This window comes from Spinacia oleracea, chromosome 6, assembly GCF_020520425.1.
Source record: "Spinacia oleracea cultivar Varoflay chromosome 6, BTI_SOV_V1, whole genome shotgun sequence".
Lineage (NCBI taxonomy): Eukaryota > Viridiplantae > Streptophyta > Magnoliopsida > Caryophyllales > Amaranthaceae > Spinacia > Spinacia oleracea.
This window is the reverse complement of record NC_079492.1, coordinates 107,285,513-107,357,601: the sequence shown is the minus strand read 5'-3', so window position 1 is coordinate 107,357,601 and position 72,089 is coordinate 107,285,513. Positions and strand designations below refer to the sequence as shown.

Here is a 72,089-nt window from a genome sequence, read left to right as displayed (position 1 = left end):
TCATCCTCGTCAATTGTAGCGTCCTACCCGTATCGAGCAAAAATCTAGGAGGAATATACCTCTAAGCACAATATCCTAACTAATTTACCATGATTGTAGGATTTCGTAGTCAACCCGTATAATCTCAACCGTGAAATCTCATCCTTATCTCATTAGAATCTTTAACTACTCAAATTGATAACCCTAGGGTACTCCCCTTCCTATAAATACAAAGCATATATCTCATAACTCAAGTTTTGGGAAAATCCTCAAACACTCGTGTGAACACCAGAGAAAATAGAGTTAATTGCCGAAGTTGGGTTCCATCTACGTTCGGCACAACCGAATCACCATCAAACTATACCGGAAACCACCGCGAAAAACACCAGCTCATAGCCCTCACGTCCCTCTACAACTACAATCTTCGACCTCTAAAAACCGATCATAAACAAAGGTAACATATCATCTCAAAGATAGCCTTATGCCTTCGTAACTACTCGATTTCTTACTTCTTTATTACTTGAGTTTTTGGAAAGTAAACCATTTTCTTTAGCTTCCCTTCAAGGGTCACGTGAGTTTGAAGATTCAACTTGGACTCTTCTTATCTTATTCAACCAAATAGTTTTAAATAAATTAATTTTATTGGTTTTTAGACTTAATGATAGTATAATTTATTAACCACACTATTCTGATATACTAATACTACAAGATTGGAATTGAAGAGGATCTTTATTTACTCGGTTAGTCTAACTATTATTGTAGGAAATCAATATAACCGATCACATATATGTAGTATATATGAATTTTGTTATATATAGGTATAGCCTATACCCGGATCGTGCATATATTAATACCAATTATTTTACACTTGTATGTAGAGTACGTAGAGCGTGAAGAGACTTACTAGTGTTTGTTTTGTGCAGTGATTCGTAAGACTAAGCTTACTAAGGTAAGTTACTATGTTCACCTTCTTACTAAATCCTGTAAAAATAAGTTGACATGGCAACGTGTTTTCTATACATGTATGGTAATTGTTGGATAATTTATGTTCATGTATCCATGAAGACAGTAGGTGATTTGGATTAAGAGTTAGTCTTTATAGCTGGTTAATATTCTACGCTTTTGTCTATTGTTCGAGTAACGGTGAAACGGAACTCATGTTTATTACCGTGGATGCATGTGATAATGTGGAACCTTGGTTTCCTTGAGCTAGCGTAGGAATAATGTTAATAATGTTAAATAGTGTTAAATATATGTATTTGACTACTTGGTTTCTTTGAGTTCGTGTTAGCGTATGAACTCATATTATTTAACTACTTGTTTAAATAATGTTAAATATAAGAATAACGTTCTACTTGTTTAAATATAAGTATAATTAAGCTTGTTAATGAACAATATAATGATTTTGGTTGTGATAAAACACTAATCTCTTGATGCAAAACATACTTGTTGGTAAGACATCTTAGGCAGGATCCCCTAAGATGAGGAACACTTTGGTGGTACGACACAACGTGTCTTAATATTTTAGTCGGAGCTAACTAGCACGACTTAGGCTTATTCTACTCCTTTGAGTTAAAAATACTCACTGGGGGGTGTGCACACTTAAGGACTAAGACCTATTTTGGTGGTTACACCCATTAGGGTGGTAGTCTTGAACTACATTTATGGTGGAATTATCTTGTTCTCTTACCTCTAAGTAATTAATTAACTGTTAATTATGGACTGAGTGCGTGTGCGTGTGCTCGTTACGTGCTATCTGTGCATGAAACGTTTTTAAGATAAAATGTTTTCCAAAGTAAGAAAAAGGTTTTCGAAAATGTTTTACAGGGTGAAGTAGTACTTACTCAATTTCCACTGATTTGTGGTTTCCCTTCTGTATATGCTTTTCCAATTTACAGGTATGCGTGGCACGTCATGATCGACCGTTTCACAACAACTAGTAGCAAGTTATTAGGAACGTAGATCACCTAAAGGCAATCAGTTGGGTTTTATTTAATTCAGTTGTGACGATATTTTGGGTAGTTGGTTTAAGTTATTTAATTATGACAATGTTTACTTATTTATAAATGTTGGATTATTGATGGATAACATAGCCTTACATTTGGGTTGTAGCCTAAATGTGGCGGTAATACCCTTAATTTATTATTTTATGCTTCCGCTATAAGTCTTAAACAGGTATGGAAATTGGGGGTGTTACACTCTGTTGGTGTCTAGGCTCCTTTGCCTGTGCAATAGCTCCGTTATTATCACAATACAGGGCTATTGGTCCTTTAATGGAGGGGACTACACCAAGTTCACCTATGAACTTCCTTAGCCATATAGCTTCCTTTGCTGCTTCATGTGCAGAATTGTACTCCGCTTCAGTTGTAGAATCCGCAATGGTGCTTTGCTTAGCACTTTTCCAGCTTACTGCTCCTCCGTTGAGGCAGAAGACAAACCCAGACTGTGATCAGAAATCATCTTTGTCGGTTTGGAAACTTGCGTCCGTATAGCCTCTAACAATTAATTCGTCATCTCCACCATAGACCAGGAAGTCATCTTTGTGCCTTTTCAGGTACTTCAGAATATTCTTGGCAGCAGTCCAATGTGCCTCTCCTGGGTCTGACTGGTATCTGCTCGTAGCACTGAGTGCGTACGCAACATCCGGGCGTGTACATATCATAGCATACAGTATTGAACCAATCAATGATGCATATGGAATCCCATTCATTCGTCTACGCTCATCAAGTGTTTTTGGGCACTGATTCTTGCTTAGAGTCATTCCATGAGACATGGGTAGGTAGCCTCGCTTGGAGTCTGCCATCTTGAACCTATCAAGCACCTTATTGATATAAGTGCTTTGACTAAGTCCAATCATCTTTTTAGATCTATCTCTGTAAATCTTGATGCCCAATATGTACTGTGCTTCTCCTAGATCTTTCATCGAAAAACATTTCCCAAGCCAAATCTTGACAGAGTTCAACATAGGAATGTCATTTCCGATAAGTAATATGTCGTCGACATATAATACCAGGAAAGCAATTTTGCTCCCACTGACCTTCTTGTATACACAAGATTCGTCTGCGTTCTTGATGAAACCAAAGTCACTGACTGCTTCATCAAAACGTATATTCCAGCTCCTGGATGCCTACTTCAATCGGTAGATTGACTTCTTTAGCTTGCATACCTTTTTAGCATTCTTTGGATCCTCAAAACCTTCAGGCTGTGTCATAAACACAGTTTCTGTTAAAACGCCGTTTAAGAAAGCAGTTTTGACATCCATCTGCCATATTTTGTAATCGTAATATGCAGCGATTGCTAACATTATCCGAATAGACTTTAGCATTGCAACTGGTGAAAAGGTTTCATCGTAATCCACGCCGTGGACTTGCCTGTAACCTTTTGCAACCAATCTAGCTTTGAAAACTTCAAGTTTCCCATCCTTGTCCTTTTTCAGTTTGAAAACCCATTTGCTTCCAATGGCTTGGTAGCCATCTGGCAAATCGACCAAATCCCATACTTGGTTTTCAGACATGGAGTCTAATTCAGATTGCATGGCTTCTTGCCATTGCTTGGAGCTAGGGCTCGTCATAGCTTGTTTGTAAGTCGCAGGTTCATCACTTTCAAGTAATAGAACGTCATAGCTCTCGTTCGTCAAAATACCTAAGTACCTTTCCGGTTGAGATCTATATCTTTGCGATCTACGCGGGGTAACATTTCTAGTTTGACCATGATTCTCACCAGATTCTTCTAAAGATCTCTGAGTTTCATCCTGAATGTCATCTTGAGCATTCTCTAGAGTTTGTTGTTCGACTCGAATTTCTTCGAGGTCTACTTTTCTCCCACTTGTCATTTTGGAAATGTGATCTTTCTCCAAAAAGACACCATCTCGAGCAGCAAACACCTTGTTCTCAGATGTATTGTAGAAGTAATACCCCTTTGTTTCCTTTGGATATCCCACAAGGATACATTTGTCAGATTTTGGATGAAGTTTGTCTGAAATTAATCGTTTGACGTATACTTCACATCCCCAAATCTTAAGAAAAGACACATTTGGAGGCTTTCCAAACCATAATTCGTATGGAGTCTTTTCGACAGCTTTAGACGGAGCTCTATTTATAGTAAGTGCAGCTGTATTTAGTGCATGTCCCCAAAATTCTAATGGAAGTTTGGCCTGACCCATCATTGACCTGACCATGTCTAGCAAGGTTCTGTTCCTCCGTTCCGACACACCGTTCCATTGTGGTGTTCCTGGAGGAGTCAATTTTGATAGAATTCCACATTCTTTCAGATGGTCATCAAATTCATAGCTCAGATATTCACCGCCTCTATCAGACCGCAGTGCCTTAATCTTCTTGCCTAATTGATTCTCTACTTCACTCTGAAATTCCTTGAATTTGTCAAAGGATTCAGATTTATGCTTCATTAGGTAGACATAACCATACCTACTGAAGTCATCAGTGAAAGTGATAAAGTAGCTGAAACCACCTCTAGCATTTGTACTCATTGGTCCACATACATCTGTATGGATTAAACCCAATAGTTCATTTGCTCTTTCTCCAACTTTAGAGAAAGGTTGCTTTGTCATTTTGCCAAGTAAACATGATTCGCATTTACCATAATCCTCTAAGTCAAATGGTTCTTGAATTCCTTCCTTTTGAAGTCTTTCTAAGCGTTTCAAGTTTATATGGCCTAATCGACAATGCCACAGATAGGTGAGATCTGAATCATCCTTTTTGTCCTTTTTGGTATTTATGTTATATACTTGTTTGTCGTGATCTAATAAATAAAGTCCATTGACTAATCTAGCAGATCCATAAAACATCTCTTTAAAATAAAACGAACAACTATTGTCTTTTATTAAAAAGGAAAATCCCTTAGCATCTAAGCAAGAAACTGAAATATGTTTTTAGTAAGACTTGGAACATGGAAACATTCTTCCAGTTCCAAAACTAGCCCGGAGGGCAACGACAAATAGTAAGTTCCTACAGCTAATGCAGCAATCCGTGCTCCATTTCCCACTCGTAGGTTGACTTCGCCCTTGCTTAACTTTCTACTTCTTCTTAGTCCCTGTGGATTGGAACATAAGTGTGAGCCACAACCTGTATCTAATACCCAAGAAGTTGAATTAGCAAGTATACAGTCTATAACGAAAATACCTGAAGATGGAACGACTGTTCCGTTCTTCTGATCTTCCTTTAGCTTCAAGAAATCTCTCTTCCAATGCCCCTTCTTCTTGCAGTAGAAGCATTCAGATTCAGAAGTGGGTTGACTGACCTTCCTCTTTACAGATTTGGCGCCAGTTTGCTTAGTTGGGCTGGCCTTGTTGCCACCTTTCTTAGCATTCCTCTTCTTTCCAGATTTTTTGAACTTGCCCCCACGCACCATAAGCACATCCTGCTTATCACTTTTGAGCGTCTTTTCAGCGGTCTTCAGCATACCGTGAATCTCAGTGAGCGTTTTGTCCAGACTATTCATACTGTAGTTCAGTTTGAACTGATCATACCCGCTATGAAGAGAATGGAGGATGGTGTCTATAGCCATTTCCTGAGAAAATTGCTGATCCAGCCGACTCATATTCTCAATGAGTCCAATCATTTTGAGAACATGTGGACTTACGGGCTCGCCTTTCTTAAGCTTGGTCTCAAGAATTTGCCTATGAGTCTCAAATCTTTCGACTCGAGCCAGATCTTGGAACATGTTCTTCAACTCACTGATGATTGTGAAAGCATCTGAGTTGATGAACGTTTTCTGTAGATCCGCACTCATGGTGGCGAGCATTAGACATTTCACATCCTTGTTGGCATCAATCCAACGATTGAGGGCTGCCTGAGTGACCCCGTCGCCTGCGGCTTCGGGCATCGCCTCTTCTAGGACATACTCCTTTTCTTCCTGCATAAGAACTATTTGCAAGTTCCTTTGCCAGTCAAGGAAGTTTTTCCCGTTCAAATTCTCCTTTTCGAGAATTGATCGAATGTTGAATGAATTGTTGTTTGCCATATTAAAAACTACAATTGAAAAGAATAAACAAATAAATAACCATTCACAGTTTCTCTTAATAAACTTAAATTCTAGCATACATGCATAATTCAATGTTTATTAAGCATTTTATTCAAGTTATGTGTTCCGGCAGGTGTGAATAAATTGATTCCAAGATCCTAAAATCATTGAAGAACTAAGCACAGTTTGTCGACTTAATCCTAAAACATCTTAGGTAAGCAAAAACCTTTTGCTAATAGTCTAGAAACTATTCTTGGTTGATAGGTACGTCTAAGAACTTATTAGGTAAACCTATCGATTTTGCCACGACATAAAAGGACTCCTTACTTATATCGTTGAGTTTCACCAAAACTAACATGTACTCACAATTATTTGTGTACCTTGCCCCTTTAGGACCAATAAGTAACACCTCGCTGAGCGAAAACTATTACTAGATTGATGTAAAGGATATCCAAGCAAGTGTATATTTTGGCATGGCACCTTTTAACTCAATTTTTAAGTTTGGAACTTAAGGCTCTTACTATGTTGGTTAGATTTTAAGTGAACTAAAATCCTTAATCATGCAACATAATCAAGCTTTGATCTCATGCATTTTAAGACATATTTAAAAGCAATAAATAACTTAAAACATGCATAAGATAAATGTGATCTAGTATGGCCCGACTTCATCTTGAAGCTTCAACTTCAAAGTCCGTCTTGAAAATCTCCGTGGGAGGCACCATTTTCTTCAAATAGGATAAGCTATAATTAAAACTAATTACAACTATTTGATGGTACGTAGACCATATTTGAATTGAAAAACAACTTTGGTACTTTAGACCAATTACATTCAAAATAATGGTACGCATACCATATTTTCTATCCTATTTGGGCCATACTAGTCACTTCATAACCTGCAAAACAGTACATATACAATATATACCATTCACCCATTCATTATCATGAATGGCCCACATAGCTGGTTAGTAAAACACATTATGCATCACGTAAACATTTGCAGCAATTAATCAAGGGCACCAATAATCTACCAATTATTCAGTCCTTATTAATTCTAATCAAGTTGTTTTAACCTTAAGGATTTGTAGACCTAATCAAGAGTTTATGACTAAAAGGGCTCCCACTTAAACCAATAAATCCATATGCTTTACTAATTTTAAACATAAAAATGTATTTCTAGTCTAACCGGAAACATACAAATTTAATTAAAATTTAAAGCTCATATAAATTTATAATTGAATCCAAAAAGTTTAATTTAATTTCATTCGTATTTAAATTAATTCATGATTTTAATTTTAGTAAAATAATTAGAATAAATAAAACTTATTATAATTACAATATTCAAAATTAAAATCCAAGAAAATAATTTAAATTATTAATTTTAAAATTAATTAAAATTACGTAAACTGAAAATTTCAAATTAAAATTTCAAAACGATCTAATCGCAACGCAAACACCTCACGCATCACACGCCCATGGGCCACACGCACACAGCCATCGCTGGCCATGTGCGCGCAGCCCATGCGCTGCGTCGCATAGCTGCTGCTTCTACCCTTCGCAAGCCATCGCGCGAGCATGTGCTCGCTGCGCGCGCGCCAGTGCTCGATGCACGCGAGCATGTGCTCGCTGCGCGCGCGCCAGTGCTCGATGCACGCGAGCATGTGCTCGCTGCGCGCGCGCCAGCGCTCGATGCACGCGAGCCATCGCTCGCTGCGTTCGCTCGCTAGCGCTCGCTGCACGCGGGCCAGCGCTCGCTTCGTGCACTCGCCAGCGCTCGCTAGCGCTCGCTTGGTGCGAGCCAGCGCTCGCTGCGCGCGGCATTGACGCTGGGCGCAGCACTCGTGGCACGCGAGCTTGCGCTCGCTGCGCGCGAGGCTGCGCGCGCTTGCGCGAGGCAGTGCGCGTTGTGGCGCAGCTTGCTTGCTGCCCACACGCGACTGCCGTGCCTTGCCTTCGCCCATGCTCATTCGTCCATTGCTCATAGCCCACGACACAAGGCAGGGCTGCTGCCTTGTGCTCGTGCACCATGCCCTTGCTCATTGCATTCGTGCCGCATGGGCGACGAGCTCCCTTGCTCGTCATCACATGCCCGCACTATACAACACCCCTTAAGGGTAACACGTAGCGTCCATTGCTTTGTGCGTGCAAGTTATATGAACGAATCGCATAAAATTTAAAAAATTTATATTTAAAATTAAATGACAAATTAATAAATTAATATTAATTTCATAATTTTAGGGCGAAAAATCGAAAATTTATTATTCAATTGATTTCCGATTAACATGGATTCAAGTTTAGGTCATAAAAATTTAAAATTTATCATAAATTTACAATTTTTATGGTGGTTTTTAATCATAGGTATCTAATTAAATTATAATTAATTATGAAAATCAAATTAATTCTAAATTATTCTAATTTTCAACAAATTAATCATAATTACAAATTAGATTGCATAATTAACAAGGCTAGGCATTCAAACTTGTTAAACATATACAGTAGGTCAATCAAAAATTCAAGATTTATCAACAAGAATCGCAAATATTTAATTTAACATCTTAAATTTACGAAATTTTGCATTCGAAAAACTAAAACCTTCGAAAAGTCATAGTTAGGCTTCGAATTTGAGAATTCTGGGTTCGGCCGAAAAATACTAATTTTGTCAAAATTTTAGAATTCCTTTTACATGCGGAATTGACACAAAAATCACTCGATTTGGATGAGTAACGAAGAAACTGCCGAAAAACTGCGTACGTATAATTAAATAAACGCAATTTGCAATTAATTAACAATTACGAAAATTAATTACCCCTTTTAATTCTTGCAAATTTGTAATATTTAACCATGTTCATGCAATTTAGATTATGAAAATAATAAGAGGCTCGTGATACCACTGTTAGGTTATGATACATATGACAATTCATAAATCATGCGGAAAAACCATTTAGCCAGGAATACATATTATTTACACATAATCATATAGCATAGTTTAGATGCATACTCTTTGTTGCGTGCCTTCCCTAGCTGCGCCCGAACCGAACAAGAACAAGTCTTTAGGACTCCAAGTGTCGTCCCTCCGTAGATAGTCCACAGCACGTCCGGATCCGCCTTAAGATTGACCAACTAGAATCGCCCTTAAGGTACTAATAATTTCGGCACTTTTAGGCAAGGTATGTGACTGAATTTTTCTCTCAAAAACTCACTTTGAATACTTGAATAATCTATGTAAATATGTGACCCTAGGCACCTATTTATAGAGTTATGGAAAAGGTTTTGGAATCCTATTAGGATACTAATTTATTTAATTATAATCCTACTAGGACTCTAATTAAATAATCATTATCTAATAGTTTTAGGATTTAATCATATTTCGAATCCCGATTGCTTTAGGATTCCCGCACAAGCATTGCATGAGCACCGTACACCCGCGCAAGCCTTGCGGCCCACTGCTGTGCTCTCGCGCGCGCGCCCCAGGCCTTGGCTGGGCCTGGCCTTGCGCTGGGCCTGGTCGAGGCTTGGCATGCGATGGTGCGTGTTGGCTCGCTGGGCGATGTCCTGGCTTCGTGCTGGGCCTTCGTCTAGCGGGCCTCGTCCGATACTAATTCGTACGATACGCTTCCGATTAAATTCCCGATTCCGGAATTCATTTCCGATACGAACAATATTTAATATTTCCGATTCCGGAATCAATTTCCGTTTCGAACAAATATTTAATATTTCCGTTTCCGGAATTATTTTCCGATTCCAATAATATTTCCGATTCTGACAATATTTCCGTTTCCGGCAATATTTCCGATTCCGGCAATATTTCCATTTCCGATAATATTTTCCGATACGTACCATGTTTCCGTTTCCGGCAACATCTACGACTTGGATAATATTCATATTTCCGATACGATCCATATTTCCGTTTCCGGCAATATCATCGTTTCCGGAGTATTCATTTCTTGCCTGTGACGATCTCAGCTCCCACTGAAACCAAGATCCGTCGATTCCGAATATCCATAGATGGAGTATTTAATGCCATTAAATACTTGATCCGTTTACGTACTATTTGTGTGACCCTACGGGTTCAGTCAAGAGTAAGCTGTGGATTAATATCATTAATTCCACTTGAACTGAAGCGGCCTCTAGCTAGGCATTCAGCTCACTTGATCTCACTGAATTATTAACTTGTTAATTAATACTGAACCGCATATATTAGACTTATCATTGAATGCATACTTGGACCAAGGGCATTATTTCCTTCAGAAGCACCATACTTTGTCAAAATCAAACATGTTGTTGAAGAATGCCTAAATAAGCAGCCATAGTGATACTTTTCAGGATAGAGAAAAGACCAGCCAAGTATCAAGCTGCAATCACAACACTGGCCTTACACAATGAAGAGTTTGATCCTACCCGGCTAATCACTCCGCTGCCTATATCCACCGACAACATCGAGCGTGGATGACGCAAGACTTTCAAGAGGACCAATGCGCAAGGAACGAAATTCGTAGTAACCACAGGGGAAGGCCCGATGTCTGACGAATCTGAAACTGAATCTGGCTCCGAGTCCAAAACTAATGCTAAATCTGAGTCTGTAATAGTAAACTTCAAGTTTGTTTTATTTCATAGCGTAAGTCATGATAATTTCACTCCGGAACCTTTTCAATACACTTCTTAATGATTTTAATAAAATGGACAACATTTTTTAGTATATGCCGTTTAAATTCGAGTAACTAGTCTGAATGCTTTGCAAATGATAAAAAGGAACTAAATAAAAAGGGGGCCACCATAGACTCACCACACGGAGACTCACTTAGTTACCTATAATAATATTCGAATGACATAATGCACCGATACAAGAGGCAACTTGCAACCCTTGAAAACGAATTTTCCCTTTACCATGAAACAAAAAATATCCACTTTCTTATTAGCCATGTTGAGCCTCGTCTAAACGGAGCCTCTTTTATTCAACCATATCATTCCAAACCTGGGGATGGGAATGAATGATGATAACAAGTATAAACGAAGAGAAGAAATCCAATCAAGAAAATTACACGTCAAGAATGGCGATATAATCAAGTGCTTAAAAATCAAATGTGAAGAGAAATCATCAAAGTCAACAAAAGTCAAATCAAGAAGAAGAGGTCAATCTACTAAGGGGATCATGGGGAAATCTTAGCCTTATCCGCTTTTCTACCCCTCACCTAACCACGTTGCAACCCTCGAAATTCCCTCTTTGAGGTAAAATATCATCATTTATGTATCTTTCCAAATACAACAACAACTCATTCCCAACTTAGGAATGACCAGATATCGAGCACTAAATCACTAGGTACCAAGGTTCTCAATATAACCACATAAAACATAAAAAATTGTTCTGCAAAGCATTTTGAGAGTTATTCGGCATTTATAGAATACAACTCATTTTTGCAAATTCAAATAAATTCGTAATATAAAAATAAATTGAACATTGTGAATCCGCGCTACGCCAACCTTTAGGCGTTGGAAATTTCTAGCGCCAGCCAAGTAGGCAGCAGATTTTTCTAGCGCCTACCAATCAGGTGTTGGAATTTTCCAATGCCCGCACTTAAGTGTTATGGATTTTTTTCCCGCGCTTTAAAGTGAAATTTCGAACACTTGGGGGGGTACATACACACACATTTTGAACATTTTTATGCAATTATCGAACAATTTCGCGCAATTACGTTTCACCCAAATTTTTTTCCTTAATTCGGAACTTAGCAAATAATTTTCTAGCCAGGACTACGTGCGACCTGTTTCAAAACTAAGTTTACATGGGGACGATATGTAGTCAATTCCAAATAATCCGGTCCAAATAATTTGCGAAAACATTTAAGTAGTCACTTTCCACAACCTGCAAAAAGTACATTTACAATATACCCACATAGCAAGTTAGTAGAAAAATCATGCATCACATAAACATTAGCAACAACTAATCAAAGGTTCCAACAATCTACAAATTATTCAACCTTATTAGTTCTAATCGAGTTGTTTTAACCTTAAAGGAATAAAGACATAATCAAGAGTTTAGTGACTAAAAGCTCCCACTAAAACCAAGAATTTACATGCTTTACAAATTTTAAACATAAAATTGTTTCCTAGTCCAACCGGAAACTTAAAAATTTAATTAAAATTTAAAGCTCACATAAAAATAATTTTAAATCCCTTTATATTATTTTCAGTTGATTAAAATTAATTAATTATAATTTTACCAAGGTTTTAATTTTATTAAAATAATTAGTATAAAACAAATTATAATAATTAAATTAATCAAAATTAAATTCCGAGAAAAATTAAATTACGAAATTAAATTTAATTAAAATCGTTTTCAACTGAAAAATTAAAAAACAAAACGAAACAAGTTAATCGGCCAAGGCAAGGCACATGGGCACAAGGCCCATGCCTCGCCAAGGCTTGCAGCGTTGCAAGAGCTGACTACACGCATGGCCGAGGCCATCGCACAGCCAGGCCCTCGCCAACGCCTATTGTCTCAACGCCATCGTTGGCTGCTGCTGCATGCTTGCTTGCTTTGCGCGCATGGAACGAGGGCATCCATCAATGCCAAATCGCCATTGCTGCTGGGCACAACGCAGGCTGTAAGACGCGCGTGGTTCGGAAGCCATCGCACGCTGCCTCGACACCAGCACCGTTGGGCGTGTGCAGCGTTGCCCCTTCGCCTTGCTCGATCACTCGCACAGCACACACTGCACAGGGGCTGTCCCCGCGCGCGTGTCTCGTGCATTGCTTGTTGCCTTGTACCGCATGGGCGACGAGCTCCCTTGCTCGTTGTCTCATGCCCGCACTATGCAACACCCCTTAAGGGTAACACTTAGCTTACATTGCTTCGTGCGTGCAAGTTTGTGAACGATTTATAAAAATCAAAACTTTTATATTTAAATTTAACGACAAATTAATAATTCTTATTAAATTCACTAAATTTAGGCGAAAAATCGAAAATTTATTAGTCAAATTAATTTCTGAGTACATGATTTCTTAGGGATTTAAATCTAGGTCATAAAATTTAAAATATTTCAATTTTAACAAATTTTATGGTGGTTTTTAATCATAGGATCCTAATTAAATTATCAATTAATTATGAAAATCAAAACAAATTATAAATTATTTGAAATTCAACAAATTAATTATAATTACAAATTAGGTTGTATAATTAACAAAATTAGACCTTAAATTTGTTAAACATATACAGTAGGTCAATCATAGATTCAAGATTTACATACAAGATTCGCAAATATTTAATTTAACATCATAAAAATTACAAATTTTGCATTTGAAAAACTAAAACCTCCGAAAAGTCATAGTTAGTCTTCGAATTTGGGAATTCTGGATTCGGCATCAAATCTTTGATTTCTGTCAAAATTTTAAACCGCCGTTTACATGCGAAATTCACCATAAAAATATAAGATTTCGATCATTAATGACAAAACTGCCGAAAAATCCTGCGAACATATAATCAAATAATCGCATGAATTTGCAATTAATTACATCCACGAAATTAATCACCCCTTTAATTCATTGCAAATTTATAAAATTTAATCCATGTTAACTATAATTGATTATGGAATTAATTAGAGGCTCGTGATATCGTTGTTAGGTTATTAATAATACAATAATATAATTCATGCGGAAAAACCATAAAGCCAGAATCCAAATTAATTGCCTTATAGTCAATTAGCATAATTTAGGTTACATACAATGTGATGTGTGCCTTACCTAGCTGCTCCTGAACCGAACAAGAACATGTCTTTAGAGCCCCAAACGTTGCCACTCCGTAGAAAGTCCACAACACGTACGGATCCGCCTTAGGTTCAACAACCTAGGAATTTACTTAAGGTTTTATGTATTCGGGTTAGGCTATATTATGTTCTCCCTTGAACACAAAGTAAGTAAAGAATATGATTTTCTATGTTGTGATGTGTATAACTATGAGGGCCTAGCCTCATATTTATAGGGTAGGAAATAAGGAGTTTGAGTCTTACTAGGAAAAGAATTACCAACCCTACTAGGATTGAAATTCTTATCCAGTTAGAATTATAACATTAATTAAACTCTTAATTAAACCAATTCTAGTAGGACTAGGAAAACTAATACTTAATCCCAAAGTTACTTGGCAACTAAGTAATCGGACTTTTCTTGGAGCCCAAGACGAAGCAACCAACGCATCCACGATGGGCCACGCTGGTGCGCGTGCCTGCCTAGGCCCAACCACAGCCGCAGCTGGCCAAAGGCCCAGCGCGCTGCAGCCTTGCCTTGGCGGGTTGCTGCTTGCTTGGCGGGCTGCTTCGCTGCTGGTTGCTTGGCGGGCTGCTTCGCTGCTTCCTTGCTTGTTACTCGCGGCCCACTGCGCTTCCAGGCCCATCGGTTGGGCGCTGACGTTGGACTTCGTGCTCAGTGCTATGCGCTTGGCCTTTTGCTTGTCGAGCGAAATGGGCCAGCTGGTTTGCCGGCTTGTCGCTCGTCGAGCTTCCGATTTGTTTTCCGATTCCGGAGTCCATTTACGTTTCGGAAAAATATTTACGTTTCCATTAATATCCGATTCCGGAAATAATTTCCTTTTCTGACAATATTTTCGATTCCGGTAATATTTCCGTTTCCGGCAATATTTCCGATTCCAACAATATTTCTATTTCCAATAATAGTTTCCGATACGAACCATGTTTCCATTTCCGGCAACATCTACGACTTGGATAATATTTATATTTTCGTTATGAACTATATTTCCGTTTCCGGCAATATCTTCATTTCCGGAGTATTTCTTTACTTTGCCTTTTGACGATTTCATCTCCCACTGGAACCAAGATCCGTCATTTCCGAATGATCGTAAATGGAGTACTTAATGAATAATATATTCACTTAAATACTTGATCCGTTCACGTACTATTTGTGTGACCCTAAGGGTTCAGTCAAGAGTAAGTTGTGGATTAATATTATTAATTCCACTTGAACTGAAGTGGCCTCTAGCTAATCATTCAGTTCACTTGATCTCACTGAATTATTAATTTGTTAATTAATACTGAACCGCATTTATTAGTCTTAGCATTAAATGCATACTTGGACCAAGGGCATTATTTCCTTCACTATTTACCATTATGCTGCAAGACTAATCCGGACGTGTCCTAAGGGCACCACACCCTAATATGAATGAGCACCACGCTCGACACAGAAGTTGTTCATCACTGGTGCATGTGAGCACCACATGTTTTGTTTTTCCACCGGATTCATTATAGGCTCAGCTTTGATGGCTCATATTTCAGCACTAAATCCCCAGATATCTTCATCGTTATCATAATGCTCGATGAGAATTAGAGCTTTGTCGACGATCTTGGTTCGAGGGTGAGATGCATTCAAGGTAATGAAATTTCCTTTTTCTTCTAGCTTAACCTTATCTTGGAGTGAGGATGGTACCTCATGAATCCAAGGTCGTCCGAGAAAAATATTGAAGCTGGCTTTGATGTTGAGCCCTTGGAAGCTTACTTTGCGCTCGATAGGACCAGTTCGCGATAATAGAGTGATGGTCCCCATGGCCTCACGGTGAGTATTGTCGTATGTTCGGACACCTTGAGATGATCTAGAAAAGTCAGCCATTATAATCTTAGATGCTTGGACTCTGCTTGACACAATATATCTCCTAGGGTCAAAGTGAACCCCCGAATTATCTTCGAGAACTTCGAGACGGGCCTCGATGCTTTTAATTCAGTCATAAATGTTGGAAATTGTGGGGATGATTGAAGCCATCTTGAATCAGAACTTGAAATGGCAGTTAAAGATGAATCCAAAGAGCCTCTTAAATCCTAGAAACATATGCAATGATTTAGAACCCGAACATACCCGACACATGACATGATGATATGCATACAAATGGAATGAGACCTAGAGTGACACTAAGTACCACTCCGCTAAACTCGGGGTTCTTTGTGTTCCCTCTACGTTTCACATTGTGGTATAAAATAAATAGGGACATGTAATAATATGATTGTGACCTTATTGGTACCATGATGACATTTTTGTCATGAATAATAACCAAGACAAGAAAAATAAATAAGTAACTTTATCTTGCTATGATGTTCAATTTTGTTTTGAGCCTTCCTAGAATGATTTTTTGGACTAGGGTGATGAAATAGATTGAGCCAAAATTTACCACGATATGGCATTTGCTCTCAACAACGTTATAACATTTTAACGTTATTGTCATTGCTAAACTCCGCAACCAAGAAAGTGAACAATAATGTATGCTCCAATAATATACTACTCATTATACTTAATGCTCGTATACTCTTAGTGTCACGGTCCAAATGTTTTGACACCGGATCCGTGCGGCGCCCTCTTGCATATTGGCGGCAAGGAGGCAAGCCTTATGCGGAATGAGTGTCTTGTGACTCGTAGGGGAACGAGTAAGCGTCTGATTCAGAAGGGTACTCTTGCCTATTGGCGACAAGAGCGAGGGTCGAGGGTCGAACGGGGCGCTTGTGTGTGCACAGCAGGCACAAGCGGGACCGTCGACGAGAGTGTATCTATTTTGATGGAGACTTTGGTGGGTCTTAGAAAGCTTAAAGCATGCGACAGCACAATATCTATAAAGGCTAGCAACAACACATGAATTAAGAAAAGGCAACTTCTGATGAGAGGCATTGGTTCATACCCCTAATAGAGGTTTATTTTGAATTAGCTAAAACTTGCCAGTGAACACTGGAATTACAGTAACATAATAATTCTATCTAGAGCCTAGAAAACTATTAAAAAGATCCTAGAAAGCACTAGATAAGCAAAATACAAGTAAAGGAAGGTTGGATTCTAACATCCTCCCCCACTTAAGCTGTCGACGACCTCGTCGACTTACAAGAATTACAATGGATAAAAGAAAAAGCTCCTATTCTAAACTCTATAGTCTTTTCTGCGCCGTTGGTTGATGGCGATTGTTGGAGTTTCCCTTGATCTTCTTGTCTCTTGGTAGCTTGTTTTGTCTCTGCTGGAGTCTTGTTGGCTTGGGTTTGATGCTTCTTGTGAATCCAAGTCTTCCTTGATTCTTGCTTCTTTCTCAAAGCAGCTTGCTTCAAACTAGCATCTTGATTCTTGTATCTGCCACAAGGTTGTGTCTGAGATGTCGCCTTTCTGTGTGGCTCCATCACTCGCTTTGGTGGGTATCTGGTGCGAGGTTGCTTATGGGATGTTGCCTTCTTCTGGGGCTTCATCACTCGCATTGCCGACAGGTATCGGACTTCATCTTCTTCTTCTTCTTCTTCTTCTTCTTCTTCTTCTTCTTCTTCTTCTTCTTCTTCTTCTTCTTCTTCTTCTTCTTCTTCTTCTTCTTCTTCCTCTCCTTCTTGAGGTATCATTCTCATGGCGCCCATTCTGTATATGGAACCCATTATCTGAGGCTGCACATCTTCATCTTCTTCGGGCTCGCCTGTTTTATTGACGGTCATGGCCGACAGTTTCTTTTGGAGGTTGTCAATCTCCCTTTTGTGTTTGCACTCCCACTATTTGTGTTGGCCTCGACATAGCAAGCAGTTAAGCCTACTGATGTTTCCCGAGGGCGTGCCGACTTTGGATTCTCTTGTTGATTGGGATGGCGACGACCATGATTTCTGAGAGTCGCCTCCCCCACTTCTTGGCTTGAATCCCCCGACCGAGCTGGACAACACCTTCGAGCTGAAGGAAATAATGTCCTTGGTCCAAGTATGCATTCAATGATAAGTCTAATAAATGCGGTTCAGTATTAATTAACAAGTTAATAATTCAGTGAGATCAAGTGAGCTGAATGCCTAGCTAGAGGCCGCTTCAGTTCAAGTGGAATTAATGATATTAATCCACAGCTTACTCTTGACTGAACCCGTAGGGTCACACAAATAGTACGTAAACGGATCAAGTATTTAATGGCATTAAATACTCTATCTATGGATATTCGGAATCGACGGATCTTGGTTTCAGTGGGAGCTGAGATCGTCACAAGCAAGTGAATACTCCGGAAACGATGATATTGCTGGAAACGGAAATATGGATCGTATCGGAAATATAAATATTATCCAAGTCGTAGATGTTGCCGGAAACGGAAAACATGGTACGTATCGGAAAATATTATCGGAAATGGAAATATTGTCGGAATCGGAAATATTGCCGGAAACGGAAATATTGTCAGAATCGGAAATATTATCGGAATCGAAAAATAATTCCGGAAACGGAAATATTAAATATTTGTTCGAAACGGAAATTAATTCCGGAATCGGAAATATTAAATATTGTTCGTATCGGAAATGAATTCCGGAATCGGGAATTTAATCGGAAGCGTATCATACGAATTAGCATCGGACGAGGCCCGCTACACGAAGGCCCGCCACGAAGCCAGGCCATCGCCCAGCGAGCCACACGCACCATCGCACGTCAAGCCTCGACCAGGCCCAGCGCAAGGCCAGGCCCAACCAAGGCCTGGGGCGCGCGCGCGAGAGCACATCAGCAGTGGACCGAGCGATGTGCGCCTAGCGTGGGCCGCAAGGCTTGCGCGGGTGTACGGTGTTCGTGCAATGCTCGTGCGGGAATCCTAAAGCAACCGGGATTCGAAATATGATTAAATCCTAAAACTATTAGATAATGATTATTTAATAGAGTCCTAGCAGGATTCTAATTAAACTAATTAATATCCTAATAGGATTATAATTCATTTTCCATACCTCTATAAATAAGTGCCTAGGGTCATAATTTATAGATACAATTGAAGTATTCAAAGGGTAAGTTTTTGAAAGAAATATCAGCCATACACTTGCAAACACAATAGCCGAAATTCCTAGTAACCTTAAGGGCGATTCTAGTTGGTCTAACTTGAGGCGGATCCGGACGTACTGTGGACTATCTACGAAGGGACGACATTTGGAGTCCTAGAGACTTGTTCTTGTTCGGTTCGGGCGCAGCTAGGGAGGGCACGCTACAAAGTGTATGCTCCTAAATTATGCTAAATGATTATGTGTAAATAATATGTTTCCTGGCATTAAGGTTTTCCGCAGGATTTATGTTTTGTCATATGTATCATAACCTAACAGTGGTATCACGAGCCTCTTATTATTTTCATAATCTAAATTGCATAAACATGGTTAAAAATTACAAATTTGCAAGAATTAAAAGGGTGATTAATTTTCGTAATTGTTAATTAATTGCAAATTGCGTTTATTTAATTATATGTACGCAGTTTTTCGGCAGTTTCTTCGTTACTCATCCAAATCGAGTGATTTTTGTGTCAATTCCGCATGTAAAAGGCATTCTAAAATTTTGACAAAATTAGGATTTTTCGGCCGAACCCAGAATTCTCAAATTCGAAGCCTAACTATGACTTTTCGGAGGTTTTAGTTTTTCGAACGCAAAATTTTGTAAATTTAAGATGTTAAATTAAATATTTGCGATTCTTGTTGTTAAATCTTGAATTTTTGATTGACCTACTGTATATGTTTAACAAGTTTGAATGCCTAGCCTTGTTAATTATGCAATCTAATTTGTAATTATGATTAATTTGTTGAAAATTGGAATAATCTAGAATTAATTTGATTTTCATAATTAGTTAATAATTTAATTAGATACCTATGATTAAAAACCACCATAAAAATTGTAAATTTGTGTTAAATTTTAAATTTTTATGACCTAGACTTGAATCCATGTTAATCGGAAATCAATTAATTAATAAATTTTCGATTTTTCGCCCTAAAATTATGAAATTAATATGATTTATTAATTTGTCATTAATTTTGAAAATAAAATTTTTAATTTTTATGCGATTCGCTCATATAACTTGCACGCACAAAGAAATGGACACTACGTGTTACCCTTAAGGGGTGTTGTATAGTGCGGGCATGCGACGACGAGCAAGGGAGCTCGTCGCCCATGCGGTACGAATGCAATGAGCAAGGCTATGGTGCACGAGCACAAGGCAGCAGCCCTGCCTTGTGTCGTGTGCTGTGTGCGATGGGCGAGTGGGCAAGGGCGAGAGCAAGGCAGCGAGCAGTCGCGTGCAACGCGCACTGCCTCGAGCAGCGATCGAAGCCTCGCGCGCAGCGAGCGCTGGCTCGCGTGCGACGAGCGCTACGACTGCATCGAAGCCTCGCGCGTAGCAAGCGCTGGCTCGCATGCGACGAGCGCTGGCGCGCGCCCATCGATGGTGAGCAGCGAGCGTGCTTCGATGATGCCTTGCGATGGTGAGCAGCAGCAGATGCGACGCAGCACATAGGCTGCGCGCACATGGCCAGCGATGGCTGCGTGCGTGTGGCCTATGGTTGTGCGTTGCATGGTGATGTTGCGTACCTTGTGTTACGATTAGATCGTTTTAAAATTTTAATTTGAAATTTTCAGTTTATGTAATTTTAATTAATTTTAAAATTAATAATTTAAATTATTTTCTTGGATTTTAATTTTGAATATTATAATTATAATAAATTTCATTTATTCTAATTATTTTACTAAAATTAAAATCATGAATTAATTTAAATACGACTGAAAATAAATTAAATATGTGGATTCAATTATAAATTTATATGAGCTTTAAATTTTAATTAAATTTGTATGTTTCCGGTTAGACTAGAAATACATTTTTATGTTTAAAATTAGTAAAGCATATGAATTTATTGGTTTAAGTGGGAGCCCTTTTAGTCATAAACTCTTGATTAGGTCTACAAATCCTTAAGGTTAAAACAACTTGATTAGAATTAATAAGGACTGAATAATTTGTAGATTATTGGTGCCCTTGATTAATTTCTGCAAATATTTATGTGATGCATAACGTGTTTTACTAACCAGCTATGTGGGCCATTCATGATAATGAATGGGTGAATGGTATATATTGTATATGTACTGTTTTGCAGGTTATGAAGTGACTAGTATGGCCCAAATATGATAGAAAATATGGTATGCGTACCATTAATTTGAATGTAATTGGTCTAAAGTACCAAAATTGTTTTTCAATTCAAATATGGTCTGCGTACCACCAAATAGTTGTAATTAGTTTTAATTATAGCTTATCCTATTTGAAGAAAATGGCGCCTCCCACGGTGAAATTCAAGAAGAAGTTTCCATTTTCGAGACGGACTTTGAAGTTGAAGCTTCAAGATGAAGTCGGGCCATACTAGATCACATTTATCTTATGCATGCTTTAAGTTATTTATTGCTTTAAATATGTCTTAATTATGCATGAGATTGTGGCTTGATTATGTTGCATGATTAAGGATTTTAGTTCATTTAAAATCTAACCAACATAGTAAGAGCCTTAAGTTCCAAACTTAAAAATTGAGTTAAAAGGTGCCATGCCAAAATATACACTTGCTTGGATATCCTTTACATCAATCTAGTAATAGTTTTCGCTCAGCGAGGTGTTACTTATTGGTCCTAAAGGGGCAAGGTACACAAATAATTGTGAGTACATGTTAGTTTTGGTGAAACTCAACGACATAAGTAAGGAGTCCTTTTATGTCGTGGCAAAATCGATAGGTTTACCTAAATTCTTAGACGTACCTATCAACCAAGAGTAGTTTCTAGACTATTAGCAAAAGGTTTTTGCTTACCTAAAATGTTTTAGAATTGAGTCAAAATACATAAAGTGCTTAATTCTTCAATGGTTTTAGGATCTTGGAATCATTTTATTCACACCTGCCGGAACATTAAATTTGAATAAAATGCTAATAACTTGTTTAAATTGCATGAATGCTTTAATTTTCAAGTTATTATTCATGATAAATGTTTAGACTTTGCATGCTTCAATGTATGTTTTAATTATTGTTTACAATTAAATATCTTGCACTGCAGTAAATCCTTTTAGAAAGGTAACAGTAAATTTCCTCGATTAGTAGTGAATCCAAGAACGATTGACGGAAATGAGAGAAAATTGAGCAATTTAAAATGTACGTTTCTTTTAGCGACTTTTATGGTTGTTTTCGAGTATCAAAATCGAATGGCAAACCGATTGGTGCTTGTGAATTCAAAATAAAATGTAGTTTTGAGATCATAAAGCATTGAGTTTAAACGCTCAGCTTTACCAATGGTTAACAACCTAATATCTTTGTCCATTTAATTCTCGAATGAGTCTAGTCCCTAGACATTCGAATAGATCGATGCTTAGAGAACTTTAGAAGCTTCTGGTAAGATCATCTAGTTGAAACAAAATATTCAACATAAATTAAATGGTAAGAACCTTGTTGGAGTGACATTGGACATATCTAACAAAGTATAAAAGTCAACACTAAAGAATTCAATTCTTAAGACTATAAGAAAGGGTACAAGAAATAGGAAAACAAAGGAACAAATGAAAGGAATTTACAATTCCGTTTCTACCTAAAAGTTGATGTTTAAAGAGAAGTGACCTAGCAATCAAACTTCCTTGGTATCATATACCGCTTGAGGTTCTTACTTCGGTAATAACTCAAACAATGGAAGCTAGTGTACACTAATGGCCTACAAGTAGGAAATGAAGCATGGCAATGCTACATTAGTTGTAGGGTCATCTAGTTTGTTTTAAAGTCCTTTCAAAGGCTGGAACTCAATGGCTATTTTGTTCCACAATCAGCATACCTAAATTTCTGTTTTCAAACACAGAAAGAATCACATTCAGAAGAACAAAAACTATGCTTGTTTGTTTATTTGAATGAAATGGTCATTTACGGGTTGAGTCAATATGCTTGATTAAAACAAACAAATCTTTAACAATAAAACTTTACTAGGTTCAAATCAATCTCTTGATTTGAGTTCCACTAACCTTTAGCATTGTTGCTTAGACCATATCAACAAGTTAACATTCAAAAGCTCTATTTTGATGGACTTTTGAAAGTTGATTGATTTCTATATCAATTTAAGACAACTAGTCTTACTTGTTGAAAGTAACAAAAGATATGAACTATTGTTAGAACGCCTAGACAATAGAGTTCAAAGCTAAAGAAAGGTTTTATGACTTTATTATTTCACACAGATTTGAGTGAATATAGGTTTATTTACTCAGTGTGATATAAGTTTGAATCTGTTTGGCTAGTTCAAAGATTCAGAAGTATAAATCCCACTTGGTAAGAAATCATAAAGATCTAGGATAGATCATGATTGCTTGAGACCAAAAATGATCATCAATTATTGTGTGTTGTAATTTCACAATCTAGCTCCATGAGATATGGCATATCTAAGTGGAATGATCGAAGTCAATTAGTACTTGATTCGATCAATGATGAATCATAAAGACTTTTCCCATAATTTCTAAAACAAAATGCTCAACTACCACCAAACTAAACCAAATTCGTCAAAGCTATTGAAAAGTAATTTCAGGATATCTTTTTCAATTATATATATCTAAAGAGTTGCTAAACTCAGTGGGAGCTTAGTGTTTGTTCAGCAAACTAAGGCCCAAGTATAGATATATGTTTAATTGTGATTTATTCAAATGAGACACAAGGGTATTGTTTCTACCACAAGTTTTTGAGAACATAATGTTTGTTTGCTCGAAATAATGTCCTTTTGGAGATTCTTTCCAAAATGACAAGTGGGAGAAAATAGACCTCAAAAGTCTTCGAGGCGAACAACAAACATAAACGGACATTCTGGAGGCTTTTCGAAGTGCTTCAGAAAATCCGAACTCATTCTTTAAGGACTTTAGAAGTGGCTTTTAAAGAATAGACATCTCTTAGAAAACTTTACAAGTGCTTCAAGGAGAACAAATATTCAAAGGACTTTCAAGTGGTTATTGATATTCTATTGTTTGATGTTCTATACCCATGTAGGCATAGAGTTAAAGTCACTGAAACTATGAGATTCTTCTATTAGATAGTGAAGAAACATGGAGTTCAGGTCACTGAAGCTATGCGATTCTTCTATTAGATAGTGAAGAAACCTACAACTTGCAGTCAAACTATTATCGTGAGTTTGTGACCTGTAAGAAAGCTATGACGAAACCTAGATTCTCTAAAATGGTTAAAGGCCATATATAGACTCAAGTGTTTTAAATGGTTAGAGGCCATAAAACATACTCAATGTTTTGATGACAAAATTGAAATTTTGTTGATTTGCAAGAATAGTTTAACACCTATTGGTTGCAAGTTAGTTTTAAGGATAAAAACCATCAAACATGAAATTGTGTTCACACACAAAGCTAGATTAGTTGCTAAAGGTTACAAGCAAATTCACGGCGTGGATTGTGTTGAAACCTCATGCATAATCGTAATGCTCAAGTCTATAATTCAAGCAATGATTGCATATTGATACATATGGCAATTGGATGACAAAACGTATTCCTCAATCAAATGTTGGAAGAAACTATGTACATGGTATGTCATAGGATTTGTGGATCCAAATAAATGCTTGAAAATGAAAGCTAGCTTATGAAATCTAAGTACAGATTTAAGCAATCAATTGGGAATTGGAACTGCATTTTAAGTGAAGCTATTAAGTATTTTAGTTTCATAAAATGTACATGATTCTTATAGATACATAAGAAGTTTAGTGGTAGTACATAAAACTTAATTGGTCCTATGTGTATCACACACATATCTCTCTATTGTGAAATAACATTCAAATGCTAAAGACTTAGATTTGAAATTATTCATCAATGATGGACCATGGCGAAACTTAGTACATACTGGGTATTAAGATCTATTTACAAAGATCTTATAATATTGTTTTGGATTAAGTAATGGCATTTACTAAATCAAACACGAAAGTCTCCATTGGAGACATTTGACCCATATGAATAAATCTAAGTAAAGGATGTTTGAACTATGTATAAGCATTTACTAAGTTAAACATCAAAGAATCTAAGTAAGATTCTTAACCTATATTACATGTCAAAGAATTTAGCTGGATTCAGTATCTACTGAGATTGAATGAGCTAAAGTTACATGAATAGAATTCAATTGGGAATTATTCTGCAAAAGAATTTATCATGTATGATATAATATGAGGATCGCCAAAAATGTATCGTATGACTTTAGGCATGACGAACATATACCAATCTCTATTGATCTAAGTGAAGATCAACTAGATTGAGATCAAGAATACTTATGGTACTTGAAAAGGTACATAGGAATAGTTCTTGATTCAAGGAAATAAAGATATGCTAAATATTGATGCTACACGCATAAACACTGGCAAAGGATCAAGCAAGATTTCCTTGGAGTTAACCATTGGCAAGAACGAGCTATAGAGCATCGTGTTTTGAAAATGGCAACATGGGTTGGAGACCATGAGTTGTTGCGTGGGAAATTAAAATTTTAATTTCTATGTTCCAAAGATACAGCTGGAAAGTCTTCCACATATCTGTGAACTGCTTGGATAAGAAAATCCAAAAAAAGCATCACTAGCAACCTAAACAGTTGAAGTAAAAGTACTTATTGCCTAAGTAGCAATAAAACAGAGTTGTTTATATTAATGAGTTCTTCATTGAACTTGGGAAGATCACATGTCTGTTGACTTAATGGTTCTTCATTGCAAAATGCGTAGAACCACTATTGTAGCAAGAAAGACTAGATCACAAAATAAACATACTCAAAAGATCTTATCATCTATCTCGAAGAACATTCGATGAAAAGGATATTAAGATTGACAAAGCATGATAAAAACCTATGCAACAAGTGAGAAACAACACTCACATTGTGGCACTAAAATCAAGCATAGCTTTGAATTCCATGAACTGTTTTAAATATGGGTTACAGGCCCATGGTTGTAAAACATTGGGGTTGAACATTTATCATATATGAAATCAATTTTCTTATTCCATTTAATCTTGGTTTAATATTAAATGATGAGTCCCTTCAATTTGACGATATATTCAAGATAGACTGTCAGGACCAGTCCTGTGACTAAGAAATGTCTATCAAGTGAACTTGAATGTCAAAAGTTGAAAATGGTCCCTGGTCGGAGTTTTCTATAAAGATGGACGCGTAGAAAACGTTAGACGACTAGAATGCAAGATGACTAGTAGTTCTATTTCTTGAACTATGTGGACATGGCAATGTCGTAATCATTTGCATAGATACTTACTTTGGGAAGACTAGTATCGGAGAGACCTATGAAACTTTACTGTAAGAGATGAAAATCTGTCATAAGTAAATTTCATTAAAATTATTAGACACTAAATCCTCAATACCTGAGTGATTTGAGATTACTTGTTTGAGAACTGGTTACTTTGACGTTGACCAACCGTCGCACCGTAAAAGGAGGCTATAAAGGCAACGCTCAGGTAATCACCTATCAAACGAAGTCTAATCTCAAGATCGCAAGATTGGGATTGTCCTCCCATAAATCGGGATGAGATGCTTAAAAGTTGTACAAGGCCACTCGGAGAGCTAGAAACTGTAAAATGCATGGCCGTGCTCAGATGAATCATAGGCTATGATTATCTGTTTATTTGATCAGTTGAACTCTGAAACCGAGAAACACCTCTAGACATAATAAGGATGACAACTCTTACCTTATGTTCAAGAGCAAGCATCGAGCGACAAAGGAATTAGGTAATGCACACTTGTCCCTAAGGACAAGTGGGAGACTGAAGGAAATAATGCCCTTGGTCCAAGTATGAATTCAATGATAAGTCTAATAAATGCGGTTCTGTATTAATTAACAAGTTAATAATTCAGTGAGATCAAGTGAGCTGAATGCCTAGCTAGAGGCCGCTTCAGTTCAAGTGAAATTAATGATATTAATCCACAGCTTACTCTTGACTGAACCCGTAGGGCCACACAAATAGTACGTAAACGGATCAAGTATTTAATGGCATTAAATACTCTATCTATGGATATTCGGAATCGACGGATCTTGGTTTCAGTGGGAGCTGAGATCGTCACAAGCAAGTGAATACTCCGGAAACGATGATATTGCCGGAAACGGAAATATGGATCGTATCGGAAATATAAATATTATCCAAGTCGTAGATGTTGCCGGAAACGGAAAACATGGTACGTATCGGAAAATATTATCGGAAATGGAAATATTGCCGGAATCGGAAATATTGCCGGAAACGGAAATATTGTCAGAATCGGAAATATTATCGGAATCGGAAAATAATTCCGGAAACGGAAATATTAAATATTTGTTCGAAACGGAAATTAATTCCGGAATCGGGAATTTAATCGGAAGCGTATCGTACGAATTAGCATCGGACGAGGCCCGCTAGACGAAGGCCCATCACGAAGCCAGGCCATCGCCCAGCGAGCCACACGCACCATCGCACGCCAAGCCTCGACCAGGCCCAGCGCAAGGCCAGGCCCAGCCAAGGCCTGGGGCGCGCGCGAGAGCACAGCAGCAGTGGGCCGAGCGCTGTGCGCCTAGCGTGGGCCGCAAGGCTTGCGCGGGTGTACGGTGTTCGTGCAGTGCTCGTGCGGGAATCCTAAAGCAATCGGGATTCGAAATATGATTAAATCCTAAAACTATTAGATAATGATTATTTAATAGAGTCCTAGCAGGATTCTAATTAAACTAATTAATATCCTAATAGGATTATAATTCCTTTTCCATACCTCTATAAATAAGTGTCTAGGGTCATAATTTATAGATAAAATTGAAGTATTCAAAGGGTAAGTTTTTGAAAGAAAAATCAGCCATACACTTGCAAACACAATAGCCGAAATTCCTAGTAACCTTAAGGGCGATTCTAGTTGGTCTAACTTGAGGCGGATCCGGACGTACTGTGGACTATCTACGGAGGGACGACATTTGGAGTCCTAAAGACTTGTTCTTGTTCGGTTCGGGCGCAGCTAGGGAGGGCACGCTACAAAGTGTATGCTCCTAAATTATGCTAAATGATTATGTGTAAATAATATGTTTCCTGGCATTAAGGTTTTCCGCATGATTTATGTTTTGTCATATTTATCATAACCTAACACGGGCCACTTATTGCGCTCTTACGTGAGTTTGGAGTCGGGCCCTCCAAACTTGTAGGCGTCCCCCTTGGTTCTTCTTCTGAGCGATGGCCCTTCCCAGCAGAGTAGTCCATTAATCGCTCCAGTCGTTGCGGCCGAAAGAGTGTCAACCTTCGCCCTCAATACTTCACGCTGCGCCCATTCTTGTAGCCCGTGAACAAAGTTGAACAACCGATCCTATCATTCATGTCACGGATGTCCAACATGCAAGCCGAGTATTCTTTCACATAGTCGCGTATGGAGCCCTTGTGGCGTATCTCCTGCAGCTTCATTCTTGCAACAAACTCGGTGTTCCCGGGGTAGAACTGATCTTTGAGTTCCTTCTTGAAAATTTCCTAAGTATCTATCTTGATCTTCCCACCTTCGATGTCGGCGTGCTTTGTGCGCCACCATAGCTTCGCATCATCCGACAAGTGCATGGTTGCAGTATCAACCTTTAGATCACTGCTCAGCTGACAAATCCTAAAGTACTGCTCCATGTCGAAGAGAAAGTTATCAACTTCCTTCGAGTCTCTAGCCCCACTGTAGTCTCGAGGCTTTGGAGGTTTGATCTTCATCGCACCACCTCTACTCGAGTCAGTTCTTGCAGCGCGCATCAGTGTCGCGCATTTGTCTTGGGCATCTTCAGCTTGCTTCTGGACAAGGTTGAGTTGTTCTTGAAGCGTTTTTTTCTCTTGCATGAGCTCATCGACCGCACCCTCGAGTCTTTCTATCTCTTTGGCCTGGCCAATCACAACTTCCTCGAGTCGGGTCCAGCTCTCTGACTTGCCTTCCAGCCAGGCTAGTCTTTCTTCGATTGTTTCCATCTCAGTTTGCTTCTTGGGTCTCTCGATGCCTAGGTTTGAACCTTGGCTCTGATACCAACTTTCACGGTCCGAATGTTTTGACACCGGATCCATGCGGGCCCCTCTTGCCTATTGGTGGCAAGGAGGCAAGCCTTGTGCGGAATGAGTGTCTTGTGACTCGTAGGGACACGAGTAAGCGTCTGATTCAGAAGGGCACTCTTGCTTATTGGCGACAAGAGCGAGGGTCGAGGGTCGAACGGGGCGCTTGTGTGCGCACAGCAGGCACCAGCGGGACCGTCGACGAGAGTGTATCTGTTTTTAGGGAGACTTTGGTGGGTCTTGAAAGCTTAAAGCATGCGACAGCACAATATCGGTATTGGTTCATACCCCTCATAGAGGTTTATTTTGAATTAGCTAAAACTTGTTAGTGAACACTGAAATTACAGTAACATAATATTTCTATCTAGAGCCTAGAAAACTATTAGAAAGATCCTAGAAAGCACTAGATAAGCAAAATACAAGTAAAGGAATGTTGAATTCTAACACTTAGTCTCTTACATAATACAAGTAACAATAATTTGAACTACTCATCATACTTTATGCTCGTATCCTCCTACAAAATACAAGTAACAATCATTTGAAGACGGGGAAAGTAACATCCAAACAAAAATGGAGTCAATATAACAAATGTAAAGTGTTGACAATTTAGAAAGAATGAGGATATTGTGAGTCTCCTTCCACACAAAATGCAAGACTTTAGAAAATGACATATCACCTCACCATAAACAACGAGCAAAGGAATATCTTTTTCAGCTACCACCTTGAGTCGGTCACTAATCAATCTTATGCTATAATTAATCAGCTTAATAATCTAAACTTATGACTGACACTACCAATATAACTCTACCGTTAATCCTCGAACAACTAATAATCTTCTCACATTAGTCAACCTTCGTAAAACCCCAAAAGTCTCCCTCCTATTTCAATCAACCGCGCTCTGTCTACCTGTTACAGGCGCTGATGCCGTTAATCATCCATTTCTGTGAGCTAAAATGGAGCTTTTAATGCCATTCCCCTTCCCTGACCCAACCGTTGACCGGTGCTCCCGCTTCTCATCCTCCTCTTCTTCTTTCTCAATGGCGAGTTACGGTGCCGAATTGGAACGGCAAGCTAGTCGCGCCGAGTTGAACTCCAGGTTGACGGACATAGAAGAAGAAGAAGAAGAAGAAGGAGGAGGAAAAGGTGGAGAGAAGAGAGAGAAAGTGTATGTAGCGGTTGGAAAGTCGGAGGAGAAGACCGTTTCTTTGCTTCAATGGACGTTTCATAATTTCCGTTGCTGCGATATTTGCCTTGTTCATGTTCATCATCCCTCTTCTTTTATACCTACTCCCTGTAATATCTCTCTCTTCTTTTGTTCGCTTTACTTTTGGAATTTCTGCTGTTTATTTTCTGGAAATTTTATATTGGTAGTTTTCAATTTGGTTTTATCTGGTTGAAGTTGCTGAATTTGTTGAATTGAAATATGATAATTGAAATATATGCTTGAAGTACGATCTAGCGATTTCCTTTGATCGGAAATTTGATTGGATTGAATCATGCATAATGACTTCTTGCCAATTACTTAATGCTTGTCAATTTTAGCCATTTTTTCACAGTTTTGAGATGTCCGGAAAATAATGTGTTATATTCTAATTATAAATGAATTAAGGCTAGATTTTCAATTATTCCGCGGCTTAAATAGAGTGGTTGAAAGAGAATGGGAAGGAGACAGACATCTATTAGGCCACTATTACGGGTTTTCTGGTGAGATCATAGCGAATTCTTAGTGATGAGGAATTGAGACTATGTGGCTGTTAATTCCAGAAAGAAGGGGTAGTTGTCTTTTTAGAATGTTAATGTAACATCTTTCGTGGATTAAGGACTGGTTCTGTAATGATATTGGTCAGTAAAAAGAATATCAATGCAATAACTACCAAATATTGCTTGGCATTTTAATGTTTATATTGTATTTTGATTGATGGAATAGCTTTCAATATGGTGCCCCAAAAATGAATTTTCTTCCAGTTCATTTTCTGCTAGGTGAACCATGAGGTTACTCTTCAGATTTCTGACAGCATTGAGGACTGGGAGTATATACTATTAGAATATGGAAAGAAGTCAATGATCCCTTGAGTTAGGTCCTGTATATTGACAATTATCACCATAATATATGTCATATGTAAGCTAGGAACTAGGAAGGGGACAACATCTAAAGATATACCAAAAGTATTGAGTATCCTAAAGTTTATTCTAGAGAATATTGATAGTATCAGTGTGTCACTAATTTTCATGAATTTATACAAAAACTTGTTTACTGCAACATGAGTATGTCTCAAGGGTCATGATAGAAATTTATCTATAACTTACACCAATAGGGTTTCTATTTGACTGTGTTGTCATATTTGTTGGTTTTCCCTTTGATGCAGTAGGAAAACTACCAGCAACCCAAGCAAATGCAGTAGTGGTGGATGCATACAGGAAAGAAGAGAGAGAGAAAGTGAAGAAACTTCTCCGTGCTTACTTGGACTTTTGCTATAGAGCAAAGGTAAAGTTTCCTATTTGAAATAATGGCCGGTTACTCACTTACTCCATAGTCCGTACTAGTGCACAGTTTGCGACTTTTGTGTAATGCTTTAAGGTTTGATATAGGGATAAAGTGCATTGAATTATTAGAATCCCTCTCTCTTTTTATTGATTTAAAAGGACTTGCATGTTCTTTTATACAACTGGTTCCTCCTCATTATCATTTGAGGTAATTGCATAAGATTTTCCAGAACCTGCAAGATCAAGCTTGATCATCTGAGGAAACAAATGGCTTCCCTTATTGATGGAATTAACTCCGGCCAGATACTGATTGTGTTTAGGATGCCATTTGTATTACTTCCTCTTTGTTTCTTTATTGCTCATAACAAGGAGCAAACAACTCCGTCATCCTCCCAATAAGTTCCCTTAAAATGCTGCTAATCGGCCTGAGTTGTTTATCTGATGAGTGATAGCAGCATTTCTGTACAATTCACTGATATGTGGTGACTGGTTTATGCAGGTAAAAGCAAGCAGCATTATCACTGAAGATGATCAAATTCAAAAGGGACTCTTGAATCTGGTCATGAAATACGGCATGCAGAAGCTTGTTATGGGGTCAGTCCCTGAAAAGTACGTGTAACCTTTAGTTCAGGGCTACCTCCATGGTGTATGAGAAATGTGTTTAATGCAGCTACCGTCAATTTATTAGCTAATCAGCCACACTACACTTTACTTATCTATGTCACTTACATTATTCGTTTCTTTGTTTCTTCGCCCTTATGAAATTTTGTTTATTGATATTCAAACAATATGCTACAGCTGCGTGAAGGTGAAAAAGAATTCTCGTAAAGCAAGTTATGCTGCAAAAAGCGCTCCTGCATTTTGTGAGATATGGTTTATCCATAAAGGGAAACATGTATGGACAAGAGAAGCATTCGAGAAAGTCATAGTTTCTACAACTTATCAGGCAGATGAACCTAGGACGGATAGATTAAGGTCAAAATCTTTCCAGTACAAGGAGAATGATCGCCTATACAATCCTGTTAATCTTCGTTCTAGATCTTCTCATCTAAGCGTACGAGGCTCTGGGGTGAAAGATTGGAAAACGACAGAACTCACTGATGAGGATTTACTGCTACCTTGTTCAGGAAATCCTAGGCACCCTGGATATGCTCGAAGCTCAATCAGCAATGATTCTGCATCAAGTACATCCACGGAGATAAGGGTTTCATCTGATTCTGGTCTCAATTTGGAGGAAGAAAATCTGTATGGTCAGCTTTTGGAAGCAAAAGCAAGAGTTGAAACATCAAGAAATGAAGCATGTTTGGAATTTTTAAAGCGCAAAGAACTGGAAGCTGAAGCAATGAAGACAATGAGAAAGGTAATTTTATGATTTATGCCTTGTGAGTATTATCACTGTTATCCGGTTGCTGTTCAAGATTTTTACCTTCAAGTCATAAAGTTTACTATGAATCGAACTAAATTTACTGGCATTCTGGGATGCTCAAACAACTTCCATCTGGAAATAGTAGATTTGCACTGTTCCCTGGTTGACAAACAAGTTAACATTTTACTATCATTCAGGTCAGTCAGTTCTGGCTTCTCTTTCAGAATCTTGTTAGGAGTTCTTCCCTGGCGAACTGGAAGTAAAAGTCAAGAAAAGAACTAGATCTAAAAGATCCAAAATTTCCGGATACTGTTAGAGTGGGCACTAACAGTACCCGGAAATTTTATAAAGTTCAAATTCATGGAGACTTCTGTAGTATATGCTGTCATCATTTTTGTTTCGGAAAGCAATCAAAGAGATAGAATTGAGGGCGGATTGTGATTTTGGACTGAACCTATGGTTTATTGACACGTTGATTCAGGATGAAAGGAGACATGCTTAATGCTTATACTTTTTATGCTTGTCCTTCTTTTAGTGTTGTTATTTATTTGTTGTAATCAACCACTACATCCCATGTCTATCAACTTTTCACTCCACTTATTTGTGAGAGCTCTCAAAATTTTTGTGTTGTTTCTTTAGGTGAAGGAGTTTGAATCTCTTCAAACTCATGAAGCTGGGCTTAGAGAGGAAGCTGAAGTTGCTCTGAACATCTTGATGGATGAACAAGAAAGGCTATTTGAAGAGAGACTAAAAGTTACAGAAGAGCTCCAGAAGACCATGAGGAGTGTAGCTGTACTTGATAGTCGTGTCCAGGAGGCCAACCGCCGTGGTAATGAGGCAGCTGAGGAGTTGAAACTTATCCAAGTATGTGTTACAAGTCTATGGCAAGAAAAGAAAAATATTGAAAGACAAAAAATGGAAGCTGAACGCTGGCTTGAGAACTGGAGAAGTCGCAGGCGGACTGGTGGGTCGAACCTCCGTGGGTATAGAGGGCTTATGGATGACGTGCCTGAGTTAGTGGAATTTTCTCTATCGGATCTGCAATCTGCGACATGCAATTTTTCTGATAGCTTTAAGCTAGTTGAAGGGGGATATGGTAGCATCTACAAGGGAGAATTGCTGAGTAAAACTGTTGCCATACAAAGATTCCATGCACACAACATCCAAGGCCCATCGCAATTTCAGAAACAGGTTTTCCTTCTCTTTCTACTGCTCTTTGTTATACCGCATGTCCACATGTAATTTTATATTCATTTTGAGACACGCACCAAAGCGATCCGTGTAGTCCTGCCACAACATACAATCTTATAGGTGATCTCTTTACTCAATTCTGCAGCAGGAAACAATATCTTCCCTTGTTGACTTAACTCTTCTCTTGTTATTGTGGTCTTTAAATGGGTGGCTTGGTTGTGAGTGACCCCATTGGTCAAATCATATGAAATCATGGGGCTAACAATTTGGAGCTTTACTGTGGAAAATACACCAAATTGGCAGAAGCTGGTTGCTTTCTACATTCTAAGAACAGTGTTCTGTACATTTTTTTTTCAAGGGTCGTTAGCATTTTGCCAAAAGTCAACTTAGCTTTGAACAGAAATAAGGATGAAATGTGAGATTAAAAGAAGAAGAAGATGATGACGTCTGATTGATTAATATCTGGAAAACAGCATCGTTTGAGAGGCCTGCTCTCTCCCAAGCTGTAAACAAATTCCAAATAGTACTCCGTATTCAGCATGCCATTTCTCTCTCTCTCTCTCTCTAGAGCTTCTACCCTAACTAACTAACTAACTCTCTTCTTAAACTACTAAAAACATAATTATACTCCCGTTAGTGCCTCTGCCCTTCATGTTGATGCTTGGAAGTTGGAACATTTTAAATGTAGTGGAACAGAAGCTAACTAGGTTACTTGTTACCCTTGCTGCCTTGCAGGTTCAGGTTCTCGGCAAGCTACGGCACCCTCATTTGGTGACTTTAATTGGTGTAAGTCCAGAGGCCTGGTCTCTTGTTTATGATTATGTACCTAATGGGTGCCTCCAGTGGCGTCTTTTCCAGAAAAACAACATTGCACCACTTTCATGGAAAATCCGAGCTAGAATCATCTCTCAGATTTCAACTTCCCTTTTATTCCTTCATACTTCTCATCCGGAAAAAATAATCCATGGTGATCTGAAACTCGAAAGCATCCTTCTGGATTCTGATTTACATTGCAAAATCGGTGATTTTGGGTTCTCCAAGTTACTGTCGGAGGATACCCCTAGTTTCCCTAGTTTTCACCGTTATCCTGAACCTCAGGGTGCCTTCCCATATAGAGATCCAGAATTCTATAGAACAGGCAAATTATCGACGAAGTCCGATATTTATTCATTTGGCGTCATTATATTGCAGCTACTGACTGGACAACCTCCAGTAGGATTGATAGCTAATGTCCGTAGAGCAATTTCCGGTGGAAAGTTAGATTCGATCTTGGATTCATCTGCAGGGAATTGGGGACCATTTGTGGCAGAGAAATTGGCAGATGTGGCTTTGAGGTTCTGTGAACAGAATTGTCGGGTTAGGCCAGATCTGACACCCTCCCTGGTGAAAGAGCTTCAACAGCTCCATATCTCAAAAGAGCGGCCGGTGCCATCTTTCTTTCTGTGTCCTATCCTTCAGGTCAGTGAGCTAATTGCCTATCACCTGTTTCATGTTTGTTCGCAATATGGATATTTATGATCTTGAGTTCCTCAAGCTATGTGACTCCATTTGCTATGGAAGGTTTTGAATTAGAGGCATGATGTTAACTTTTACACGGTCTCTCACTTATTTATTTATTTTTTTGAGACAATTGAGCTAAAATTTCCCTTGAAGAGCTGGAAAAAGAAACAGAACCATAGTGTTAAACCCTGGAAAGGTCCTTCACGTATACTCTCTGCAAGAAGCCAAGAACTGTTTTATTAGGCCTAGAATTTTCTGTACAAAAAGTCTTTTCCAGATTATTTTATTTTGACTGCAGGAATTATTTGCACATCAAATATTCGTATTTTTAGTTTTAATACTACGTAAAAGGAGTGATGCTTTTTCAAATAATAGCCAAGCTGTTATAAGGTTCCGTGATCAGCATCTCAAAGTGATTGTCACAGAGAGAAACCGTTCTATGAAATATCACAGAGAGAAACCGGTCTGTGGAGTCATATTTGTGCATCAATTGAGAGGAATTTATACATAATTCTGCATTAACTTGTCCACTAACCAAAACTGTGACATGAATAGTTTGCTTAAAATCAATCTGTGACAGGAATTGCTGAATGTGTCATACATCAATCTTTTCCTATTGATTTTTACATTTATATATTTGTGCTGGTGGTCTTTGCATAACCTTCCAGTAATCCTTCACCTTTCTATTCAGGAAATCATGTGTGACCCTCAAGTAGCAGCTGATGGGTTTACCTATGAGGGAGAGGCCATACGCGAGTGGTTACTAAATAACCGGGAAACTTCACCTATGACCAATTTGAGATTGGATCATCTGCATCTTACTCCAAACAATTCGTTGAGGCTAGCTGCTCAAGAATGGCTGTGCAAATACTGAATGTCCATGTGCGTCTGCGGTCAATCTTTGTTAATAACCTTGTACAGATATAATACTAACTAGGTTTGCTTCCGGAGTTGTAGATGGTGCAATCATGTCTCTGTATTTGAAAGTTTAGCCCCTGATGAGAAACTGGGAAAACGTAAGATAAGGGGTGCAAGGAATGTAAGTACAGTAATTGCTTCTTCTGTAATCTTTCTGAAACCCAAGAAAATGTGAAGTTAGGTAGATTATATACTCTAGTGTTTATACCTTTTGTTGAAAATAGCACAATAAACTGAGACATTTCTAGCCATATAGCATTATCCTTCTCTAATACGAAGTATTAATGATCACTGATAACCATTTACATTATTTGGTGTCTAGTATTCCATGATCTTTGATAAGTGATAACCAAAGGTTAAACATTTTGGAATTTAGACAGTCTAGCATAGTAACATACTAACATGTTTTTTGTATCATATACAAGTATATAACCTGGAGATTATGCGCGCAAACCTGTAATTAAAATACAGAAAACGGATTCATCTGTTTTTAATCCTCTTTCGCAGCAGACAGCAATGACACTCTGCTTTGTTCCACAGTCCCGTTAAAAGGATGATTTTCCTCTTCAATTAACACCCCACCATTAGTTTCATCCAAGAGAAGATTTTTCTCCCCTGTATTATTGTTCCAAACATCCAAATCTCCATTCCCTGTATCATTTTTCGGTGCCTTATTTTCTTTCAAAAACCTCTTTACAGTTCTGGGTTTATCAGCTTTAACATCATCATCCAGAAAGAATAATCGAGGCTGATTGTACGTAAACTTCTCCGGTGGATTCGTCTCATTTCCATGCTCATTGAACTGGGAATGACTTCTTCCATATGTAGTAAGTGAGTCTTCAAGTGGAGAGGTTGATGTTACAGAAAAGCTACCAAACCCTTTGATCTCTCTTGTTAGCTTTCTAGCATGCTCTCTTTCTTGTTTTAGGAGAGCCCCCTTTTGGAGCAACTTCAGCACTCTCTCTGATTTCTTCCTCACAGCAAGGCCCCAATTAAATCTGTGTAATGAATAATAATAATTAAAAAATTAAAAAAAAAAGTGAAGTATAATTCCCATTTTAGATAACATAATATTGAGATGATTAATTTGCCCACCCTTTTTCATCAACATGCTGAAAAGTTTCCATGTTATTGATGATGAATTTCTCTGTTTGAAACTCTTCTGCAACACTTTCTGGCCCATGAGTGAGCAAGTGCTCTAATACTATCAAAGCATTGTAAGATTCCCTCCAATTCTTTCTGTCAAAATTTGATAATCTGACCACAAATCAAAGTATTCAAAAGACATTCAGATCATAGGAATTCAAGCACTGTGTGAGGAGTGAGGACTGATTAAGTAGATACTTAATTATCATGAAAGTGATTAGGATGATGGTGAACAAGAAAAGAACATACTTGTTATGCAGAATGTCCACAATCCTCCAATAATCATCGACATCGAAAGCAGCCCGTGATATTAAACCTAGGATTCGAGTATCCGGTGACCATGGATTAGCATTTGTTGCTTCTTCTGCCATCCTGTTTATTGTTTAACAATCAAATAAATAAAACACAGTCTAACATTTAGAAAACTTAAAAAGAAACAAGTAAAGATCTTACAACTGGGCAGGGGTAACATCTGTAAGAACCAATCTAGCAGTTTTAATCTTCTCCTTGATGAAGAAAGAGGCTTGCTTTTTTAATTCAAGGAAAGAATGTCTGCTCATATTGCTACAATTATTGCTGTCAAAGCCTAAGATTGACATGTTTATCTAAAACAAGATGATTATTAAAAGTAACATATGAGATACAAACAATTAACAAACTAACAAATGAGATACGAGTAATAAATAAAAACAACGGGGTGGATTAGTGATGGTGATTAAGCATAATATTACATAAGAAAATGAGGTAAGGAATGTTGTTTAGTTTGCAACTAATCCACTAAGGAGGTTTTATTCAACCTCTACATAACACATACAGTGTTATGTTTGGTAAAACTAAAGGCTGACGATTTCAAATAGAATACTCTATTTTTGTGGAAGAAATTCAAGGGTTTGCAATATTTTAGTCTAAAAGTTGGGTTTTGATGACTCTTTTTAGTCAAACTTGGAAACCGATTCTTAAGTTTGGACTTTTTTGAGTTTCAAGGTTGTGAGCCACGTTCATTTATACGAAGTACTAGTTTTTGGCCGGTGATCGGTGTACGTGTGATTTTATATTCGGTTATTTGAAAATGAATTCGAAGTAGTTATATTTGTTTTTTAGTTAGTGAACATAAGATATTCTAATTCTTCGTACTTTGTATGTTACTTGCGTCTAGTTTGTACTAGTATATTACCTAGTTATATGTACGTATTATGTCTATATAGTACGGAGTATTCAATTACTTTGTACATGATAATGTTTTTGAGTTCTTACCTCCTTGCAGGTTGCAGCCTTATATTAACCTGGTTTGTTTTATTGAGAGACAAACCTTAAGATGGTAAGAGTAAATATCCTCTCTGTGTCTAGAGCACCAACTTGACCAATGAACCAACTTGTATTGGAAGGAGAAAATGGCCGTCTAGTTTAAATTCTTATCCATTTAGTTCCTTTTTTGTTATCAAAGCATTTCATATTTTAAAATGTAGGTTTTTCTCACTTTCGGCTAGCTACATTGAATTTAAAGAAAACACACGAGAAAATAAAACTATGTTTACATATAAAAATATGTTGATGTATTTGTTGAATTGAAGGGGAAGAGCAATGAGGAGGGGATCGAAAATTGATCATATGATGATAGTTAAGGAAGAAGAAACGGGGATCGGGAGGGGAATGAGAGAGAGATCTGAAAAGAGATTCGATAAAAGGAGAACGTAAAGTGATAAAAAAAATAAATTATTTTGATATAAATGGAGAGCTTATACGATAAAATGACAAGTGTCATGTTGTTTTATATTTTTTATTTTATTACTCATGGGATATGAGAAAATCAAGGACAACAAACATGGGGATTTAGTGAAAAAAAAAAGCATTTTTTTAGTAATATAAGTTATATAACGAATTTTCTGACCCTTCACTAAAGAAAGAAAAATATTTCATTAAATCAAGTTCATAAGTTTCACATTTAAAAAAATGTTGATAATCCTACCTCCAAAAAAAGTCAGAAGTGGGCCCTGGGGTATTAGGACAAGTGGACAACAAAAGCACACAGCCCAATATCGATTTTTAAAGACCCACAATGGCCACAAGCTTGAGAATTTGGCCCTTAACATGAAGCATTAGGCAGGTCACAATGTGGATTTGGTAGGCCCTAAAAGTCAAAACAAAAGGGATGTCCTTAATGAAATTGGGCCAAGCAAAGTAAGAAAAGGACTAAGTCATAACCATTATTAATAGCCGAGGTTTGTTGTACACTACTTGTACAAAGGTACACCATAATTACATATTTAAGCTGCCAATTGTATGATTAATTACCAATGACACCGCGAATCGGATTGGTTTTCTCTCTAAAAACTTCTTATGTTCTCGTGAGAACTTAAACGTTGAATTTTCAATACAGCGGTTCAAATATAGATGATAAAGAGGGCAGAGGCTAATGTAGCCATGTAGGTGTTTCAATCTAAAGATGAAAACGGCTAAAAAACCGACAAAAATATAGTTGGTGAATGGTGAAGAATTGTACTTAAATAAATAAATAAAGGGCCCTTCTATAAGAGTCGCCTCCACCAAGTCGCCGGAGTCAAAATGGATAGTAATGTTGACATGGCCGAGTCTACTAGGGCAACGTCGAATTCACAAGAGTTGTTTTTTTTTCCGAATTTTTTTTTCAGTAACTTATGTTTTTTTGGCTTGTATCATGGTACATGCTTATGAATTTTAAGCTTGTACCATGGTACAGACTTATGAATTTTTAGCTTCGACCATGGTATAGACTTATGCAGTTTAAGCTCGTATCATGGACGGAGCTTAAAATTCATAAGTCTACGCCATGGTACGAGCGTAAACTGCATAAGTCTATACCATGGTCGGAGATAAAATTTTATAAGTCTATAATTTTTTATTTCAAGTAGATTAAATCAAATTCAACAGCAAATCAAAACCTTAAATAATATAGACTTTTGCATATTAAGCTAACACCATGGCGTAGACTTATGAATTTTAAGCTCCGTCCATGGTACAAGCTTAAACTGCATAAATCTATACCATGGTCGAAGCTAAATACTCAAAAGTCTGTACCATAGTATAAGCTTAAAATTCATAAGAATGTACCATGGTACAAGCTAAAAATGCACAAATTTCTGAAACTTTTTCCGACAAAAAAATAAAATAAAATTCTGTAAGAGCGATTTCCTTCAATATTGTTTCAAGATTCATAAATTTTCAAAATACGCTACTTTTTCACTTATTTTCCACTCTACCGTCCACGTCAGCAAGAAAGCCGGTCTAATTTTTTTTTATAAAATCTACAATAAACCGCTATCTGAAACAGCGGTCTTATGTATTTAATGAACCGCCATTTAAGGTAGCGGTTAACCCCTTATAAAACCACGCGGCTTTATAATAAAACCGCACAATTTTATTTTAAAGCAAACCGTTATCTTATATCATTGAACCGTCATCTGAGATAGCGGTTTGCTTTAAAACAAAACCCCCATCTCAGATGGCGGTTCAACGCTGAACCGAAAAAAAAAAAACATTTATTTCTCCCTTGCTGACGTGGACGGTATGGTAGGAATTAAGTTAGAAAGTAACATATTTTGGAAATTATTGAACCTTTATGGATATTGAAGGAAATCGCTCAAAATGTAAATTGTATTACATTTAACTATTTCAATGGTAAAAATGTAAATTATACTTCGTACTACATTTAACTATGTCATTTCATTTTGTATCAATGATGAATCCAAAGGTAGTTAGCAGTTGGACAACAAATGGACGGAAGTTTATCTATTTATTACATGCAATTTACTAATTCTGCCTCTTCCACTCAAATATAGTAATGTACCTACCAATGTCACATTTAAATTCTAGTCTTCAACTACTTTCATCACTTTAGGTACCTACCTTATTCCGAAATTTATTTTAAGTTGTTTTGATTTTTTTAATGCGTCATTTTGATTTTTATACTATTCTGTATTTTTTAAGTGAAAAAAAATACTCGAAATTAGACCTACATAATTTCAATGCCATGCTGTGAATGGGTTTAACTGTTTCAATAATTCATTCAATCGTATTTTGCTTTTAAAAAGAAAAAAAAACAGTAAATTAAATTTGATAAAGAAGAAAAAAAAAAAGTCAACAAACAGTAAATAAGAAGAAAGAAAATAGTGGGACACTATAGATTAATGATGATAGCACTTCATGGATGACCTAAGTTATTGAAAACCTAATCTTGATGCTGTCCATTTCTTAATTCAGACAAAACATAGAGCATAAGCAATTAGGGAGTAGGGACATTATAGAAAGCATGATTAACAAAGAAATCGGGATTAATTAAAATAATGAGAGATAATTATAGATATTTGACTCTACAAAATTAATTAAGTCCTAGTACGACTTTTAATTCATTTGGTAATGACTTGTTTTGCACTATTAGTTCTCTCTTTATGTACTCAACTACTCCTATTACTCCACTTGTACAACCACATTTCAATTTTTCCACGAAAGAAGCAAACCCAACAAATTTTCGAACTTTTGCGTACCAACTCAACCTCTCAATTGAATCAATTCTTCTAATCACTTGCAAGCTCGGACACATGCTCTGATACCATGTAAAGTTATCAAGTTAGAGAAAACGAGTAAAGAGACTAAAGACTAAAGACACTGCTTAGACACTATACAAATCATTAAGATTGGATTCGGTTAAGGCCGGCTTAATTCAAGTGATAAATACGAAGTATTATATAAGCTTTGATCAGTTTCAGAGTCGTGATCAAGTCACGTAATTATGGATATTAGGTCAAGTAATTATGGTCGGGTAATTAATTCCGGTCTACTTAAAGGAGAGTTTACCAAATTTGCAGAAAATTTAAGACAAAAAAAAAAAAAAAAAGGAAACAGTGTAGGGTGTGTGGTTAAAGGTGAAATCTACAGTTTGACATAACAAAAATACCAAAAGAAGAAGAAGAAATCAAAGAAAAAAAACAGGGACCATGTTTCTAAAATTGGGTATTGTCAATTTTCAGTGGGATTTTTCAACTCCCGAACAGTTACAGGACCACTGCATCTATCTTTCACATTAGGTCAACCTGGAAATCTGGGCACTAACAAAGAACCTATAAATGATGCTTCTCGTTCTGGCTCAGATTTGGATTTAGATATGGCATCCTAAAGTAAACTCATAATATTCATTTTTTTTATGCTTTCTGTTTTCAAATGTTTATCATTAATATTTATTTTGTTATGCTTTCTGTTTTCAAATGTTTAATGGTCAAGATTACAACCCATGGCTACACAGTCTTAGTCCTAATATGATTTGGAGTCAGATTAAAAAAATCGCCCATGGAACATGAAACAAGAAAAATAAAAGGTAATGTCAAAGAGGGCAAAAGGTAGTTTTCAAATGTTTAATGGTCAAGATTATGAATAAAATTTTATATATTAATGAAATATATTCAGAAATTACAGCTTTAAATCTTAAATCTTAAATCTTAAAATCTTAATATCAAGATAATGATTTCCCTCAAGCATAAACTACCTCTTTATGTCTATGTATACATTTCCCATCACCCTGTTATGTGGGTGACAAGGAAAAAAAAAAGAAGTTTGCAAAATGTTGTTGTTCTCCTAGGTTCCTCTACATGATGTACCATTTTGTAGAATGTTATACACATGATCTCCATATCCTGCCTTCGAAGGATATGATGATGATGGAGACATCGTCATGGTACCTGCGCCGATCTCCTTGAGGGATTTCTAGCAACTCGTGGAAATCCATACCTGCATGCATATATGACATTAACAATATGAATTACTGTTAATTGATCTAAGAATGTATTTTACTAGTTGGCAAAGGATTGAAAGTTTACCAGCTTTCTTTGCTGCACGAAACAAAACTTCCTCAACCAAATGTTGAGCCGGGTCGCCTTCTGGGTACAATGAAATGAAGAGCTCCACTTCAGCAACGACTTCTTCGTTTGTAAAGTACTGATAAAGACCGTCAGATGATAATATCAAGAACTGATCCTTGGGGCCTAATCTGTGGTGATATAAGAACGGTAGGCAACTAATATATGGTGAAGTACCGACGTAGTCTATTCTGAACACCTCCAGAAGCGCATCATTCCATTTAGGCTGCACCATTACAAACGAACAAATTCATTCAAACAACATCGATCCAACCTTAGCTTGTTTTAGGCCAAGAGAAGAACATAGTCTTAATCCTAAACATAATCACGTCAAACCAACAAGGTTTATAGTTTTATACTATACATTTGTCTTGTTAATCATGCATTCCAACCCATTTTCAGTTTTGAATTGTTGACCACAAACATCACGTTTGTAGTTGCAGCAAGCTAGAGAAGGACACAAGAGTGATGAAAATGGAAAAGAAAATGTGATAAATTAGGTAAACTGAGTCCGACTGCAATAAATTGGGAAAGGTGGTTGCATTCGAATCAGGTGCTCGTCTTCCCAACTAAATGTAATCAATGATAAACAACTACTCTACATTGTTTTAAGTTACCAACAAATAACAGGCAATATCATGTCATCATCTTCAAATTGTCAACTTTGGTATACTATTAATCAATCAATAATCGTTGTCAACTACAAAACGTGCAATCACAGTGAATACACGTATCGCTTAAGTGGGTGATTATACCTGTTTAAGAAAACCAGCACCAAAAGCCCTAGTGACCTTCAATGAACCTTTAACACGATCATTAACGATAGCAATTGCGTCATCTGGGTGTTCGTCTCTAATTCTTTGCACTTCCTGAAACAAATAATAAGTAATCTTAGCAACTAACTAATTAACCCAAATCACTATGGAATATTTCAATTATGATTCCAACAATTGATTCATTTACCTCTTCAACACAAGTACTATGATCCTTAGTAAGTTGGAAAGTTTTAAGACTAGGTTTCACACCATCTGTTACTGTTACTTCAAAGTCATACAGTGATTCCTCATTAATCCTTTCCAAATCCTGATCAATTTTACCAAGTCTTAGATCTGGCTCTTTATTTTGTGCCAAAACTGCTCTACTATCCCCAACATTCATCAAATAAACATCTTCCCCTTTCATCAACATACCAACAACACAAGAACCCATTAAGGCCAACTCAGGATTTTCATCCACCATCTTATCAGCAATGTCCAAATAAGCTTCCTCCGTCTTCTTCAAAGCACGAGACAACGTCCTTAAAACATCGCTATGATTAATCGATTTACCATCTGAATCATTCCTATTCCATTGCTCTTTCAACCTTCTATCAAGCTCTAATCTTTCTCTATCCCATTCACACTTCCACCTCCTTTGATTTTCCTCCCATTTCTTAGTTGCCCCTTTGAACTTACTCTTTGATGAATTCTTTCCTTTTTTAACATTCAATTCCCCACCACTTATACTACTTTCTGGGTAATTTTCGCGCTCGAAGAACTCGTAAGCTTCAATATCAGAACTACAGCTACTACTTCTACTACTATTACTGCTACTCTCAGAAGAACAACAGCTGTTATTAGGAAGATTTGATGATGATGATGATGATGATGAATCAAACTTACTGTTATCATCCCATAACAAACCCTTTAGCTCTTTCTGAACATTTGAGTACAAATTTGATAGTAAGAAATCCGTTGCATCAGGGCCGTTAAATCCATCATAAATCCCAACAAAAACCCACCCATGTTCTTCTGATACAACCACATGTACACGATCCTCCCCTGCTTTCCCCTGTGCCCACTGAAGATTCTGACTTTCCCATGAATCACTCTCACCTATACTCATCTCCGAGCTCATGTTCAAGCTTCCACTTATCTCGGGCCCTAGCCCGGACCCGGATCCACCAACGACCCAGTTATCCTGACCGACGCCGCCGTTACCTTTTACCGGGGCAACCGAGCTTTGCCCGAACGTCTTTGCAATCGCTTGTCGGAGCCCCCGGATCAGGGACCCGGACCGCTTCTTAGGCTTGAACCCGGCCCATGTTCCTTGTACAGATAAGCTCCGATCGAGTGGCCCAGAGAAGAGAGCAGGGCCTACACGATCGAGCGGGCCGGACAAGAACCCAGCTCGCTCAATGGGTCCCGACAAGAACCCGCGATCGATGGTGATTGGGCCGGAGAGTGGACCCGAACTGAGGGAGGATCCACGGGGTATAGGCTGAAGTGGGACGGAGGAGAAAGAGGTGGAGCTCTCGAAGAAAGCAGCAGTTGCTGACGCGGCAGTGGGGTCCGCCACGAAAGCGGTGGAAAGCGGCGTGGAGGTATTTGCCGAGACAGATGCACCGGATATCGACCTGAAAATTGAAACACCAGCCGCCGCAGACTCTTCCGAGTGGATCTTCGAGGAAGCAGAGTGAGATATCCGGGCCGCCGGATCGGGCCGGACATAGCAGAAGGAATGGCCCAATCCCTCGTCATACTGGTCCATGTACATACCAGGTTCCTGCTTATAAACCCGTCGGGCCTCGCCGGAACCAGTGAAACATATTCCGATTTTGCCAATGGAATTACCCATTTTTATCGTACTTCACAACTAAAAATCAAATCAGCAAACAAATGGGTTTTAATTTAAATAAATTCTGTAATGATCTCAATTATATTGTAGGGTATCTGAGGATGGTGATTAAAATGAAAGATTAGAGTAGTATTTTCATAGCTAATGAAGAAATGAAGGTGTAAAATGTGGAAAATGGAGGAGAGAGAAAGAAGAAGTTTGTTGGAGGAGAGAGAATAGGCGGGGAAGGAGAGGGAGAGAGAAATGGAAAGAAATAAGGAGAGAGTTGACTTTTGAGTAAAAAGAGAGAGAAGTGTTGAAATGAAATTGGGGTGGATGCTTCTTCATTTATTTATTTTTGTTTTTATATTTTTGTTTCGGAGTTATTTTTGTCAATTTACTTTATTTATTTAATTAGAAAAGTAAAAGTTTAGGTGGTACTCCCTCCGTTCCGGAATACTCGACCCGATTTGACCGGCACAGAATTTAAAGGACTTGAATTGACTTATTTAATTTAATAGGTAGTAGTTAATGGTGGGGTATTATTTTAACGTAGTTAGTGGGAGGTGGGTTAAGAGATGGGGTTGGGGGAGAGTAGGGGTTGAATTTTTAATTATTTTTTGTATGGAGTAGGGGTAGGTGGGTTAATAGGGGTGGAGTGAGAAATAATATAATATTGTTAAAATATTTCCATTTTTAGAAACAGGTCAAGTATTAAGGGACGGCCCGATAAAGAAAACAGGTCAAGTATTCCGGGACGGAGGGAGTATGACAATAGTTGCACTAATACTAAATTACTAATGTGTATGAATGTGAAGTGTGGGATACTTTAAGCAAAATGGTCAGGTTAGCGTTGACTAGTTATGATCCCTAAGCCACGCACTCTTCTTTCCTACGGAGTATCATTATTTATGGGCTGCGGCCTTGCTTCATTATCATTTTTAGTCAACTTTTTCATTAGCAACAAACACTCGATCAAAATATTAAAAAAGAAAAAAACAAACAAACAAACAATCACTTGTTCAAAATTGTTTTATTAGAGGAAACTATTTTATCAAGTATTGGTCATATTGTTTTAGGTAAGGGTGAACCAATCCGGTTTGATGGGGTTCGGATGAAACTCAAATTAAACCGTAAAAATACGGTTTGACATTTGTCAAATTAAACCAAATTACATATCGAATCGGACCAAACCAAGCAACATTAGGGCAAGATTAGCGTTAGTATAAACAATAGTCTGAGCAATAGTCTTACTGGGTATTAAACTAAGACATTCCATTTAATGGGAGAGTATTACAAAAGTCTGAGCAAATACCAAGACTCTACTTAAGACGTTTAAACATTAAATTATCTATTGTGTATATTCGCGATGATGGGTGATTGGTGGGATGGGAATCATGATCGGCTCATGAATCAATCAAGAATCGAGATATGTTGATCTCATACATGTCAAAGTGAGCCTCATTTTCTTTTTAATATTATGACTAATAGGTTAGAATACGTTGTAAACTAGTTTTACAATTGTGACATTTATAATAAATATAAAAAATTGTGATTATATTCAACATAGGCGTGTCAAATACAATTGTTTGACCAGAATTATAACACACCATATTATTTATATACATAAATAATGCAAAGCTTGTGATACTAAAAAAAATAAAAAAGGAAAAAGGAAACAACGTTTACTCCATTAAAAATTTGAAACATTGATGTGATTCTAGAAAAGATTGGATTGTGTTTTTACCAAATTTATTGTTGTATTTACTCAAGCCCGCTATTCATTAAAAATTGACTACGCAGTACGAGTTAACAACTTTAGAAATTTACTTTATAACAAATAAACCATTACATTACTTACGTTGTTCAACATGTTTGAACTAAATATTTGTATGCTACGGTGGCGGCTACATGTGGGCCTAGGTAGGTCATGCCTAGGGGCGGTGCCAGTAAGGGTTCAGCGGGTTCAACTGAACCCTTACTGGACAGGGAGAAGCATTATATACTTTTAACCGCTACATTGTATCACAAATGAACCAAGTAGTGCAGTGGTTTTGAGATCAGTATCTTACACAAAGATCTAGGGTTCGATCCCTAGCGTGCTCCCATGCTTTATTTATTTATTTTTCCTTTCCTCTTTTTTTGTTTTCCTTTTACACTTGAAGAAAAACTCCAGTAACTTTCTTGTTTACTAATTACTTTTTGAAAATTTATTCATGAATTAGGTTTGAAACTTTGAATATTTTGGTGTAAATAAATTGCTAACTTGGAATTAAAATTAAAATTTATGATTTTGAATAGATGGATATGAGATGAAGGTTTAGCTTAAAGATTGTGTCACAAAAAATTTCTGCTTGTTTTTTTACCAAATTCAAGACCACTTCAACCACCTTTAAATGAACATCCAACACCACAAAATGAAGCTCTAATACAAGAAAATGAAAACTCGAGGAGTTCAATTATAGTTTTTTTTAGTGTTATTGTAATAGAACACGTGTACAACCGAATTGTTAGTTATAAATTGAATTTCGGATTATAATGTATGATTTTGTTATGCGTTTGAAAATTCCGAACCCTTATGCATAGAATCCTGGCACCGCCACTGCATGCCCCCCTAAGATTGTAGAATATCTATATATATCTATCTTCTATATATTATACTAAAATAGAGGAAATTAATGTGGTGATGACAAATGTCACTCATTGATTGTCCTCTCTTATAGATACAGAAGAATATAAAAATAAAATAAAATATTTGATTCTATAATTATTTTGTTAACATTTACCTCAAAAATATATTTGATTCTCTTTTCCTCAAAATAATAAAAAATATATATCATTCTATACATATGTAATTTTAAAAAAAAAAATTATATATGAATGAAAAGGTAGATGAAAATGTTATGTGGGGGCCACAATAACGGTAATATATCTGACATTTTATCTTCTTCCACGATTTCATTTATAGACGTAATTTAATACTCCATCCGTTATTTTTATAGACATAATTTAATACTTCATCCGTTACTTTTTGCTTATTTTTAGTTTTTTTTTACATCGGATAACTGTACGTACATTATTAAAAAAGTTCACGAATTACAACTAATACCAAAACTACTTAAGCTTTGGGGGCCGATCAAGACCCTTACACATCCAAAGCTACTAAGATGAGCTCTACCAGGTCTTACAAACCACTTACAACGTAAAAAATTATAATTACAGAGATAGTAATCGCCTTGTAATCTAACTCTCAATTGTTGAAGTCATCCTCCACATTCCTATTCCCTTGTCCACTTGGGCCAAAACTTGGGCAACGAACACTAAGTAGAACCCCTTTAAACTCGTAGCATTCATTGGACAAAGAAAAACACGAAAGGACGACAAGTTGACGAAATGGTTTACACGACCTTGTGAGCAAACGCTCATAACAAACTAAGTCGCCAAACGTGACTCGGTGAACATGCTATGATCCCCCAAAATTATTTGGGAATTGAAGCAGTTTTCAGATATGAAAATTTGAATGTAAAGAGGACACAACTCTTCACAGGCCTAAAAAGATCAACCACACCTCGCAAACACCAAACACGTACTACTTCCATAGACACTTCTACAATTTCCTTCATTCATCCTAGGAGCTAACGTACCACCTTCGAGGGCAGTATAAACAACATGACCAATACCATACCTAGGTTGATCGACTCTTTTTTTAAATCAGTTGAGGTTTCACCTAAACCAAATCACAACGGCCGTTACATTCCTTAATCTTGCACAAACCCACCACGAGCAACTAACACGCAAGAACCACAAGGAACTATAATTAAAATTGTACTATCTCGAACATAAGACTAGATGAAATAATTATTGCACGTTTACCAATGCATTATTTCAAACATTAATATCTTCGATTATGAATAACAAAAATTATAAATATTTGATTTTTAAAAATTATTTATTGAGATAAATAAAATAAGACTCCACACGACTATTTATTTTCAAAAACATAAATCACAAAAGATGGTTAGATTTGTGTATGTAATGTTTTTATAAAAATCTCGAATTCAATATCTCAAATTATACTCATTTTTTATTTTATGATAACGAATAGAAAGTACATAAAAAGAGATAATGGGAGGAAATTAAAGAGATAAACCAGCGATGGGGGTTGCTTACGTATGAAATTAAAGACAAGGGCGGTGTTAAAAAGTCAAAGAGCTCCAACTCTTCCATAAATACAGCGTGGGAAGGCGTGCCATAATCACCGTTGGGTCGAGAGTAGTAGAGTACTACTCCGTTGTTGATTTTTATACTACTAAAACGATTGTTTGACTTCCATCTGCCAATTCATTATTGCCCACGCCATGTAACAATGTAACTTCGTCGATAACTTCATTTTAGTTTAAAAAAATTACCAATATAGAGTTGGCTCAAGTGGTAAGCAGCTTGATGACGCTTAAGGGAGGTATCGGGTTCGAGGTTTGCCGTATGCAAAAACAATAGTAGCAAGGTGTATAGGACAATATTAATTACAAATAGGACACTATGAATAATGGGAGCGGTAGATTCGTGCAACTTATTATACATAGTACACATGTTTTCAGCTTTAACCACTAGATTAAAAACTCATTGGTAATTATTACTCATTGTTACTAGTCCTTAGACCCGTTCGACGAACGGGCTTATTATATATTGGTCTACCGTGATATTTAAATGTATTTTAGAGATCTCATTCTATTAGTAGGCATTGGTAATAATACTCCGTAGTTATTCGTTTATTGAACTCTTTAATTTGGTTTTCCCTTTTTTCATAAGCCTTATGTACGTACTAATTTCTTTTTAAAATGATCTTTACAGTTACTATTTGCAGAATTATTAAGACAAAAATTAGAGAGTGTGTAAAATGTGGGTGTGTAATAAAATATGAATAAAGTAAGAGATGTGTAAAAAAAGTTGGTTGGTGTAAGAAAAAAAAATGAATAAAGTAAGGAGAAAGTAAGTGGAAAATTATAAATGTTGTGGGTAAGAGGGGTAAGGTTTTTTATGTCAAAAAATAGTATATAGCACAACGTTAAAAACATTATTAAATGGACTAAAACGAAAAGTGTAAATTTTATTTTAAAATAGAGACTATTTTAAGGTAAATTTAGTTGTGAATGTAGTATTGTACGAAGAAAAATGTCTTAGAAGATTATGTTGATCAAGTCCACTTATGATTGGAAATATCTTGATTAGTCTTAACCCGAGTCCTTGAATTTGAGCCACAAACACAACTTTAATATAGTTGTACAATTCTTACTCAATCAAATCTATAATCTTAATTTGCAAGCTATCATTCGCAATTTGATTTTATCTTGGAAAAATTGAAACAGTAGAACTACAACACTGAAATTGTATTCTCATGGCTGTATAGCAATGATAAATTCAAACAAATTTGTAATCTGTAATAGTACACCATTATATATTATATCATGAAGCTTGATTAAAATGTAGCAGAGTTTTAAACTTGATAAATGTTTGCATCTACACTACACATGATCAAATAGACTTGCAACTAAAGGATAGACCAATCACTACTCACTACCACACATACATATAAGTGATAGTTGAGCACCGCTCAAAATTAGTACATGTTCTAAAAATGTTTATGCAAATTATAGGTTCCGATTTAGGGGAGACAAATTAAGATGCAATGATTTGGCTTCAATACAACAAATCAACTCAATAGAAGAGACTGATCACATAAAAGTTTGACGGGGCTTCATCCTAAAACAATTGGTGATAGGTGAAGTAGCCCACCAACCTTATATGTTAGTCAATCTAATTCTGTTTCTTTCATGTGGGACAATTAGTATCATCTCACATGTGGGTTAGTCTTCTCAATACTCCTCCTCACATGTGAGCCTATCTTATTTCTTGCAATTTGGATTAGGTCACTACTTCCTCGTTGGGCTTCTTTGGTCTTCCTACTTGGAGCAATCAATTCTATTGGGCTTTCTACTCCAAACAGATCTTCAAATCCTCTCCATCTCATTGCGCCTTCTCTTCTTGGATGTTGATAATGGGTCAGGAACGCCGACTCTTATACCATGATAGTGGCAGACAACACATTGATCTGCAACTTCTCAGCTAATTCTATTTCTTCAATAATAACTTTCCTTATACAGATTGTTTCAGCTGCTTAGGATAGAACAATCAATAATAACCTTTTCAGCTGCTCTAATTCATCTAAATGCGCTATAGAAATAACAAAAACAAAAAAAATGCGGATTGTCTTACATTTCCATTTTGGATACAAAGAAATTTAATGCAAATTAGTAATTAAACTTACAAGATATAACAGAAATATCAATGCCGAGCTCGGCCACCGTCCTGAAATGAAGATCCTTGATAACACTGAGCTCCGGGATGTCGCAGGCCTTAGAAGCCCCACAACTAACAGCCTTTTCTCCGGCCTATGGAAAATCAAATTACAGTAATCCGTTAATTTAGGCAAATGTAAAAGAAACAGAAAAAGAGAGAATGCATTGAGGAGATTGTTGGTGGTTTTCCCCATGGAAGACAGGAGTACAGGACAATAACAACCTCATTGAATGATATGATCAATTCGCAAATCATTCCAGAACTCTTGCGGAGTTATATCTACATAATTGATGTTTACACACTAAAATCACAACTTTACTACAGAAATCACAAACCATGTACCATTGTTATTATTAAATTTAACAATACACGATATTAAATAATTTAACAATTTAAATATAATTTATTGAAATCACATCAAATACAAAACCCCTAAAATATCCCGCACAATTAAATTCGAGTACAAAAGAGCATAAAAAATCCAGGAACTGAAACCAATAATACATGTCTCTGGCTCACGACCATAGCATTTCTCTTGTCGACGAATCTACTGTATTAAATAGAGTTAGGATTGGATTTTGATAAGGCTTCAAGAGATGAGAGATGGAATATTAATGTGCGTTTGTGCAAACAAAGAGTAATCGACCTGATTTAAGGACTTCGTATTAATGATTTTCGGGGAAATTAATTTTTTGTGTAAACGAAGAGGCACAATTGAAGGTTTTTCAGGGTTTTTTATGATATTTTAATGCAAACAGATTCATGATATTTCAGTTTCAATTGGAGGTGAATTGGAGACTGGTGGTATTCAAGGCTTAACTTGGGATTGAGAGTTGAAACCGATCATTGCATAATGAAATTGAATGATGATTAATGAAGAAAGATGAAATGGAATATAGTAATCAAGAATGGGGAAGATGGAAGAATCAAATCCTTTTGCGTGATGGCGCATTAGAGCCTCTACCAGAATTTATGATTTAAAAGTAACAGGATGAGACACGTGTCTCTATGGTTGTTGTTGTGGTTTTGGTTTTTAAATACTAGGTATTTATTACTCCTTAAAAAGTTTATTGTAACATACGGAGTAGTAGGGAATAGGATGGCAAATTGGCAATAGATTGAAATTGAATCTGTTATGCAACCATCCGTTTATTAATACACTCCACCTGCTTTATTTTTTGTATTATTCACATATTTTACTTTGTTTACTTTTTATGATCTATGTTTAAGGAAAAACATAAGAAGTATTTATTTGAGATCTTATTGGATACGTCTCACTATATTTTTTTTAATATCAATCTTTTTAAAATACTCCCTCCGTTTCTTTTTGTTCTTTACGTTTGGTATGTTTCACGCGTTTTAACGATTAATTAATTTGCATCGAGATTCCTCAATTTTTTTTATTTAAACAAGATAAATTACGTTTATTTATAATGTTTTCACTTTTATCAAAATTCTGATATTGGAAAATGAGAAAAATTTAATGTCCAATGGAAAAGTGTGAGAGATTAAATGACCCAATGAATTTAATTGATTAAAATAATAATTGGACCCAAATTTTGATAGAATACTAAGTCATTTATGTGATAATATAAAAAGAAATGTAAAAAGTATTTTGAAATACCCAAAAAGGAAAACGTAAAGATCAAAAAGAAACGGAGGGAGTAATTGTTACTACCTATCGATAGTTAAAGATATTAATTGTTCATGTTATGTATTGACAAGCGTGAAAAATCAAAGTATTGCAAGTAAAAAGAAACGAAGTAAATATATGTTTGGGAATACAAACGATTCATGACACATTAACACATGGGCCCTATATGATAGGCCTGGATGGACATCGACATAAGTGAAATACAATATTTAGGGATGACCTACGGAGGACGAACACTAAAGAAGACCCATAATGATTTGCCAATCCATAGTCTTTAAGGTCCTAATTTGCATAAACATTGACTCCTAAACCTAATAGGAGTCGGCAGGACGAGGACTTCGTGTTATCCAAGTAACCTAATTAGGGACTTCTTTCTTATAAAGACTACTTCCTCCGTCTCTTTTTTGTTTTTTACGTTTGGTATTTTGCACACGTTTAAACGACTAATTAATGTGCATTGAGATTTTTCTAAGTTTTTTATGTAAACGAGGAAAATTACGTTTATTTATAATGTTTTTACTCTTATCAAAATTATGATATTGGGATTATGAGAAAAAGTTAATGTCATGAAAAAGTGTGAGAGATTAAATGACCAAATGGATTTAATTGGTTAAAATAATAATTGGACACAAATTTTGATAGAATATTAAATCATTTATGTAATAATATAAAAGGAAACGTAAAGAACATTTTGGGATATCCAAAAAGGAAAACGTAAAGAACAAAAAGAGACGGAGAGAGTACTAGCTAGGATGCATGACAAAAGAGACGTGATCAATATACTCTAACTCGATCTAATACTCTCTCTAGCTCTAAAAGTCCCATCTGACTTAGGCATTTTAAAATCGACTATAACTTATTTTTGCTGAAAATAACTTTTTTTTGAGTTAAATTGTATGAAAAAACTTATTTTTCTGAACTTATATGAACTTATTTTTTCCTAAACTAGGTCAATAGAAGTTAAAATAAATTGAAACACAAATACTCTTAGAAGCGGAGGTATTAGCAGTATAGTTGCTTTTAGGGCTGAGCAAAATTACTATCCTGAAAACCAAAAGCCCGAAACTCGAACTGGTATCCTATTCGAAAAAGTGGGTACCCGAACCGATATGGTTATCAGTTCGGGTACCCGATCCGAAATGTGGTTATTGAATATGGTTACGGAAATCATTTTATAAATAACGGGTATTCGATAACGATCCGATAATCCCCTTTTTTAATTTTTTTCCAATTTAAATATTTTTTCCCAAGAGCTCAAAATCCTAAATGTTAATAATCAATGTATAATTTGATTAAATTCTAATTTCATTAGTAATGTAGTCAAAATCATGTGTTAATGTTGGTATTTAGTGTTGCATGATATTACAATAATCTAGTTGTAAAGTCTTTTTTTTTCAATTGGATATCATAATGGGTACCCGATATCCGATCCGAAAGTTTGGGTAACCGAAGTACGCATACCTGAACTTAACGGTTCGATTCATATATATCAATTTTAGCCTTATTGATTATCGGTTACCCGATTTGATAATGTTATTGGTTCTGGTACCCGACCCATGCTCACCCCTAGTTGCTTTTACGACTTTATATATACAAAGGGAGACGTACGTAAAAGAACGTACTACATGGGAATAGGGTTAATTTTTTTTTGAAAGTAAGATGAGGTTCCTTATCGGGTCAAAGCCCTATACGGGTCAACTCGTCCGGATTATTCGGCTAGACACTTTGAGAGTGAGAGAATGTTAAGGGGATCCTTCCCTCAAAATACCCCTGGTAGGGATTGAACCCTCCAACCTTTTGGTGTAAAAGTGAAATATTTTCCCCTAGGCCCTAGCCCAACTCATTGTTTGGTAGGGGAATAGGATGATGTGGCAATACAGTTGCACTACAATTCATATGGAGTATGTACTTTCATATATGAAGCAAGGTCTTGGTTTAGTGATTAAAAGTGAGAGTATGTATACGATAGAGACAAATCTAACGAGATCTCAAATAGTAATTTATGTTTCAGTGTATACAGAGTATAATAATCAAAACTTATGGTCATAATTTTCATATTTTAAACACACGTTACAAAGTGTAAAAAACTTTCAATAACAAAGGTAATAGATAATATTCACGTACTACAGTAATTAAAAATCATGAAAAGGAACCCGATAGGGACAAATTGTCCCAACAAAAGCTTTTCTGTAAGACCCTTAACAGTTAGACCACATTTTTTGTAATAACTAACTAGTGTAAAGCATAACTAAAAGTAATAAAATCATAACTAATTGAATAACAAAATAGTTAAGGTATAAAGACAAAATAGTGAAATTTATGAGTCGAATAGTTATAATTTTTTAACAAACTTATTACTCCGTAATAACTAAAACTAATAAAATCTTAACTAATTGATCTCATTGCTTAATTAATCAGTTTCATTGTTTAACTAATTGGTTCAGTGTTTAACTAATTGGTTCGGTTGCATAACTCATTAGTTATGTTGCTTAACTATTTGAATTTCAGACTTAACTAATTGGTTTAAGTGGTTAATTAATTAGTTAAAGTGCATAATTAATTGGTTCCAGTGCATAAAAATGGTCTAACCGTTAGAACGTCTTTTTTAAAAGTTTATAAATTTTCAAAATAAAAACATGGACAAGGGAGATCGTATGCAAGAGATACCCAAGGTCTTTAAAACAGTCTTAATAAATTAATTAGGAAAGAAGAATAAAATGAGAAAGGATAAAAATCATCTGAAAATCTATATTATTAAAGCGGAGTGGTGGTTAACGCGAGGGCTCCAAAACCCCAATTCTCAAACCACAACTACTCCACATCATCACCCTTAATTTCCCTTAAACTAAGCTAAACCAAATATGAAACTACCAAAGCATGGAATTTTAAATATCAACAAGAGGAAAAAAAACTAACAAAACATAAAAGTATTAAAAACTTTAGTCAATTTAAATAATAATATGAATAAAGAAGAAAACTAAAATTAATGCTCTATTTACTAATTTTATAAAAACCCTATACTTATGCACGGACACAAACCAGTTAATTAATAGAAATATAGTATCGAATCTAAAAAATTCAAAGCTATGATGATGCACAAGTGCATAATCCTTGAAAGTTTGTAAGTGGAGAACCTTCCTCCGCCACCTTCTCCATAATCCATCGGGGTTGACCCACGGACCACCCACATTTTCTAGCTCTATATGCCTTTTTTTTTTTGCTTTAGTACTGTGACTTTGTGAATTGTGAGGCCAGCCTCATGTTCGTCCATCATACTCCGTAGTACATAAGGAGTTTATCAGTTTATGATTTTACCAAGGTAAGTTTGACATAGTGATAAAAATTGTATTGTTTTTTGTGCAAATGAGCTATGAGGGTAATACAATCTCATTGCAAAAGGGCGGGATTAGAATCCGTAAACTATTTGTCGAGATACAATTAGAAAGTACGAAAATTATATCTTAGTGATGTGGCCTTAAAATAGTAAGCTACACTTGTGACCTATCATGGGGCAATACGTGGCCCATGGATGTTGACCAGATGTGCACATCTGGCAAATCCTCTCTGAAGCCAAACAGAAAAATCCCAAACTGCTCGGAAAGGCCCATACGCCAAAAGAGCCCTTTTATAAGCCTCTTTCAAAAGGTCTTGCATGCACAGGGTAACTTTTACATACATAAGAATAACTTTTATCCATTTTAAGTCAACTTTAACTTCGGTGTACAATATTTATCGTACACCCTATGTAAATAAGAATTTGTGAGCCTCTTTTGTTCCATATATCAGATTAGGACACATGTCCCTATCTTTGAGGTCATCCAATCATATGCTTAGGGTTTATGGGACAATTCCCAAAACCCTAGTCCTATAAATAGTTCAAATCCCAAGGTAAAAGGGGGCAATCAATTCATTCCTACCTACCTAAAACAATTCTGCTCAGCCTTTTTTCTAGATTACTTCTCTCTCTAGCAAATACTTACTTAGGCATCGGAGGGAATATTCCTACGGGAATATTCTTATTTTGCAGGTCGTAGGGAGATCGTGTCAGCGCACACTTGATACCTCCGAGGAAAAGGGTGACACCTCATCATCAACAAAGTTCCCACAACATTTGGCGCCGTCTGTGGGGAGGTATAGTATCATGGAGGAACTTCAATCTGACGGTGAGGGGCGTAATGACAACCCAGGAGAAAGACGTTCGCGTGAAAGGAGCCAACACCACATAGAAGAGGCTAATCGGATTGCCAATGCCGGGAACACTCCTTGTCGCGTCTAGGAAGCCGAAGTTATCATTGAGGAGGAGCCGAACGTCGAGGCACCCCCTCCCGAGGGGACATCTTAGTCCCAGTATAAAAGACACCGTACTGGATGAAAATCTAGACATGCCGGTTTCCGTAGGAACGCTGCAAGAAATCCTAGCCGGATTCCAGCAACAGATGAATCAAACCTTTCAACGGCATATGAGCACCACGCTGCAAGACGAAATACGAAGGAGTATGATAATGTACAATACCAATACTGAAAAGACGGTCTCACAAGTACCCTTCAGTCTTGGCATCAACCGGATAAGCAGATTGCCGCTAAGATCTAATGTCTGGAGGGCGGGAGAAAGTTCTCGACCAATAGCTAGCAGAGGTGCCAATCCATTTACAGAGCGTCTTGTCGGAGACAGAAGCAATCGAGCCCCTCCAGCTCGACAAGAACAAAGGGTCCGGCCAGTTCCCCGAGTGAACCCTTCCATCACCTTGCGCCCGTCCACAAGGCGACAAGACACTATGAGGCCGAGTCTGAATTATCAGACACCGGATTGATATCCGTAATGGAAGACCGTCCTTTCTACCCCTCCACTCGAGGGCAAACTCAGATAACCTCTCCCATAATGGCTTCTAGCCGTCGTGAACTCACTTATCACATTCAACAGGGATTGAAGAACCTGACGTTAAGGCATATGAGTACTCCTTTCTGCGAGGCTATAATGAACACCCCCAATGATGTGGCCTTAAAATAGCAAGCTACACCTGTGACCTATCATGGGGCAACATGTGGCCCATGGATGCTGACCAGATGTGCACATCTGGCAAAATCCTCTCTGAAGCCAAACACAAAAAGCCCAAACTGCTCGGAAAGGCGCATACGCCAAAAGAGCCCTTTTGTAAGCCTCTTTTGTTCCATATATCAGATTAGGACACATGTCCCTATCTCAATCATATGTTTAGGGTTTTATGGGATAATTCCCAAAATCCTAGTTAGTTCAAATCCAAGGTAAAAGGGGGCAATCAATTCATTCCTACCTACCTAAAACAATTCTGCTCAGCCTTTTTTCTAGATTACTTCTCTCTCTAGCAAATACTTACTTAGGAATAGGAGGAAATATTCCTACGAAAATATTCTTATTTTGCAGGTTGCAGGGAGATCGTGTCAGCGCATACTTGATACCTATGAGAAAAAGGGTGACACCTCATCATCAACAAAGTTCTCACAACACTTAGTAGAGTTGTCATAGTATTATGTTTCCTAAATACATGCCTTAGCAGGACAAATTCCATTTTACTACTATATACTAAAGCATATTAATTAATGAGAATGACTGAGAGTTTGAGTTAATTTTACATGGTATTATGAGCCTAGTTTAAGATTGACTTGGTATTGTGAGGCCACTCTCACGTTAATTAGATCCATCAATACGTCAATAGGCATGCATGGGGAGTTTGTCCTCCTTTCCCTCTCCAAAAAACACCTAATGAAGTGGAGTATATATATAAGTATTGATTACCAAGTTAAGTTCTTGGTAAAGATTAAATTTTTTTTTTCTTATCAAGGTTAGCATTGAGGATTGCTTACCTTTACTGTCCTACCTCCAAATTGTCTAGGCCGTTAATTTGGGTCTCATGCAAAAATTCGAATTAAAATTACGAAAAGGCAAAAGAGTACGTGTAATTGTTTCTTTATTCTTACATTAATTAATATACTAATCCAAAAATTTAACTATTCGGTAAATGAAGTTTAATTGCGAAAAGACAAAATGGTGGTGACCGAAGGTAGTGGTCGGCGATGGTGGCCGGAGGTGGTAGTCGGCGGTGGTGAGAGAGAATTGGAAAGTAAGATTAATTAAGGGTACTAATGGAAAATAAGGGAAAATAGTGGGGAGGTTTTGAGTAATATGGGGCGGCTTTTAGCGCTCTACTAAAATAATTATACTAATATTTTGCTAATTAATTACTCTATGTGTTCATAAGTAATTGTAATAGTATGACGTACTGACACTTCTATCAAGACACTAGTTTAACCTTAATTATACTAGTCTTATATGCACGAGATGCGTGCGAATTGAAGATATATAAAATTATGTTATGTAGAAAAAATTATTCGCAAACTTTCTCTATAAGAAAAGTATACATCAATTATAGGGGATTTATTGTTATTACAGAGTATATTTTTTTTGATTGATTTTTTTTAATAAAATATAAATTATTTATTTGTGATAATACAAAAATGTAATAAAATACTTGAAAGGAACAAATAAACTATGTGATTAATACAAAGTATATTTGGTTGTAACTTTTGTTGGAGTTTTACCCCTTTCAGTCTACGTTGAAAACTCCAAATTATGTTGCTTCAAAAGAATTAAAGTTCCCGTAAATACAATGTGGTCTTTCCTACTATGGATCATCAATTTTGGAGCGTAATTATTGGATTGATTGTATAAAGTCAACTAATTGATTTGTTGACCGTTATTACCTTAATTGCTACCTACATTTATGGCCTAATTGATGACCAATTAATAACCTTCTATTCTTGTTGATATTTTCGGCCTATTTAAAGGCGATTGATTCTTCCTCCTGGGACACAGAAAAGAAAAACATTATTCATCTTCTCCAAAAAATACAAACACAAAAATCTACTATTGTTCTGGGCATTGCTTAAGGGTGTTCTCAATCTTCGAATCCGTCCACACCGGAAATGAAGAGTCGTGTAACCCTGGGGGTTGATTGCCATGAGTCCGCGTGTGTGTAGCGGGGCAAATTCAACTTTAGGGCAGTGACTGGTGTCACGCCACGACATAATTTCAGATAAGTCATTCTAGTTTCATCTACTATTAGTCATATCTCCTACAACTTTCTTTTATTTTTGACTTTTTGTGTACCTGTTGTGATTAATCTGATTGACTGGCTTTTTTATTTTATATGTTTTTATTTTATTTTACAATTAATGTTAATATAATTGGCAAGTAGTATTAATTGACTATTTTTTATGTCTTTTTTACAAATTGCATGATTTAATCCATGATTTGCATTAGACTTTATTAATTGGTGATTTGTGTCACATAATTGGTTTTAAATATTTAAATTCAATGTCATTAAACAATCATCTTTATTAATTAATCAATTTGATGATGAAGTTATGGAGGATATTTTAGAATGTTTTATAGGGGGCACCAAAAGGGCATTTACGAAAATAAAATCAGAAGTTCCCTTATATAATAGAGATAGTCTTATAAGCACGCGATGCATGCGAATATAAGATGAAAATTTGTGTAATTACATTCCAACCTGAAATAATATACTTCCTCCATTTCGGAAATATCGTACCATTTATTTTTGACACTATTCACACTACGACTTTGACCATTTTTTGTAATTTTTGCGTAAGAGAATTTTAGTCATGTGGGGTCATGTTAGATTCATATCGATATATATTTTCTAAATATTAATTTTTTATAATTTATACTTGCACACGATTTGAGATATTAAGAGTCAAAGTAATGGTTAGAGGAGTCAAAGTCAACCATGGTACGATATTTCCGGAACGGAGGAAGTATTAAAACATTATATGCACACACGATGCTTGTGAATATAAAAAGTAGATTATGTTGTTACAATTTAACCTAAAATAATATATAAAAAGTTTGTGGTAGTTATTTTTTGTTCTATTTACTTGAGGTTATGTGATGTTCGATTTATTTTGACTTATTTCAGACAAAATAAGTTAGCTAAGTACAGTTTTTTTTTTTGATAAGCAAGTATTGTATATAATATGCACAACATTTACAAATCAAGAGTTAAGTGGAACAAGCTCCACTGTAACAGCCAGAAACAGGCACTAAGCCTAAACAAAATCACCCGTCTAAGAGGGATTTGAACCAACTGTGATCACTTAAGCTAATAGCTCGAGGTAAAACTGAGTAAATCCTAGTGCTAGCAGTATGCTTAACTAGGTTACAGGTATTCTCAATACACCTAATCTGACTGTTCCACAATGCATTGTTTCTTTCTTTCCAAATACGGTAGACTAAGCACCAAGCAAAGGTAAACAACACTCCTTTCCTGAACTTAGTGCATTTTCTCCTATGGATCCATTTAATCAGTTGGGGCAGACTACTGATACTTGTATTAATTTGCAAGAAATCAGCAATCTGCTTCCAACACCTTGAGCTATAATGACAACCAAAAAACAGGTGGTTGTGATTTTCCACTTCAACACCACACAGAAGACAAGTATCATCCACTGAGGCCCCAAACAACTTCAGTCTATCCTTGGTACTCAATCTCTCTAAAACTGCAAGCCATGATATGAATCTGTGTTTAGGCTGAGCTAGTCTACACCATATAGCATTAGCCCAATACATCCTGTTACCACTAGGAGAAACAAGCTGACTATAAGCCAGCTTGATTGAATACTTAGGTAATGAGCACAACTGAGCCTCAGATATATGCAACTTCATCATTTCCTTCACCTGACAGATAGACTTCCAATACCAGCTATCAGTACTCTTGGGAGAGTAATTCCACCAGTTTCCTCCTTTGAGATACACTGAATTCACCCATCTTACCCACACATTCTCCTTTTTTGAGGCTACCATCCATACATGCTTGCCCATAGCAGCTGTATTCCACAAGTGAAGATCAGTAAGCCCCAACCCCCCTTCTTTTTTTGAAATGCACAATTGCTTCCAAGCAACTTTACCAGGCCCCACATGTTCAGCAACACCATTCCAGAGGAAGGATCTACATATACTGTTGACAGTTTTCAAGATACTCTTTGGAAGAATCATGATCTGAGCCCAATAAGTCTGAATAGTCATTAAGACAGACTGGACCAGAGTTAATCTGCTAGCAAAGGAGAGATTTTTATGGCTCCAACTTTGGATTCTAGAACACATTTTCTCAACAATTTTCTCACAATCAGCCACACTTATCTTTTTAGAACAAATTGGTATGCCAAGGTATCTGAATGGAAAAACACCTCTAGCAAACCCAGTCATCTCCAGTATTCTCTGCATTGTGTGATCATCCAAACCAGAACCATACACTGAGGTTTTGGAGGGGCTTGCTTTCAACCCAGTGGTCAGAGAGAACAGCTGGAACCCTTGCATCAGCAAGTGAACAGATTTGAACTCTCCTTTGCAACACAATATTATGTCATCTGCAAAACATAGATGATTAAGTTTGACATCTGCACATTTTGGGTGAAATCTGAACTCCTTTTTCTCACCAACCATCATCAGAGTTCTGGAAAGATATTCAATGCACAATACAAAGAGCAGAGGTGACAGTGGATCACCTTATCTGAGCTAAGTACAGTTACTTTCAGATAATTAATATAAGTTCTAAATAAATAAGTTTTTTTACAGAATAAAAAAGTTCGATAAGTTCTGATAAGTTAAGATAAGTCCATCTAAGTTCAGATAAGTTTGGATAAGTTCAAATAATTAATATAAGTCTGGGCAAAATAAGTCGAATAGAACGGAGCCTAAATCACTTTACTTTATTCCATTTTGACATTCTCTTTGTTATCTTAAATTACACAAAGAACAATTTTTTTTTTTTTTTGACAAACTGAAACATGAAATCTATGAATTACAGTAGTACAAAGAATTAAAACATAAAAATTATGAAATGCGGACATTAATTAATTTACGGGTTAACTAAGAATTTCATAAAAGCAATATTTCGCTAAAAAATGAAACAAAAGTTGTTGTCAATCAGAAATTATGAGTGAAGAGGCGAGGAAGAAAAAAGCGGTATGAAATATCGGTGAAAAACAGAAAATTTGTTTGTACCAGGAAATACAACTTCGACAACAGCTCGGTAAAATTAATTTACAAAGTGCATAAATTAAAATCAAAATGAGAAATAGTACTCGGTAAAATTAATCAAATTTTAAACTCAAATCAAATGCAATAAATGATCTTAGATCTAAATAAAACTTTATCATATATAAAAATACACAAAAAACCTAATAAATTAAAGGGAAATTTTCTATGGTAGCATTATACTTTTACAAATTCTCATTAGTAACAAAGTTTTTACCACTTTCTCTAAAATAACATTAGTAATATATAATCTCTCTAAAATAACATTATTTGAATAATTTCAACCTAATTAACTAATATAATAATGATTATGGTTAAATATCAATAAAATTACTAAATAACCCTATTTTTACTATTCTCAAATATTCCCAACCAAAAAACTCCACAAAAATATGGGGAAAAAACGGAACCCAAAGCTAAATGGGGAAGTGGGAGTTCTGTAAGTGACAAACACAAATCATTCAACTACACATGAGTAATATTCATGGCATATTGCTAAGTTCCTGCAAATCAAGGTAAGTTTACTTCATGAGTAATAAATCAATCAAGGCTAAGTTCTTGCAAATCAACGTGAAATTATGTTACCCTCCTGCATACCGAGTTATTAGGCGAGTTGACTTACGTTTCTAAATGCTCCCATTTTCTTATGATGAAATGGATTGTGTCTATAAATATGATAATAATATTAACAAGCATAAAACAAGAAGAAGCTGTCATCATACTTTTATGAAGTTGCATTTGAGCAAAACAAAATGTTTGGAATGACATGATCTCTTCTGGTTCAAAATAATTCCAGCAACCTAGATTACCAGTAGCATCAACTATTTTACAGTCAAATTCTTCATTTTTCATATTTGATTACCATGATTATTTGAAGAATTCCAAAAGGAAAATTAAGTAGGACACTGTCCCATTCAAAATATCAGGGTAGAGAGAGTTGGATTATTTGGATACCCAATTATATCGACTTAACGAACAAACAAAGAATTGGTCAACTTAAAAAAGCATAACTTAGGACGGCAAAACTGGGCGAAATTAAGCGAAATGATAATCTCTATAGAAAATGAATCAATCAACATTTTTTTTTACCGAATTGAACTTTAACAAATACGATTTAAATTAAACCGAAGCAAATTTGAGATTTAAATTTTCGTAGAATCAATTATAAGCTTCAGATTTTGACAAAAAAATTGAGACGAAATGCCGAGGTGGACAAAGTATATCATCTAACATTAGAAGATGTCGAGGTGCCGAGGAAGGAGATGGAAGGGAGGAGAGGAAAAGACGATAACATGCTTTAATCTGATCTTCAGCTGCTATAATCAACCAACAACCCCTCCTTTGAAGAACATGCTTTTTTATGTTAATAGACGAAGAACATGCTTTAATCTAATAAATGAGGGGCTATTGGTTTTTTTTTTTTTTTTTTTTTTTCCAGAATTTTGGTTGGAATACTTGGGAATATTTGAGAATAGTAAAATAAGGTTATTTAATAATTTTATTGACATTTAACCATAGTCAATATTATATTAGTTAATTAGGTTGAAATTATTAAAATAATGCTATTTTAGAGAAATTATATATTACTAATGCTATTTTAGAGAAAGTGGTAAAATTTTTGTTACCAGTGAGAATTTGCAAAAGTATAATGTTACACTGTTCAACTAAGTCTAATTGAACCACCGATCTACTAGAAAAATAGCTTTTAGGAGCGCTTAAGGAGCGATGCATATTAAAAATAGTGCTTAGGCGGAAAAAGGATTGGACATATTGGAGCGCTCTAAAGAAGCGTCGGCTGATTCGACGCAGTTTAATAAAAAACTAGTGTTTGGCCCGGGCGATGCTCCGATTGCTACTTTGGATGATTAAAATTTGAGATTTTTCGTCTAATTTATATGTTTGACCAAAATACATGTAGTCCATGCATAAAAGTGAAAATATTCATTAAATTCACCAACTATATTCATCTTATAATTAATTCGTTTAATTTATTGTCTAATGGAGCTAAGTGATTCAAATTAATAAACACCAAATTACATGTCGGACATTTATATAGTTGATGCTTATGAAACTTATAATATCATGTTTAGTTCATGGTTTTCCTAATGTTTTAATTGTTATTTTTTATTTCAATATAGTCCATAGGAAATAAAAGGTAACATAAAGATTTAGTTGTTTTAGACTTCAGGTTTACGTGCATTTATACATTAATGTGCATGAATAAACACCAATTAGCTAGTGGTTGGTTAAGATGGTAATGCGAGTTATTCTCCAAACTGGAGGTCTTGTGTTTGAGCCTTATTGTATTGATTTTTGGTTGTCAATAACATTACATAACCTTGGTGAGGGAAAATGTTTGGTTGACCCTAAGGGTTGGCAACCCCTAAGATACATATAACATAAAATAATATATAAACATAATTAATTGGAGAGAGAAAATGTTGTATGTAAAGTTTCAATGCATTTGTAACCAATCAAAAATCAATATTGAAAGGGTTACCAACCCTTAGGGTTACTCTATCATTCTCCCTTGGTGAGTGGATGATGTGGCGTAAGTAGGAGAGTTCTACGTGACACATAAACTTTATTCACAACGCCTTTTAATATATTAGTATAGATGATAAAAAGAAAATGACCCCCCCCCCCCCTACTGCCTCTAACCTCCCCAGTTTCCCTCTCTCCCACGCTCTCTACATCTATCCGATTCCTCAACATTCACCTGAAGGAAATAATGCCCTTGGTCCAAGTATGCATTTAATGCTAAGTCTAATAAATGCGGTTCTGTATTAATTAACAAGTTAATAATTCAGTGAGATCAAGTTCAAGTGAAATTAATAATGTTAATCCACAACTTACTCTTGACTGAACCCGTAGGGTCGTCACACAAATAGTACGTGAACGGATCAAGTATTTAAGTGAATATATTATTCATTAAATACTGCATTTATGATCATTCGGAAATGACGGATCTCGGTTCCAGTGGGTGCTGAAATCGTCAAAAGACAAAGTAAAGAATACTCTGGAAATGAAGATATTGCCGGAAACGGAAGTATGGTTCATGACGGAAATATAACTATTATCCAAGTTGTAGATGTTGCCGGAAACGGAAACATGGTTCGTATCGGAAAATATTATCGGAAACAGAAATATTACCGGAATCGAAAATATTGTCAGAAAAGGATATTAGTTCCGGAATCGGAAATATTGACGGATACGTAAATATTTGTTCGAAACGGAAATGGATTTCGGAATCAGAAAACGAATCGGAAGCTCGACGAGCGACAAGACGGCAAGCGAGCCGACCCATAGCTTGACAAGCAAAAGGCCAAGCGCATAGCACTGAGCACGAAGCCCAGCGCCAGCGCCCAGCCGATGGGTCCGGAAGCGCAGTGGGCCGCGAGCAGCAAGCAAGGCATCAATAGCAAAGCAGCCCGCCAAGCCAGCAGCAGCCCGCCAAGGCAAGGCTGCAGCGCGCTGGGCCTTTGGCCAGCTGCGACTGCGGTTGGGTTTAGGCAGGCACGCGCACCAGCGTGGCCCATTGTGGCTGCGTTGGTTGCTTCGTCTTGGGCTCCAAGAAAAGTCCGATTACTTAGTTTCCAAGTAACTTTGGGATTAAGTATTAGTTTTCCTAGTCCTACTAGAATTGGTTTAATTAAGAGTTTAATTAATGTTACAATTCTAATTTGATAAGAATTTCAATCCTAGTAGGGTTGATAGTTCTTTTCCTAGTAAGACTAAAATTCCTTATTTCCTACCCTATAAATATGAGGCTAGACCCTCATAATTATATACATAGAAAATCATATTCTTTACTTACATTGTGTTCAAGGGAGAAAATAATATAGCCTAACCCGAATACATAAAACCATAAGTAAAATCCTAGTTGGTTGAACCTAAGACGGATTCGAACGTGCTGTGGACTTTCTACGGAGGGGCAACGTTTGGGGCTCTAAAGACTTATTCTTGTTCGGTTCAGGAGCATCTAGGGAAGACACGCATCACATTGTATGTAACCTAAATTATGCTAATTGACTATGTGGCAATTAATTTAGATTCAGGTTTTATGGTTTTTCCGCATGAATTATATTATTGTATTATTCATAACCTAACATTGGTATCACGAGCCTCTAATTAATTCCATAATCAATTATAGTTAACATGGATTAATTTTTTTAAATTTGCAATGAATTAAAGGGGTGATTAATTTCGTTGATGTAATTGATTGCAAATTCGTGCGATTATTTGATTATATGTTCGCATGACTTTTCGGCAGTTTTGTCAATAATGGTCAAAATCTTATGTTTTTATAGTGAATTTCGCATGTAAACAACGTTTTAAAATTTTGACAAAAATCAAAGATTTGATGCCGAATCCAGAATTCCCAAATTCGAACCCTAACTATGACTGTTCGGAGGTTTTAGTTTTTCGAATGCAAAATTTGTAATTTTTATGATGTTAAATTAAATATTTGCGAATCTTGTATGTAAATCTTGAATCTATGATTCACCTACTGTATATGTTTAACAATTTTAAGGTCTAATTTTGTTAATTATACAACCTAATTTGTAATTATAATTAATTTGTTGAATTTCAAATAATTTAGAATTTGTTTTGGTTTTCATAATTAATTGATAATTTAATTAGGATCCTATGATTAAAAACCACCATAAATTTGCTAAAATTGAAATATTTTGAAATTTTATGACCTAGATTTTTATCCCTAAGAAAATATGTAACCGGAAATTAATTTGAATAATAATTTTTCGATTTTTCGCCTAAATTTAGTGAAATTAATATGAATTATTAATTTATCGTTAAATTTAAATATTAGAGTTTTGATTTTTATAAATGTTCACAAACTTGCACGCACAAGGCAATGGAAGCTAAGTGTTACCCTTAAGGGTTGTTGCATAGTGCTGGCATGCGACGACGAGCAAGGGAGCTCGTCGCCCATGCGGTACAAGGCAGCGAGCAATGCACGACCCACGTGCGCGGGGACAACCCCTGTGCAGTGCGTGCTGTGCGAGTGATCGAGCAAGGCGAAGGGGCAACACTGCACACGCCCAGCAGTGCTGGTGTCGAGGCAGCGTGCGATGGCTTCCGACCCGTGCGCGTCTTCCAGCCCATGTTGTGCCTAGCTGCGATGGCGACGAGGCATCGATGGATTCCCTCGTGCCATGCGCGCAAAGCAAGCAAGCATGCAGCAGCAGCCAGCGATGGCGTCGAGCCAATGAGCGCTGGTGAGGGCCTGGCTGTGCGAAGGCCTCGGCCATGCGTGTAGTCAGCTCTTGCAAAGCTGCAAGCCTTGGCGAGGCATGGGCCTTGCGCCCATGTGCCTTGCCTTGGCTGATTAACTTGTTTCGTTTTGTCTTTTAATTTTCGGTTGAAATCGATTTTAATTAAATTTAATTTCGTAATTTAATTTTTCTCAGAATTTAATTTTGATTAATTTAATTATTATAATTTGTTTTATACTAATTATTTTAATAAAATTAAAACCTTAGTAAAATTATAATTAATTAATTTTAATCAACTGAAAATAATATAAAGGGATTTAAAATTATTTTTACGTCAGCTTTAAATTTTAATTAAATTTGTAAGTTTCCGGTTGGACTAGGAAATACAATTTTATGTTTAAAATTTGTAAAGCATGTAAATTCTTGGTTTTAGTGGGAGCTTTTAGTCAATAAACTCTTGATTAGGTCTTTATTCTTTAAGGTTAAAACAACTCGATTAGAACTAATAAGGTTGAATAATTTGTAGATTGTTGGAACCTTTGATTAGTTGCTTCAAATGTTTATGTGATGCATGATTTTTCTACTAACTTGCTATGTGGGCCATTCATTGATAAATGAATGGATGAATGGTATATTGTAAATGTACTGTTTTGCAGGCTGTGGAAAGTGACTAGTATGGCCCAAATAGGATAGTAAATATGGTATGCGTACCATTAATTTGAATGTAAAATTGGTCTTATGCACCAAAGTTTTATTTAAATATGGTCTGTTCACCATCAAATAGTTGTAATTAGTTTTAATTATAGCATATCCTATTTGAAGAAAATGGCGCCTCCCATGGTGAAATTCAAGACGGAGTTTCCAATCCATTTTCAAGACGGAGTTTGAAGTTGAAGCTTCAAGATGAAGTCGGGCCATACTAGATCATATTTAAATCTTATTCATGTTTTAAGTTATTTATTGCTTTAAATATGTCTTAATAATGCATGAGATTGTGGCTTGATTATGTTGAATGATTAAGAATTTTATTTCACTTAAAATCTAACGAATATAGTAAGAGCCCTAAGTTCCAAACTTTAAAAATTGAGTTAAAAGGTGTCATTCCAAAATAACGCTTACTTGGATAACCTTTACATCAATCTAGTAATAGTTTTCCGCCATAGCGAGGTGTTACTTATTGATTCTAAAGGGCTATTAACAAAACATTAAGGTAGGTTCGGTACAAAACCAGCTTCCCTTCTGGTGAAGCAAATAACACTAAGATCATACCTCCCTTCTACAAAATATCCCAATAATCTAGATAAACTTTGAGGCCACAAAAAATCCTGGTTTTCTGTATAAGCCAAAAGATGAAACACTACTAAGGCACATGGGAGAATGAATTGTTGGTGATTTCTCCAGATTCCATTTCAATAATGGTAATTGGATTATACATTGTTGAACCGCTAACAACAAAAGGAGTAAAGTCCTTTGCCTACGAAGAAGAGTCTCCTGTCACATTCGAGTCCTTTGAAACCTGAATGGCCTCCTAACTATTGTACCAAAAACTATCTGAAATTAGTTGCCACTTTGTTGATCACTGCAGCTCTTGCCTCTACTTCTTTTTTTAATTTTTAATTTTGTTAAATGGCTACATTATTCTCGAATAAACATTTAAGGCTAACTAAAACATGACCATTAATATCATAGCCAACTAAACATTAGTAAATATGTCTTAGTTTGGAATGAAGGGATTATTGTAACGTGTGGTTGATATGATTAGAAAAAATAACATACTCCATCCATATATAATAAATGGTGAATTTGACCGGCACAAAGTTTAAAGATGGTGAGTTAATTTTATTTAAATTAAAATACAAGTGGGTAAGTGAAGGTATTAAGGTATTCAAATAATGTAAAAGATAATGAGAAATAAAATAAAGGTATTCAAGTCCCTTTTGTCAAATGCCATTTAAGAGATAAAAGCTCGAATATTCAATATTTTGTTGGCATTCACGTCTATGGGCAGTAGAAATAATTGACAACACCGTTAATGACGGTGGAGGCCCCTATGTATTCCGCATAAGTGGTAGTAATCATCATAAATTTGGGTCTTTAATCCCAGAGCCAAAGAACTTGATAAAGTTGGCGTAATTGTACATTTATGACATTGATAACGAAGTACAAAATCGCATGCAGATAGATGGTTCCGGATCTTCTATGATAAGCCCCATATTTATGTATAGAAGGACTACAAAAATGTTTGACATTGTAAATCCATATGATGCGATGTTTCTGAATGCTCGAACCATGTTGCGTGACCAATGTGAATATCGAGATTTGCGGATTAGGATTATTCAGGCTAGAGAAGGTAGACAATATGTTCACACTCTTTTAGACTCTCATGAATCTATAACTTAATTTTGGAAACTTTTTTAGTTTCTTACTTCTGCTTTTATGTTTTGCATAAGGGACATACGATATTTAGAAACGTTTTGATATTGTCAAATAATAAACATTATAATTAACATAGTCGTTTAAGAGTTTTTTTTTATACTTCGTACTTTTTATAGGTACGGGCACATACTAGTAGATAATTATATAGGGGGACACCAAAAGCTTATTTATTAAAATAATCTCAACAGTTCCCTTATAGATCAAATAGAGATGCCATTATTTACTAACACTACAAGAAATTTAACCATTAACAACGAAAAATCCCGTCGCTAAAGACCAATAGTAGTGATGGGATTTTCTGTCGCGAATCCGTCTTAGAAGGGGCCGTCACTAATGGAAAATCCCGCTGTTAGCCCGTTGTAAAAGACATTTGCGACGGTTGTTCTTGTTTTTTTGGTTGTTAGCCTCGTAGCAAAAGACTTTTTCCATGGGGTATTTGACCCGTCGTTATTGAGTTGTCATTAATGATACATATTCTTGTAATGTAAAAACTATAAAAAATTGATA

General features: G+C 36.4%; 3 protein-coding genes across 6 annotated transcripts; 1 reads left to right on the top strand and 2 right to left on the bottom strand.

Annotated features, from left to right (window-relative positions):
- The first annotated feature begins 29,418 nt into the window (after positions 1–29,418).
- On the top strand, positions 29,419–36,451 carry LOC110781925 (U-box domain-containing protein 33). Of its 3 annotated transcripts, XM_056830796.1 has the most exons (8): positions 29,419–30,013; positions 31,087–31,205; positions 31,704–31,813; positions 32,003–32,564; positions 33,210–33,761; positions 34,497–34,547; positions 34,953–35,219; positions 35,953–36,451. In XM_056830796.1, exons 1-8 carry the CDS (start codon positions 29,674–29,676, stop codon positions 36,133–36,135), a joined length of 2,184 nt encoding a protein of 727 aa, XP_056686774.1. In that variant the 5' UTR covers positions 29,419–29,673; the 3' UTR covers positions 36,136–36,451. The 3 variants fall into 3 exon arrangements, with proteins under 3 accessions (XP_056686774.1, XP_056686773.1, XP_021841662.2); XM_056830795.1 differs by having other exon boundaries at positions 29,421–30,013; positions 31,704–31,798; positions 34,497–35,219; XM_021985970.2 differs by having other exon boundaries at positions 29,424–30,013; positions 34,497–35,219.
- Positions 36,125–38,859, bottom strand: LOC110781926 (epsin-3). 2 transcript variants are annotated; one of them, XM_021985972.2, is made up of 5 exons: positions 37,779–38,192; positions 37,575–37,697; positions 37,275–37,436; positions 36,634–37,177; positions 36,125–36,256 (listed from the first exon to the last, which is right to left on the bottom strand). In XM_021985972.2, the coding sequence occupies exons 1-4, from the start codon at positions 37,922–37,924 to the stop codon at positions 36,670–36,672; spliced, it is 939 nt and encodes a 312-aa protein (XP_021841664.1). In that variant the 5' UTR covers positions 37,925–38,192; the 3' UTR covers positions 36,125–36,256; positions 36,634–36,669. The 2 variants fall into 2 exon arrangements, with proteins under 2 accessions (XP_021841664.1, XP_056686775.1); XM_056830797.1 differs by lacking the exon at positions 36,125–36,256 and adding an exon at positions 38,580–38,859 and having other exon boundaries at positions 36,481–37,177; positions 37,779–37,930.
- A 3,863-nt stretch (positions 38,860–42,722) lies between these two features.
- Positions 42,723–46,138, bottom strand: LOC110781927 (probable protein phosphatase 2C 4). Its single transcript, XM_021985974.2, has 4 exons — positions 44,174–46,138; positions 43,966–44,079; positions 43,172–43,436; positions 42,723–43,082 (listed from the first exon to the last, which is right to left on the bottom strand). The coding sequence occupies exons 1-4, from the start codon at positions 45,824–45,826 to the stop codon at positions 42,967–42,969; spliced, it is 2,148 nt and encodes a 715-aa protein (XP_021841666.2). The 5' UTR covers positions 45,827–46,138; the 3' UTR covers positions 42,723–42,966.
- Positions 46,139–72,089: the final 25,951 nt, after the last annotated feature.

Excerpts from the sequence above, each read along its gene's own strand:
- LOC110781925 (XM_021985970.2), top strand. The coding sequence starts at position 29,674 with ATGGAGCTTTTAATGCCATTCCCCTTCCCTGACCCAACCGTTGACCGG. Across the intron at positions 30,014-31,086 it reads TTCTTTTATACCTACTCCCT|TAGGAAAACTACCAGCAACC; the intron begins GTAATATCTCTC and ends CCTTTGATGCAG. Across the intron at positions 32,565-33,209 it reads CAATGAAGACAATGAGAAAG|GTGAAGGAGTTTGAATCTCT; the intron begins GTAATTTTATGA and ends TTGTTTCTTTAG.
- LOC110781927 (XM_021985974.2), bottom strand. The coding sequence starts at position 45,826 with ATGGGTAATTCCATTGGCAAAATCGGAATATGTTTCACTGGTTCCGGC. Across the intron at positions 44,080-44,173 it reads ATAGTACTTGTGTTGAAGAG|GAAGTGCAAAGAATTAGAGA; the intron begins GTAAATGAATCA and ends TATTTGTTTCAG. Across the intron at positions 43,437-43,965 it reads GTGCTGGTTTTCTTAAACAG|CCTAAATGGAATGATGCGCT; the intron begins GTATAATCACCC and ends GTAATGGTGCAG.
- LOC110781926 (XM_056830797.1), bottom strand. The coding sequence starts at position 37,924 with ATGTCAATCTTAGGCTTTGACAGCAATAATTGTAGCAATATGAGCAGA. Across the intron at positions 37,437-37,574 it reads GTGGACATTCTGCATAACAA|ATTATCAAATTTTGACAGAA; the intron begins GTATGTTCTTTT and ends ATTTGTGGTCAG. Across the intron at positions 37,178-37,274 it reads CAGCATGTTGATGAAAAAGG|ATTTAATTGGGGCCTTGCTG; the intron begins GTGGGCAAATTA and ends TTCATTACACAG.